Raw genomic sequence first — 72,089 nt, 5'->3', positions numbered from 1 at the left:
ATTAATTCATGATGTAATTAATAACATCATTAATTCATTATGTAATTTTGTTTTATTTTATAAAAAGACAATCTGGAATTTACAAAGTTCACACAGAATCGTATGCTACAATCTCAAATTATAAAAACAGATCTATTGTACACATATTTTTCTGACAATAAGCAAATACTCAGATAGATGGAACTTCTAAAATGCTTGGAATTTTTCTTGTTCAAGTAAGCATACATGACCTCATTTAGAGAGCCTTTCATCAAAACCGGTGTACTCAAGTTTTGTGCCACTAACTGAGAGAAAATGCACAATTTTACCATTATATTTTATGAAGTATTTGGAATAAAAATATGTTCAGTTACAATTAAATCTTTTTTATGTAAATATTTTTGTACCAGTAATATATAGTACTAATGTTAATGAGTTACTGAAAAGTTCATTTTTACTGTCTACTCAACCACTTATGTAGAAAAACTGAATCACCAAAAAATGTACTGAGTTCTTATGATTTTCCAGGTATTGTGGTTCCTTGCCCTCATGGACTTAGTCATCTAATAGGACACATAGATATTAATCAAATGCCATGCAGATTAACATAAAATTGCACTTTAAGATATACTAAAAGTAAAGGTACAAGGTGTTATGAAACTGTGTAATAGGATATTAGCATAAAGTCATGGGTGTCAGGAAATGCTTATTGTTAGCTTATCTCTTTATAGTGACCCATAGAAGAGCTTCGCTTAATTTTTAATATTCTAAGTTGGATAAATAGCATGCCTGTTCATTGAGTCACCCAAACTTGAATTTCACAATCATCATTGATCTAACCTTCTTTCTGGACTTCTTTTATCCTCATTCAGTTACTATATCCTATCCTTCTTCAGAGCAAAATCTCACACATATTGTTGCTGCCCACAGTTCTGGGCTATTGCCTCACAGCTGAACTATTACCTCTGTGTTCAATTTTTGATCCTACCTATGCCCTTTCCACTCTCCAATCCTTCCTAATCATTGAGGCCAGAGTAATCTTTCTTAAATTACCTCAGTATCTACCTTTGCAATATGTCTCTAATGCAGTGATTTCCAAACAGTGGGCCTCAGATCACCTGAAAGACTTTTTCCAATAGAAAATTTTCTGGGATCCCCATCCCAGGCCTCTGAATCAAACCTTAGGATGGGGTCCAGGAATTTGATATAACCAAAAGCTCTCCAGAAGATTTTGATGTGTAGAGTGGTTTGAAAACCATCTTCTCAACACACCTTTCCAGCCCTGTCTCTCTCTGCTGCCCTACAAATAAGCAGGACTATAGCAATTCCTTCAATACCATCTGTTTTTCCTGTTTATTTGTACTGTTCTCTCTGCTTAGAATGCCCTCACCTCACACATCTGCCAATTACAATCCTTATTTTTGAAGGTTTCATTCCAAGGCCACTTCTTCCACTGAGCTTTGAGATTTCTCCTCAGCTGGAATTGATTTCTCACTCTCTTGTGAGTTCTTGAAGCCTTTAGTTTATAGCTGTTATCCATTGTATTAGGATGCCTTGTCTCCCCTACCAGACCATAATCATCTATTCTTTTTCTAAGACAATCTGTATCTACCAAAATGCTTAGCTTAGTTCTTTGGGTAAAGTAATTAATAGAGGATTTATTTGCTAAAAAAATGAAATAAGTTTTACTATTCTACAAAGAGCAAGATTGCCTGTGAATATACTACTCAGAACATCTCCTCCTTAACTACAAAAGCTATTAAAGTATACATAGACAACTGCTATTTTCCATAAATATAAATATAGCCTATAGGGATTAGAGGAGAAGAAGGGGGTGACAGAAGATGAGATGTTTGGATGGCATCATCAACTCAGTGGACATGAGTTTGAGCAAACTTTGGGAGATAGTGAAGGACAGGGAAGCCTGGTGTGCTGCAGTCCATGGTGTCCCAAAGAGCTGGACACAGCTTAGTGACGGAATAACAACAAATAAGTGTTAGACATGGATATATGAACTCATATGGTTTCAATATACAGGATTTTCACTAATAAAAAATCCCAAGTCCTTTTTGTCATTCACTCAATTTTACTTCACACTCTGACTTCTAATTCATCCATTTTCACAGAGCAAACTAGATGATATGTCTTCTCCAGAAGCAATGCTGATGATGCCATGCTGTGAGTCACTGAGCAAACAACACTGGAGCAGCAAATTCTTGGCATTTCTTCAAGCAGACCTTCCAGAGGTCACTTCCAAAGTTTGGTTATTTTAAACTTGTTCTCATCCCATGAATCAGTTCACATTGTGGACCAAAATTCAGAAAAGAAAAAAAGAAGGCCCTGCTATATAATGAGTGAAATGAGTATTAAAACTTCAGAAAGATTTACACAAAGATATATGTCTCATTGACTGGATGAAGTCAAGTACCTTTACATAAGTGGGCTCAAAGTCAATAGCTTTTCAGGAATAATGCTTTTAGAGTAGAATATGTTCTAGATTTGTTAACCAAAGTGATCAGGCATTTTATGCATTGTCGGATGAATGTGAACTAACATGTAAATTTTCTCATGGTTCCAAGGCCTCTAGGATGTTTTACTAGCCTAGAAGAAATTGTTCTTTCCAATTGATAAAGTTTTAAATAAAACTGAAACTTGTCCCTGTAGCACCGCAGCACTCTCTCTCTATTGTTCTCACTCTGTTTAGTTTTCTTTTTTTTTTCTCCAGATTATCAATTTTCTTTGTCATCAAAGATATATTGCCCTAGGAGTTGGGAAATAGGCTGCATGTCCCCTGAACCCTTTTTCTGCCCCCTCTCATTGGTCTTTATCTTCCTGCTATTATCTGAAAGTATATGCCCTCTACTGTGGTGATTCTCTTCTCTCCTGCCCAGACTTGAACCACTTTCCCATATTATTCAGATAAGTTCTTCTCAAACTTTATGTGCATGTGACTCACTGGTCTCTTGTTAAAATGCATATTCTCATACAGTAGGGCTGGGTTGGGGCCTGTATTTCTAATGAGCTCCTTGGTGACCACCACGTCTGCTACTTTGGAGACAGCACTTTGAATATTAAAGTTTTAGGGGACAGAAAAAACTTTTCATCAACTTATTACTACCAAATAATGGTGTCAAAATTTTACCTTGTTCAGAAAAATGTGCATTTTAAAGTAAACCTTCAATAACTCTTAAGCAAATATAATACAGGAATCTTAAATACTACAGCCATATCAATGGAAGAAATATTTAGGGATAATTATCATTGAATCCCTTAAATCATGTGACAAGGTATAAAGATGCTTTGCTTATAAAAATGGCCAGGCCTACTAATTAGAGGACTCTGTAAGCAAAAGTTAAAATTCCCCCACTTTATGGATATGGAAATTGAGCTTTAGTTAAATCAAATAACTGGCCTGAGGTCATAAAAATTGGATTGGAGACAAAGAGGATTTAAAACTATTTTTCCGACTAGAAAAAAAAAAAATCAGTGCTGTTTCTACAATGTAACTGTTTCCACCTGGCAACTAGAGAAATGTATAGAGTCACAGATAGGCTAAAAAATCCCTCACGGGGCTTAAGACTTTTTAAATTTAATTATCAGGTCAATGCAACTAGATTCTGGGGGAAGGGAAAGGGGCATTTGTTATTTCATTTTGTAATAATGTACACACATGTGCACATAATATTACTAAAAGCAAAAACTGTAGATTACATATTCAAATATATCTCCAAACCTTGGTAAAGTTGATTCAAAAAAAGTAACAACATTCAAAACTCATAGATGAATTTAAGCAACAACCTTCTTAAAAGGATAGTTTTGTTACTATCTTTGGAGGTTTATTGATTTTTGTCCAGCATTCAATCTCACCATATTTTCTTATCAATTTGTAGAATTTCATTCACTATTTCTTTAAAGCTTGACTACTCGTTTTTAGTACAATTTTAATACACTTTCTACTGAATTATTGAAATATAATTTAAAGTCAGGGAACAATAATAGCAGTAGGATTCCAAGTCCAATGTACTGCAGACTGATCTTAAAATAGAGTCTGGAATAATAGTGCCCATTATCAGCTTTAGGACTGAAAGAGATCAAGAAATAAATAAGATGTAATGGGAAGGAAAAAAAATCTAGTTCATTTCAAGGTGCAGTTCCTATTTCTTTGTATACAGTTAGCCACAGTCATTTCTTGAAGCTGAATAAATAAAGCAAAACATAACAACTAGCATCTAAAAACACATATAAAATTTAGTAATAATCATAAGCAGGAATATTTTTTTCAATTGAAATGACTTCAATTTAGTTGAAATAGTTTTTCTCCTAAGTTAGAAATACCCATATTTTAAACCACTTTTCACAGTCAGTCTATCTTCCAATAGTTACCAGCCTAAGTTAATGTGGAGACTAGGGGACAGCAGTTCCTTTCAAATTTATGTAGCTCAGGTCAGGACCTTCACCACTGGATCCACCTTAACCTCTTCCTTCCAGAGCAGGCTTTCATGGAAAAAATAGTGAACTGTACCAATCCTATAGAATGTATGTGTCTAAAGCATCATCTGACATTTTGTAAAGACTGCACTTTCCAGACAATAGAAACAGTGGGTTCTGCTCCTCATCTTAGAAATTAACTGAAGATTGCTTGCGGCAGTTTCGGTTCTATCTCAGCCATAATTCCCAATCTTTTGATGAGCTAATGACTTATAATCAATCTTTTTTTGTCTTCTGCTTGTGACCTGCTCTGGTCTATCTTCCCCGTTTCTCCTTGCATTCGCTCACTTTGATTTCTCTAACTTGCAAGTGTGCTTGGTATGGCACACCAGTCATTTTAGATCTCCAGGCTACTCAGTGGAGGTGAATATGTCAACCCAATCTCCTTCCCGCTTGGTGTCCATACATTCATTCTCTACATCTGTGTTTCTTTCTGCTTTGCAAATAGGTTCATTTGTACCATTTTTCTAGATTCCATATATACATGTATGTGTTAATATATGATATTTGTTTTTCTCTTGCTGACTTACTTCTCTCTGTATGGTAGACTAGGTCCATCCACATCTCTGCAAATGTCTACTTGCTTTAATAATTATTATATTTAAAAATTTGTTAGTTTTACATTTCTCACAGGAAAAAGAGCCTATTCTGACTCAGTCTCAAACATACAAACATACAGAAGCATGTTAAAGTACAAAATTTTGGCTTTAGGGGATCATATTCATGCTGCTGCTGCTGCTGCTAAGTCACTTCAATTGTGTCCGACTCTGTGTGACCCCATAGACGGCAGTCCACCAGGCTCCCCTGTCCCTGGGATTCTCCAGGCAAGAACACTGGAGTGGGTTGCCATTTCCTTCTCCAATGCATGAAAGTGAAAAGTGAAAGGGAAGTCACTCAGTTGTGTCCAACTCCTAGCGACCCCATGGACTGCAGCCTATCAGGCTCCTCCGTCCATGGGATTTTCCAGGCAGGAGTACTGGAGTGGGGTGCCATTGCCTTCTCCAACTCATGCTACTGTAGGGCATATTTGATTACAGTCCTCATATTATTTTTGTATAATGAATACATGTCACATAGCATGGGTATCTTTGTTTGAAATAACCTGTGACTTGCTTTGTATCATTTCCCAAATTTAGCTAATTTATTTTGCTTGTGTGGGTGTAATTTGGTTACAATTAGGTTTTTAACTAAAACGTTATGATTTCTGAGGTTGTTAACTTTAAAAACTGCTCCCTAATGTGTGAAGTCCATGATGCCCCTACCTGAAACAAATGGAAAAATTAATTTTTAGATGTATCTTCAAAAAACCAGGATGCCTAGGATTCCCACAGAGGAATATGCATGCACACCCTCAAACAATAAACACACAATGCAAATCACACAAATCTGTGATCTATCCTTAAGAAGTTCTGCAGCTACAAGAAATAGCCATCCAGAAATGAAAGAACAATACTAACTCCCTCCCCCAAACTGAGCCCTAAAGATATATATAACATGACTAAAGGCACTAAAGGGAATAGAAATCACAAGAAGAAAAATAAAGAAAATGACTACAATAATTATAAAACTTCAATCAATAAAAATAGGGTCAGTAAATTTAAAAACTAAGTTGATTCAGAATTGAGATAGAAAACATTACAGAGTGATTAAGAGACATGGAAGTGAGAATGACACACCTGACAAGCATTCCAAAAGCAGAGAATAGAAAATATAAAGAAACAATATGAAAATAAAGAAGGGTTTTCCGGAATTTAAGGAAGACATGAATACTCAGATTGAAAGAGTAAAGCGCCGATCAAGATAAATTGAAGGGTGAAAACAAGATTAGTTGATGTCCAATTAGCAATCAAAGAAATAAAAGTTAAAATGTGATGTATATATTTAGTTAAAATTTTAAAGACACAAATCCTCAATGATGATAATGTGGATACTCATTCTTCTTTATCCATTCATCCATCAGTGGGCTCTTAGGTTATTTTCCTATCTTGGCTATTGTATACAATGCTGCAATAAACATAGGGGTGTGCTGTGATAAGTCGCTTCAGTACTGCTGGACTTTTTGCAACTCCATGGACCATAGCCTAACAGACTCCTCTTTCTATGGGGATTCTCCAGGCAACAATATTGGAGTGGGTTGCCATGCCCTCCTCCAGGGGGTCTTCCTGACCCAGGGATTGAATCTATGTCATTTACGTCTCCTGCATTGGCAGACAGGCTCTTTACCAGTAGTGCCACCATATTGCACATCAAAATCACAATGAGCAATCTCCTCACAGCTGTGAAAATGGCTATTATAAAAAAGACAACAAATTACAAATACTGCTGAGAATGTAGAGAAAAGGGAACACTCAAACACTGTTAATAGGAATGTAAATTGATGCAGACAGTATGGAAAAGTGTGATGGGTCCTCAAAAAAAATTAAGAATAGATGTACTATATGATCCTTTGGATATTTATTGACTATTCATATTCCTCCTCTGTGAATTGCTTGTCCATATTCTTTGATCATCTTTTATTAATAACAAAAAAACAAATATAAAAGAGTTGTTTATGGATTCTTGATCTCTCAGCTGGTTTTGGTTATACCTGTTGGTATTGTCTTCTCCCAGTCGTATGTCCTAATTTTACCTTGTCTTTTGTCATATGGAAAGATCTAAATTGTTACTTCCTAGAAGTGGATGTCCCACCTTGTTTTTAAACTCCTCCAAAGTATTCATCATAGTATGAGTTTTAAGGGCAATGCCTAATAAGCAACCCCATGTCCAAGGAGCAGTAGCTGCACGGGCGCAGGAGGGCCAAGAGGAGCTACTCCACTTTCAAGGTCAGGAGGGGTGGCTGTGAGCATATACCCCTCTTCCAAGGTAAGGAGCAATGGTTGCGCTTTGCTGGAGCAGCGCTGAAGAGATAACCCATGTCCAAGGTAAGAGAAAACCAAGTAAGACAGTAGGTGTTGCGAGAGGCATCAGAGGGCAGACACACAAACCATAATCACAGAAAACTGGTCAATCTAATCACAGGGACCACAGCCTTGTCTAACTCAATGAAACTAAGCCATGCCCTGTGGGGCCACCCAAGATGGATGGGTCATGGTGGAGAGGTCTGACAGAATGTGGTCCACTGGAGAAGGGAATGGCAAACCACTTCAGTATTCTTGCTTTGAGAACCCCATGAACAGTATGAAAAGGCAAAATGATAGGATATTGAAAGAGGAACTCCCCAGGTCGGTAGGTGCCCAGTATGCTACTGGAGATCAGTGGAGAAATAACTCCAGAAAGAATGGAGGGAGGGAGCCAAAGCAAAAACAATACCCAGTTGTGGATGTGACTAGTGATAGATAGAAGCAAGGTCCAATGCTGTAAAGAGCAATATTGCATAGGAACCTGGAATGTTAGATCCATGATTCAAGGCAAATTGGAAGTGGTCAAACAAGAGATGGCAAGGGTGAACTTTGACATTCTAGGAATCAGCAAACTAAAATGGACTGGAATGGGTGAATTTAACTCAGATGACCATTATATCTACTACTGTGGGTAGGAATCCCTTAAAAGAAATGGAGTAGCCATCATAGTCAACAAAAGAGTCTGAAATGCAGTACTTGGATGCAATCTCAAAAACGACAGAATGATCTCTGTTCGTCTCCAAGGCAAACCATTCAGTATCACAGTAATCCAAGTGTATGCCCCAACCAGTAACACTGAAGAAGCTGAGGTTGAACGGTTCTGTGAAGACCTACAAGACCTTTAAGAACAAACACCCAAAAAAGATGTCCTTTTCATTATAGGGGACTAGAATGAAAAAGTAGGAAATCAAGAAACACCTAGGGTAATAGGCAAATTTGGCCTTGGAATACAGAATGAAGCAAGGCAAAGGCTAATAGAATTCTGCCAAGAGAATGCACTGGTCATAGCAAATACACTCTTCTAACAACACAAGAGAAGACTCGACACATGGACATCACCAGATGGCCAACACTGAAATCAGATTAATTATATTCTTTGCAGCCAAAGATGGAGAAGCTCTATACAGTCAACAAAAACAAGACCAGGAGCTGACTATGGCTCAGATAATGAACTCCTTATTGCAAAATTCAGACTTAAATTGAAGAAAGTAGGGAAAACCGCTAGACCATTCAGGTATGACCTAAATCAAATCCCTTATGATTATACAGTGGAAGTGAGAAATGGATTTGAGGGACTAGATCTGATAGAGAGAATGTCTGATGAACTATGGACAGAGGTTTGTGACATTGTACAGGAGACAGGGATCAACACCATTCCCATGGAAAAGAAATGCAAAAAAGCAAAATGGCTCTCTGGGGAGGCCTTACAAATAGCTGTGAAAAGAGGAGAAGCAAAAAGCAAAGGAGAAAAGGAAAGATATAAACATCTGAATGCAGAGTTCCAAAGAATAGCAAGGAGAGATAAGAAAGCCTTCCTCAGCAATCACTGCAAAGAAATAGAGGAAAAGAACAGAATGGGAAAGACTAGAGATCTCTTCAAGAAAATTAGAGATACCAAGGGAACATTTCATGCAAAGATGGGCTCGATAAGGGACAGAAATAGTATGGACCTAATAGAAGCAGAAGTTATTAAGAAGAGGTGGCAAGAATACACAGAACTGTACAAAACAGATCTTCATGATCCAGTTAATCACGATGGAGTGATCACTCACCTAGAGCCAGACATCCTGGAATGTGAAGTCAAGTGGGCCTTAGAAAGCATCACTATGAACAAAGATAGTGGAGGTGATGGAATTTCAGTTGAGCTGTTTCAAATCCTGGAATATGATGCTGTGGAAGTGCTACACTCAATATGTCAGCAAATTTGGAAAACTCAGCAGTGGCCACAGGACTGGAAAAGGTCAGTTCTCATTCCAATCCCAAAGAAAGTCAAAGCTAAAGAATGCTCAAACTACCACACAATTGCACTCATCTCACACGCTAGTACAGAGAAGGCAATGGCAACCCACTCCAGTACTCTTGCCTGGAAAATCCCATGGATGGAGGAGCCTGGTGGACTGCAGTCCATGGGGTCTCGAAGAGTAGGACACGACTGAGCGACTTCCCTTTCACTTTTCACTTTCATGCATTGGAGAAGGAAATGGCAACCCACTCCAGTGTTCTTGCCTGGAGAATCCCATGTTTAGGGGAACGTGGTGGGATGCTATCTATGGGGTCACACAGAGTCAGACATGACTGAAGTGACTTAGCAGCAGCAGCAGCAGCACACGCTAGTATAGTAATGCTCAAAATTCTCCAAGCCAGCCTTCAGCAATACGTGAACCATGAACTTCCTGATGTTCAAGCTGGTTTTAGAAAAGGCAGAGGAACCAGAGATCAAATTGCCAACATTCGCTGGATCATCAAAAAAGCAAGAGAGTTCCAGAAAAACATCTATTTCTGCCTTATTGACTATGCCAAAGCCTTTGACTGTGTGCATCACAATAAACTGTGGAAAATTCTGAAAGAGATGGGAATATCAGGCCATCTGACCTCCCTCTTGAGAAATCTATATGCAGGTCAGGAAGCATCAGTTAGAACTGGACATCAAACAACAGACTGGTTCCAAATAGGAAAAGGAGTACGTCAAGGCTGTATATTGTCACCCTGCTTATTTAACTTATATGCAGAGTGCATCATGAGAAACGCTGGGCTGGAAGAAGTACAAGCTGGAATCAAGATTGCCGGGAGAAATATCAATAACCTCAGATATGCAGATGACACCACCCTTATGGCAGAAAGTGAAGAGGAACTAAGAAGCCTCTTGATGAAAGTGCAAGAGGAAAGCGAAAAAGTTGGCTTACAGCTCAACATTCATCAAATGAAGATCATGGATCCGGTCCCATCATTTCATGGGAAATAGATGGAGAAACAGTGGAAACAGTGCCAGACTTTACTTTTGGGGGCTCCAAAATCACTGCAGATGGTGATTGCAGCCATGAAACTAAAAGACTCTTACTCCTTGGAAGGAAAGTTATGAACAACCTAGATAGCATAGTATAAAACAGAGACATTACTTTGCCAACAAAGTTCCGTCTAGTCAAGTCTATGGCTTTTCCAGTGGTCATGCATGAATGTGAGAGTTGGACTGTTAAGAAAGCTGAGTGACAAAGAATTGGTGCTTTTGAACCGTGATGTTGGAGCAGATGCCTGAGAGTCCCTTGGACTGCAAGGAGATCCAAACAGTCCATTCTAAAGAAGATCAGTCCTGGGTGTCCTTTGGAAGGACTAATGCTAAAGCTGAAACTCCAGTACTTTGGCCGCCTCATGCAAAGTGTTGACTCATTGGAAAAGACTCTGATGCTGGGAGAGTTGTGGGCAGGAGGAAAAGGGGACGACAGAGGATGAGATGGCTGGATGGCATCATCGACTCAATGGACAAGAGTTTGGATGAACTCTGGGAGTTGGTGATGGACAGGGAGGCCTGGCGTGCTGCAGTTCATGGGGTCGCAAGGAGTTGGACATGACTGAGCAACTGAACTGAATAAGCTTTGGTCAGAGACATGTCCACTTCTTTGATCACCATCATCTTTTGCCTTTCCATGATTTCAAGGTCCAGCCTCTTTCTCTTTTCAGTATAATCTTTAGGAGAAAGAAATGGCAATCCATTCCAGTATTCTTGCCTGGAAAATTTTCCATGACAGAGGAGCCATGGGGTCACAAAGAATCAGACGTGACTGAGTGACTGAGCACAGCCCACAGCATTATTATTATCATAATTTTTGTCAGTTGTTTTGCTTCATTTTTAATGTTCTTACCAATTTTATACTAGACCATTCATCTTTGTTCTGTTTTCCGATCTCTTTCCATATCCACATATTCGTGTTCTAACACCACATTGTTTTAAAAAGTGTTTCTTTAATACATTTTTATATAAGCAAATATCTTCTATTTTGTTCTTCAAAAATTTCTCAGCTGTCTCATATTTTAATATTTCAGATGAATATTAAAATTACTTTCTTAAGTTTTAAAAATCTTCTTGGGATTTTGATCTCAAATGGCAATCCACTCCAGTACTATTGCCTGGAAAATCCCATGGACAGAGAAGCCTGGTAGGCTACAGTGCATGGGGTTGCAAAGAGCTGGACACAACTGAGCAATTTCACTTTCACCTTCTTTCACAGGTAAATTACATCTGAATTTTTGAAAACTTTGCATGTTTATATTGTTTAGCCTTCCTATCCAGGAACATGTTCTTCTTCTACATTTACGTAAATCTTGTATGTCTCCTAGTGAAGTTTTGTAATTTTCTTCAGCCAATTTTTAGTTTTTTTGTTTCTGGGTATTTTGTATATTATGTTGTCATTTTAAGTGGTCTCATTTTCTAACTAGCTAGTATCAGTACAGGACTTCCCTGGTGGCTCAGACTGTAAAGAATCTGCCTGCAATGTGGGAGACCCAGGATCGATCCCTGGGTTGGGAAGAGCCCCTGGAGGAAGAGAATGGCTACCCACTCTAATATTCTTGGCTAGAAAATTCTATGGACAGAGGAGCCTGGAGGGCTACAGTCCATGGGGTCACAAAGAGTCAGACTCCACTGAGCGACTAACACTTTCACCTTTTTCCCCACTTATTTTATGTATATAAGAAAGCTCTTTAATCTGTTCATTGATTTTGCTTCCCAGCACTTTACTAAAGTCATTAGTTCTAAGATTTTTTATTTAGAATCTTTTAGGTTTTCTATGCAGATATGTCTTGTTGCATTCACTATATACTATTAAATAATTATAGTGATGCAACACAATTGTCTTGTTCTTGATGTTGATTATGTCCCCAGTGTGTTGTTGTTACAGATGTTGGTTATTGTTTTCTTCTCAATATCATAATATTAGGGGCCTATTCTTTCATGCCCAGGCTTTTAAAAAATTAACACTTGGTTTTAATTAATCCAAAAATGGATGTTGAAATTTAGCAAATGAGTCTTTTGGACACCTGTTGAGATAGACTTATATCATTTTTTTTGACCTATGGAAATGATATACTAGAGATTTCCTGATATTGTCCTCCTAATATTCTGAAATAAACTATATTTGATGATATTAGTTTTAAAATATTGTCCATATTTTATTTGCTTAGTGCTTTGTGTTATTTTTTTTTTTTTCACTTTAAGAGTATCATTCTTTAAATCCTCTGTGTTACACTTGGCAAGATTTTATGTCAGGGTTACGTTAGCTTCAAAAATTGCATTTGCCATGATCTGACTTTTTAAATCACTGGCTATTTCAATACTTCATGAAAATCTGAAAAGAAAAATGAACAAATAATCAGTGTGGGAATTTGAATACAGCTTCCCCATAGAATATAAGCTGCAAGGAGAATTTCTATCTGTTTTGTTCACTACTGTATCTCTACTGTTCTAGAACAGTGCCTGGTATTCAGTAAATGTTTGTTGAATAAATAGAAAGTAATGAATAGTCTCCCTGGACATTTAATAGAGTTGCTTGGAAGGGTTTTTTTTTCTTCCTGATTTATCCTGTGTTTTGCTCTATAAAGCTCTTTCAGGGCATCACTTATGTGTGTGTACCCACACACGCACATGCATACATACACACCGCTCCTCAAAAAAAAGTTTATTATAAACAACTCAAATATAAATATCACTAAAAAAATCTGTATTGTACTTAAATTTCTCACTGACATTAATAACAATTATCAACATCTTCCATTATTACAAGTTATAAAAAGGCTGCAAATTATATTTTAATACAATTTTCAGGTTGGCATTTCAATGTTTCAGTGACAAACATAATGAATTGTTAAAGTCTCAATCTGGGATAGACATTGTAGCTCATTCTCTTAGTAAAAAAGCTAAAAGCAATTCTTCTTCTAAGTCACTTAATACTTTTCAGAACAGATTACAGATCTAAAGATCATTTAAAATAAGCTCTAAATGTCACTTAAAGGAAAAGAATGTCACTGAAAATAAAACACCAGATTTAAGCATCATCATTCAGATTATATAATCTTTTTATTTTGCCTCTATTACAACATCAGGGGTGATATGGGGGTAGAGGAACAAAAACAATCTCAGGTTAGGGTTGATCATAACTATATTATCTTTATCCTTTCTCTTTTTAAAGAAAAGAAATATGGTGTAGAAATTTTGACTCAATCTGATTAATTTTAAAGGGCATGTTCTCAGCAAAATTCTATGGCAATTTATATGTAGTGAAGTCTGGATTATGCTCAGTCAGTGATCAATGATCTGTGGTATATTTAACATAGCACTCATTTATTTGACCGTGGATTGTATGATGTGATTCCAAATGAAAGGAAACTATAATTGAAAAGCACAGAGCAACCAGAAAAAAAAAAAAATGAAATGAAACAAACCTACCATGCCCTCTGTTGATGAAATGTGTGATTAGAGAATGTATGATTGGAAAGAAAAAATTCAACATATGTTTCTTAGTTCTTATTTTTAAGTTTCTCTAAATTATGTTCTAATTTAATTTCATAAAATAAGCAGTTTATATTCTGTTTTTATAGCATTCAGCGCAAAATTATGTCAGTTAAAAAGAAAAAGTATCCATGTATAAATGGTTAATGCAGTAGGCCCAGTCACGTGGCCTGGAATAGGTGTGACCTACTCGGAACTCGTTCTGGAAGAACAACAATTGGAAGGGAAGAAACATTTTTAGACAATTTCAATTAAGGCAAGGTAGAAAAGGTAGAAGGATGGAATTCTGAACAAGTCAGACTGCTGTCCTCCCTCTCCATTTCCCTAATCTTCAAATATCAGCCAAATCCTTATAAACGATGAAGTTCATGTGCATCTTATGGGTGCAAGGATGGGTTGGTATCCTGAGACAGAATCTAAACCTCCTTCTCTAGAAGGTGTCAGAGAGATTGACAGACATCCTTCAATAACTCCTCGTCTTCTCCTTCTCAGTAGCATAACCATAAATTTTGATTTGGCTCAGTACACAGAACAAAAACTATATTTCTTGGCCTCCTTTGTAGGTAGATTTGACCACTTATCTGCATTCTGGCCAGTAATGAAAGTGGTAGTATCATATGCTCCTTAAAAGAGAGGAGGCTCATCCTTCTTCACATTTTCCACCAGCCTGGTAACAGAACAATTTAGCAATACAATTTGTCCTACTGAAATGACAAAGCAAAAGAGTATAACAAACCAGGGTTCCCAATACATTTATGAATCTCCCCTGCCCACCCTGAATTGCTTGTGTTTTAATCAACTCTGTGTATTTAAGTTATTGTTACAATGAAATATTCTTCAGCTTTAAAAAGAAAAGAAATTCTGACAAGGGCTACAACGTGGATGAAGCTTAAAGACATTATACTTACATTCTGTAAGCAAGTCACAACACAACAAATATTGTATAATTTCACTTATATGAGATACCTAGTATATTCAAATTTATAGAGACAGACAGTAGAATGGTAGTTTCCAGAGGATGAGTGGAGGGGTGAAAAAGAACTTAGTGTTTAATGAGGACAGATTTTCAGTTGGAAAAGATGAAAAAGTTTTGGAGATGAATGGTTGCACAACAATGCAAATTTACTTACTGCCACAGAAGTGTACACTTAAAATTGGTTAAAATGATAAATTCTATGTTTTATATACTTTACCACAATAAAAAATGCAAAAAAAGTCAATGGTTAGCAACAATGTGTGTGATCAGAATATCTTCCAAAATCTCTGAAGTGCTCCCTTGGTTACCAGTAGGATCAAAATTCAAAATTCTATTGTTGGAGACAGTGTTACTGGGCTTCACTCAATGTTATTTGATGAAACAAGAAATTAAGTGTTAACCACAATTATGTGCCTACACTGACATGAGGGAATTTCTTACACGTCTAGAGCTTCAATTGCTATTTATATGCAGATGCTTCATAAAGGTATGTCTTCAATTACTTCCCTGAGATCAATTATTTAATGTTTCAAACTGTTAGGTTGGAAGTTAGACATGAGCAACCATAGGAGGCCTGGCTGTAAGGGATAGAAGCCTATCTCTGAACCCCATTGAAGAAACACCCAGGAGAGCTCACAGACATGCTACAAAATAACTATACTTTTCAACTCCTGCACATGCGCCCTAGGCACAGGTGGATACAAAATGACCACAGGGGCTTCTCCAAGTAACTTTAGGCAGTTAGGATCTCATTAAGGGCCTATGAATATTCTACATCTAATTATGACAGAATTATGGGAAGACATAAATAATACAACTTGCTGTTATGTAACTTATAATTGTCAACTGGCCTTGAGCATATGGCCATGTGCATTCCCTTTCATTGATTGGTGGTGGGTGCAAGCCCCACTTTGCATCAGGCATAACGAAAAGGAAGAGACTGGAAGTATAGAAGGGGGAAGCCAAGAGGGTTTGACAGGAAGGATGAGGGCAACTCTCCTGGGAGTGTTGGACTAAGAAAAGCTCTGTCTGCTTGAGCTGAATGTTCTACATGTTTTGGTTCATCACTCCAATTTTTTGTTGTGACAAAACAAGAACCAGGGAAGAGAAATAAACCAACCTGACAAAAGTCATGTCAAACTCAACACACCCAACACCAAATTCATGATCAGCATCCCCATACTTGGTTATTTGTCATCCATCTGATTGAGTAAGCCATAAAGCCAGGACCTTCACTCTCCTTTACATCTCACATCCTATCATATGCTTCTGTGCCATCATGTATCTCCTGTTATTAGTTATTTCATTAATACTTTTACATTATTTCTGTATTTGATTACTATCTATCTCTCACACTAGAGTGCACATTCTGAGTGAGCAGAGACTTTAGTTTTGCTCATAATCGTATTCCCAGAATATAGCACAGTGCCTGCCCTTTACATGGGTGTTTAATAAATACATGTTAAATAAATCTTTAAGGTTGAACTCATAATTGGGAAAAAAGTTTGATATAAAAATGCATAAATGTAATTCCTCTCCTTCCTATCTTTATGAAGATGTGAGTTATTCCCCAAGCAGAGTTAGTGGGTTACAGTTTGACACTTATCTTGAGATTATCCTGGCTATTGCTTTAGTACTGACTTCTAGTTCAGTGTCATCTTGTACATTTACCTGAATTTCTTGAGCACTTCTAACTTGTACAATGATTTCTGTATCTGTCCCTTCTCATTAACTAATCCAAATATACTGTTCCATTCCTTGGGTGGAGAATAGTAAATATTTGAGGCTTACAAGTGTAGGTAGAGGTCCTGAGGATGGGGATGAGGATGAGGGAATGGGAGTTTATCTCAGAACTCAAACTCTGGGGATTCAAGCTGTGCTTTTGCTACTAGTTTCAAATGAGTTTACTTAACACCTGAATCTGTTTCTGCATTTCCCGAAGTAGACACACCATTAAAGATACCTATAGCACAAAATTTGGAGAAGGCAATGGCACCCCACTCCAGTACTCTTGCCTGGAAAATCCCATGGACGGAGGAGCCTGGTGGGCTGCAGTCCATGGGGTCGCCAAGAGTTGGACACGACTGAGTGACTTCACTTTCACTTTTCACTTTCATGCATTGGAGAAGGAAATGGCAACCCACTCCACTGTTCTTGCCTGGAGAATCCCAGGGACGGTGGAGCTGGAGCCTGGTGGGCTGCTGTGTATGGGGTTGCACAGAATCAGACACGACTGAAACGACTTAGCAGCATAGCACAAAATTATTGTGAGAACTATATGGAGAAATAGCCCTGGAATTACTTTTTAAACTGCACAGTGGCACAAAATTACATTATCCCAATGTGAATATAATTGGAGTGAATCCTAAAACAGCAGCGGGGGTGGTAAGGAGGTATTTGGCCACAACTCACAATATGTGGGTAACTACTTTTACAGTGTATTTCTATCTTGCTTTTGAACTAGTTTTTGAAATGAATAATGAAGTGGTTGCAGCAAAGAAAAAAAAAATCTTAACAGAAAAAAGGTGGGGGGAGCACTTCTAAAATCTAGCATTTAACCAGTCAATTTGGCGTCTTTACTTCTACTGTGTTTCAGCTTCCCCAAAATTCCAAACTCTCCCACCATCTCTAACTATCCTAACTGTAATCAAGTGTGCTGTATATACTGCCTGCTTTCCCCTCAAGCCGGTGTTACGTCATCAGATTGTGACGTACCGCCCCCTGTGCGTGCTCAATTGTGAGGTCACATGCTCTCTCCGGTATATAAAGCTGGACACTGCCTAGCATCCCACTTGCACCAGGCAGTGAGGGACGCTGAGCATCCTGGCCCGCTGCTTCCCGGGCGGCTAGCGTCCCCCTGCTTCCCAACTGCCAGCTGAGTGCCTCAGTGCCCGAGAAGAGGGAAGAGGTTTGAAGACGCACCATGAGCCTCCTGTTCCTACTAGTGAGCAGCATTCTGTTGGCCTTCATATTTGTCTTCTGGAAAACCTGGTTTCAGGTAAAGTGTGTAAGAGCAGTTGGAATTAGATGAAGCTCGACAAAATCATGGCTTGGGGAGGGAGGTGTGTTTAAGAGAGTAGATAGTAAAGAGTAAGGCGGGGGTCTCCCTATTCCTTTTTCCTTTGAAAGCACTCAGATGTTGACTCTACCTCACACTTCTCTCATGTTGACCAGTAGTTCCACAGCTGTACTGTGTTGTGAAAAGCCCCAAGTCACTAGGTGATGAGGTCAGTTTTTCATCCACTTGAAAAGTACAGCAGAAAGTGTCCATCTGCCCCCTCCCATTTTAAGAAAGTGTACCTACTCTTCCTCTCTGGCTTTTACTACCCCCATGTGATTCTGTTTGCCTCTTCCTCTCTTGTATTTTCCTTTTCAGTCATCTTTATGACAGCTTTGGGTGGGGGGAGGGGGCATCACAGATAATTAAGGTCAAAATGTGGGTTTCCTGGTAATGTTTAAAGTTCCTGAAGTGCTTTTAGATAAGAATCAATCAGGGTCCAAGTATGGACCTACTGGAATGCCTAAGAAATGTAAGCCAAGGCTATGGCATTTTGGCATCAGAAGGCTACTTTCATTTTTTTTTTTCTCTCACTCTTTGGGAAGGACATATTTCCAAATTAATGTATTCATTCAACAGATTTTTAATCTTGGGGGAGGTCAATCAGTTCATTTTGGTAAACCAAGACTAAGAATGTTATTATTTGGTGGTATTTGGACATTGCTAAAGTCAGTAAACTAACATATGTTTAATTTCCTTCCCTTACAGAGAAACACTGGTGAAATGTCATCAGACTCAACTTCTGTTGCACTAGTAAGATCATACTCTTCTACTCAGTCAACTAAGAGCAATACTGATAAGAGTCTTTCGGTCAACAATCTCTCTCAGGATATCTTAATTAATTTCCCACACTCAATAGCCATGCAGAAGCGAATATTGGTAAACCTCAGGATCGTGGAATACAAGCTGGCTGAACTGGAACAATTCCTAGTTACTAAGGGTTTAAATGGTGCATTAGTTAACCGGAAATCCACTGACAGGCCGACAGAATGTAATAACAATTGAGGCAATCATTAAAGGGACTTTGAGTGGATTCATTTGATTATATATGTTTATACCAAATGAATTATTATTTAAAAGGGGAGGGGTGCCAAGTCAGATACAAAATCCAGACATTTGTCAGTTTGCTTACATTTAGAGAGTTGATTATGTTGCTAACATATTTTACTGGAGAAGGAATTAAAGCACAATAGAGAAAGAAACAGTTTGAGTTGTTTTCTTTTTAATTAGCTACAGTAAAAAGAATATAGTTGAGATATAGTGATTTTAACTTCAATTGTGAAAGTTTTTTTTCTAGTGGTTTACAATACAATACTGTAAATGTCTCCAAGTTTGCATTAAAGTAAATGAGATTTGATGGAACTTTTTTCCATTATGCAGAATAGTCTAACACTATTGAATCTGTGTAATAATACTAAGAGCTATCATTGAGCACCCTAAAATGTGCCAGGGACTCTGTTAAGATCTGTGCTTTACATACTTGTAAAGATAGTCACAGAAACTCTTAACTACTCTTCATAGTCAGCTATTGAAGTAGACTACTTTTCCAACACCACCTCTGCTACTAATTAGATATTTCATTAGAAGTGTGCCTAAATCTTCCCTGAATTACAAGTCACCTGTAATTTTATTTGGTGAAAAACCCACACCTCAAATAGCACCAAAATATAATGGTAGAATGTATATAATATAATATGGCTTAAAATTAAAGTATTTATATGCTGTATTTAGCAATCTATTTTAAATATTTTATAAAATCTAGTAATCTGTTGACATTCACTAACAGCATTTGACCTACCCTCAAAGAAAACCCTCAGAATATCTAACACAAGTTCATCTTATGTGTATGTTAGTTGCTCAGTCTTGTCTGACTCTTTGCAACCCCATGGACCATAGCCCACCAGGCTTCTCTGTCCCTGGAATTCTCCAGGCAAGAATACTGGAGTGCATAGCCATTCCCTTCTCCAGGGGATCTTCTTGACCCAGGGATTGAACCCAGGTCTCCTGCATTGCAGGCAGATGCTTTACCATCTGAACTACCAGGGAAGCCTCAAAGAAAATCCTCAAAATATCTAACACAAGTTCATCATATTTATGTACATAATTCACTGAGATTGCTCACTTACAGGCTTACCTATCTACCTAACTTCATGCCCCCTGCCCCCAAAATAAGTTACCAGTATAAATTAAAGGAAAACCTTAATCCCTTACTCATTTAATCTTCAATCAAAAGGAAAAGGAATTTAAAATGTATAAGAAATTAATGTTTAAATTTATTCTTTTATTCATAATTTGAGAAGAACAAAAAGCCAGCAGTAGTATATGTGGCTCTTAAACATATTTTAGAGTCACAGATTTCTTTTGATAGTCTGATGAAAAATATGGACTCTCGCAGTAGAAAAAATGCATATACACATACATGTAGAAAAATATTACATGTAACTTCAGCCTCATATAGTCTCTGAAGCCCATGTTAAGAACCTTAAGAATAACTGAAAAGTTTCTTGCATAGTTAGGTAATCCTAGATTGTGATGTTAAACCAGTTGTAAATGATATATAATCAGCGTATAAATCTATTAGTGATATGATGTTTTCATTATCTTTTGTAAAGAAATTGGCACATAGGACTTTCTAAGTTGGCTGCCCTCATTCTTGACAAGCTTCACAAGTCTATCTCCCATAAGTATGTAAAAAAGTTGTCAGCTGTAAATAATAACTTATTCAAGTAAAACAAAATCATTCTACTTATCTATTAACTATATGTTACAATCACAAGATCTTAGATTTGATTGAAGCCATTTCCTCATTAGTATTTTGTTCTATGTTCTATTTCAAATTAGACTTCAGGGTGTATAATGAACTACTTTAAATTTTGTGAAACACAGTAGAAATTAGATGGGTCATGTTTTTCTTCTAACCATAACCTACAGAACACATTTTATGGGGAAAGAAATAATCAAAGCTTCTGGATTCCATTTTCTAGATTTATCACTTACTGGCCATAGTTTTCTGTCTTATTTCACTATTTGTAATAAAGAATATAACTATTAAGTTCACCTTAAAAAAAGTGAATTATGAGGGCATGACGTTTTTAGACATGAATCAAAGATATTAAACAATAGTCTTTATATACATAGTTCATTTTTTCCATGTATACATATATGCATGGCATTTCTAATTTTCAGTTTTACCACTTTCTTTTAAATATATTTATTTTCCCCAGATTTATGGAAAAGAAACATTGTGTGCTAAGAAATATAAGCAAACAGTATTTTAAAACTTTTATAATAGAAAATATAACTATTTTCTAAATAATCAGCTCAAAATAAAGCCTTCAGTATATTAGAAAAATATTGTAGTGATACAAAATTTTTATTGTGAAATAGAGGCAGCTATGTATGTGTGAATAGATAGATAAATCACATTGCTAAACATTAGTAGATTCACATTTTTGTATTACATTCCTGTTGAAATTAGAAAGCTCATAGATCTCATTCTGGTTTTATGCTGTCACTAATATTAGATATTTCATGGTTAGTCTCTTTTTTAGAATCTACCATGTTTTCATATCTTCCCCCCCGATGTTTTTCCAAGTATGGCCCCCAGTTAGCAGCTGGTCTGCAGCAGGTTGCAATGCGCTGAGAAGCAAAAAAAAAAAAAAAAAAAAAATTCATTATAGAGTGTTATGTCTTCTTGCTAACCAAAATGAAATAAGAACATAGAAAAGTAAAAAAGTGATCATCTAAATTCTTAATTGTCTATAGAAAAAAATACTCAAATTTAACCAGTTGTTAATAGAACTATATTAACTACAAAGCCAAAATAACTGAGTATATAAATGAACTCAAAAGGAAGTATGTGAACCCATTCAAGCAACAGTATCATTTCACATACTTTCATTGAATTTCTATCCTGGCTTTAGAGTAAGGGTTAGGTTAGGATCTAAACCAGTGTATGACTGGGAAGTTTCAAGAATCAGAGAGTAAAGCCATTCATCTAGATCCACTAAACACTGACCTAAATCTTGAATCCAGTCTGACTTCTGAGCCTACCTAGACATTGTCCTACTGAGATATCATAATCAACTCCATTCCTTTAGGCCTCCATGAAAGATGGATAACTCAGGGTCTAGATTTGGTTCAAGGTAATTTACCAGATTTTTTCTAGTTTTAACATGCTATTATAGTATGTATTATATCCAGATGAAGTTTTAAAAGTAAAAATTATAAAGTAAAAAGGTCAGTTGCTTTGTGTCATCTCAGTTCAATTCAGTCGCTCAGTCATGTCCAACTCTTTTGCAGCCTTATGGACTGCAGCCTGCCAGGCTCTTCCATCCATAGCATTCTCCAGGCAAGAATACTGGAGTGGGTTGCCACTTCCTTCTCCAGAGGATCTTCCTGACCCAGGGATAAAACCCGGGTTTCATGTCTCCTGCGTTGGCAGGCGGGTTCTTTACCCCTAGCACCAAGATACCATAACTTTTATGTGCTAAGCATTTTAATAGGGCCTGAGGATATGATAGCAATCAAGACAAGACCCCTTCTTAAAGAAGCTTATAGTCTAGTACATGGAGACACAAAAATATACATCCAGTATAATACAATGTTATGCACATAGTAACAGATAAATTTTATCAGGTATAAAAGTTACCTGAGAGAGCTGTGGTACATATACACAATGGAGTATTACTCAGCCATTAAAAAGAATACATTTGAATCAGTTCTAATGAGGTAGATGAAACTGGAGCCGATTATACAGAGTGAAGTAAGCCAGAAAGAAAAAACACCAATACAGTATACTAATGCATATATATGGAATTTAGAAAGATGGTAACGATAACCTTGTATGCGAGACAGCAAAAGAGACACAGATGTATAGAACAGTCTTTTGGACTCTGTGGGAGAGGGAGAGGGTGGGATGATTTGGGAGAATGGCATTGAAACATGTATAATATCATATAAGAATTGAATCACCAGTCTAGGTTCGATACAGGGCTGGTGCACTTGGATGACCCAGAGAGATGGTGGGGGGGGGGGGCCGTGGGCGCGGGGTTCAGGATTGGGAATACATGTACACCCATGGGGAATTCATGTTGATGTATGGCAAAACCAATACAGTATTATAAAGTAAAATAAAGTAAAATTTAAAAAATAAAATAAAATGAAGCCTTATAAACAAACAAAAAAAGTTACCTGAGGGAAAGAGTGATTAATTTGATCTCATGTTCAAAATCTCATATTAACCTTCATTTTGATCATAAGTACTTTATATTATAAAGTATAAATAATATTAACATGCTTACTTGAAAGATGTTTCCTTTAGCTTGAATTATGTTTATGACAGCCATGATTGGAATCCAGATAATGCAGAAAGTAATCATACACCAGCCTAGAGCAACTCCCCAGTTAGGGTATGGAATTTGGCCATACTTAGGTCTACGAAACTGTATCACTGACCAGATCAAGATTGACTGTGAAAGTAAAATATGAAAAGAAAATGGTAAAGATTAGACTTTATTGCATTAATGGTTTCAGTTGTACTAATTATTACCAGTTGTATTCCATTCCTTAGAAATAACTTATCAAAAACAATTAAGATGAAAATACATTCAAGGTGACTAAGATAGGTAACTAGCCAGAAAATCAAATTCTAAATGAACCAATCTAAATAACTTGTATTTGTCTTACAAAAATTAGCATTGATACAGATACTTGTACAACACGTATTTCAGTAAAATACCTTACCATAAAATTTATCTGTTGAAAGTAAAATAGTGTCTGAAATTTATATTATTGAACTTTCATTTATAATAGCATAATTTTATTCTGTGCTATCTGGAGGAGGAAATATGGCAACCCACTCTAGTATTCTTGCTTGGAGAATTCCATGGACAGAGGAGCCTGGTGGGCTATAGTCCATGGGGTCACAAAGAATCAGACATGACTGAAGTGACTTAGTACACATGCATTCTGTCCTGTAAGCTAGCCAGCATATCAATTAGTTCAGTGAGAATGTAAAATACATTTTAGTGAACATGCCTTGTGTCTTGCTTAGCAGTAGTTTCTATTTATTTCCCACTACAACAGAGTACCCCTTACTCCACACCCAAAACATACAGGCATTCACACATGGGTACATAGTTACCAAAGCACTTTCTTACTGAAAAAAAAAAAAAAAAAGATGTTTGGGTAACACAGTGAATCTTAAAGATGAAAACATTTTAAGGCCAAGTTTTTTAAAAAGTATTATTTCAAAAAACCTCTACTAGACTGTTGCAGCATTAAAACTAATTATATAGAAATCTGTAAAGCAAACAAAATGAAAAAAAAATTCCTTTAATTTCATTATGCTGTTTATTTCACAATTACCATAATTTCATATCATTACAAGAGAAGGATGAGCGATAGAAGTCTAATATGTATGACTTTGTACAAAATAGATGATAATGTATATCATTTAATATTTAATACCTTTGCATTTTAAAGTAAATCTAGTTGTCAAACCTAGAAATCAATGAAATTAGCTGGCTAAAATGTCTAGTTAGATCTAGTTGATAAAGGGCTTATTTTATTATGGAAACTTGTCAAATGAGGAAAACAATATTTAGTAGCACTGTCAAAGCCAAATATTAAAAGCACCCTCTAAAATAAAGTGTAGATCAAATTAACATAATACCCTTTTCTAGGGAAATCGTTGAAGCATGGAGGCAATGAGAACCAAAACTCATCCTCAATAAAGTTTCCCCCTGCCACACCTCCACCATTATCTCTAGCCCATAGTAATTTTCTGTCTCATAAAGGGATTACTTGGCATTCAGCCTTTTACTGTCCTGAACTGTTATTTAAAGTTATTTTTTGCTTTCCTTCAGCTCCTGCTGCTGCTGCTAAGTCGCTTCAGTCGTTTCTGACTCTGAGCGACCCCATAGACGGCAGCCCACCAGGCTCCCTGTCCCTGGGATTCTCCAGGCAAGCATACTGGAGTGGGTTGCCATTTCCTTCTCCAATGCATGCATGCATGCTAAGTTGCTTCCGTCGTGTCCGACTCTATGCGACCCTATGGACAGCAGCCCACCAGGCTCCTTTGTCCACGGGATTCTCTAGGCAAGAATACTGGAGTGGGTTGCCATGTCCTTCTCCCTTCAGCTCCTAAATTGCACTAATTTTAAACATAAACTATTGCCTCTATTGATGCACGTGAGTTTTTGTAATTTTAGATACTACTTCCCATAAAAAATATGCATTAATAACTGAGTGTTGTTCCTTAGCAGTTAGTATATTTAGATTGAATTTCTTGAAGGCAGAGACTGGGTCTTAAACAGAAAGGTTAAGAACATTGTAAGTGGCTCAGCATATTTTTTAGGGAATGAGCAAATGACTGGTTTTTAAAAATTTATTGTATTGATAATTTTTAAGTGTCTTGTCCTAGGTACTCTTTAGGATACCTTTAAGTCTCAAATAGTAAATGTTTAAGCCTATGGCCTCAGAAATAATGCAACAAAGAAAGGCACTGTAATTTCAGCAACTTGGAGGCACCAGTCATGAAAAGTTGAAAATCATTGATTTTAAAATGATATTAATTTGCTTTATTGTATTTAATGTAAATAATTCAAGCTTATCTTACAAGTGTTTAAATATATATATTATTGATACCAGATTCATGGCATGTTAATACTTACCATTAAAAGGATAGGCGTAATGACAAACCAGCAAGTTCTCCACCATAGCCAGAATATCCACCTTTTTGCTCCAATCATCATTTCTATATCATCAATAAACCTGTTTCCTCCTAAAAACAGCAATAAAGAGTGCATTCAGCCCTTACTCATACTTTCATTCATTAATCATTCTGGCTCTAAGTTATCTTTCTATGTCTAAACATTTTCCTGTACTATAGCAGTGAAGCATATAATACCTTTAACTACATTTTATTCATAATAAATTTTTGCCCAGTATATTATATTGTTATTATAGTAAACATAATGAAAAGGAATAAAACTAAGTCATTTAAATAAAATGTGTAGATCATTCTGTAGTCATTATTTACCATAAATCCAGATGACTCCTATTATTTCCAGTATAGCTGCAATCAGAATGCCCCATCCAGCACAGAAGTGGTCAATCAGATTAACCCAGTATATTCCAGCCTACCAAAAAAAAAAAGTCAGTTACTTTTAAATATAGTTTTAATTACTTTTATGATTGATGAGGTACTCAGATTGAATCTACTAATTTGATTTTTAACATATGCTCCTTGGTTTCACCTCTGCCAAAATGTAAAAGGGAATGTTTCAAATGTAAACACAAATGGGCCTTTAAATATTTTAAACAGTCTGTACCTTTTATTCTATTCTGAGTCCCTATTTAAAAAATAATCATTTAGAATAGTTGATTATAAAAATGAAAGGTAGTGTGCTCTTTTGTAGTTGCCAAGAAATATAGCCTATATTACAGCCTACAAAGAAGTTACAGTCTACAAAGTCTGTAACTTTATTGTAATTGGGGAAATTGTCCACTATTGGGCTCCCCTCCCCAAATTATACATGTTATTGAAATTGTGTTATGATGGGGAAAGAATCTGGGTTAAAACTCAGAAAATCTTGAAGTCTGTACTAAACATGCTCTTAAACCATGGCTTCCTCATTTAGATTATAAAGTACATTCCAAATAATATTTTGTCTATGCAAAAATACTGTAGTATACCTGAGTCACGCAAATGAGGCCAAGGAAAAACAAAACCAAGCAGCAACCCAAAGTTATGGGAGCCCTCATTTTCTTCATCACTTTGGGAAATAAATCTTGAATTGTCGTGGTAATCGTTTCTTCAGAAGGAAAAAAATGACATGTTAATTCTTTTGCCAATAATTTTAATCATAGAAATCAACTTTTATTAATTAAGTTTACAAATATATGTTGAGAATATATTCTGGGCCCAATTTCTTGCTTTTAAAAATCCATAGGGTCTTTTCTCTTGGCAGTCACCACTTATCAGTTCTGATAAAAAAAAATCAAATACAGCTCTATTTGTTGTTTTTAGTCTGTTTTCTAAGGTTTTTCATTGGTAGCAATTATAAGGTAATAGTTTCCTGAGGGCTGAAGAAGTTTGAAAGAGGGTTATAGGGAAGGAAGATTTTAGTAGAACTTTTAAATAAGGTGAATTCACATGGCTACTGAAAGGCCTTCTAGGTTTAAGAAGTAAATATGTTCATGAAACAGGGTACTGGCTAAAAGTAGAATGATATATGAGTCAAGGATTAAGAAACATGTTTGAAATTTTTGGAGGGCTTTGAAAGTCAACTGGAGGAGGCTGGACTTTTTCCTATAAATTATTAAAATGTTTTATGTAACAGCGTGATATGACAAAAACTGTTTCAGAATTTTTAGTTGTGTACCCTAGGGCAGGAGGAGAAGAGGACGACAGAGGATGACATGGTTGGATGGCATCACTGACTCTAGGGAAAATTCCTGTGTGTAAAGAAAACCATCAGTCAGTTCAGTTCAGTTCAGTCGCTCAGTCATGTCCGACTCTTTGCGACCCCATGAATCGCAGCACGCCAGGCCTCCCTGTCCATCACCAACTCCCGGAGTTCACTCAGACTCACGTCCATTGAGTCAGTGATGCCATCCAGCCATCTCATCCTCTGTCATCCAGTACTTTGGCCACCTCATGTGAAGAGTTGACTCATTGGAAAAGAGAACCATATATAAGAATAATTACTGCAGCAGTGCATGTAACCACTACAGTATTGTAATTAGCCCCCAATTAAAATAAATTAATTTTACAAAATTGGAAATAATCCAAATGCCCATAATTATGGTAACAGATTGTGAATTAACTTGGTGACTCAGATGGTAAAGAATCTGCCTTCAATTCCAGAGACTCGGGTTTGATCCCTGGGTTGGAAAGAGCCCCTGGAGAAGTGAATGGCTACCCACTCCAGTATTCTTGCCTGGAGAATTCTATGGACAGAGGAGCCTGACAGGCTAAGTCCATGCACAAAGAGTAGCAAAGAGTCAGACATGACTGAGCAACTAACACATGTCTGTGTATCAACATGGATTCATAATAGATATAGAAAGCAACTGTCAGAATGGTATGTATGCTATGAAACTTCACATTTATGTGAAAATTTTAAAATTTTATCTTATTTATGGATATATATACAATGTACACAAATAACATATATAATCCATGGTGACAGTTGCTTTCTAGGAAGGAAGAAATGTGAATTGTGTTAGGCAAAGAAACATAAGGGACTTCAAATTTATCTGTAACAGTTTTTCTAAAAAATGTCTGAAGCAAACGTAAAATATTAATGTCTGTTTCTTTTGAGTATCTGATACATGAGTATGTTTTCTTTTTCCATATTTAAAATTTAAGTTAAAAAATAATTTTCAGAAAGATCATTCTGAGAGTAAAAGCTAGACAGGGGCAACAAGGGTAAGAAAATGATGTTTTGAAGTAGAGTAAAATATGAGAGGGATATGTTAACATTGGGAGTATTACTTACCAATGGAAGCAAACTGAGAGTCAAGACCCAAAGTCAAAAGCATGAAAAAAAATAATATGGACCAAAATGGCCCACCTGGGAGTTGGGCTAAAGCTTCTGGATAGGCAATGAATGCCAAATCAAAACCTAGGAAAAATTAATGGAATTTTAATTTAAATTAAGTTAATGAAAATTAAAGAAATTCACATATTTGAACATTTTTCAAAGTAAGATACTAAAAAAATTTCAATTTGGCAACTCAATGGATAATATACATTCTTTAGCAACTATTTCACTATCACTTTTTAAAAGTGTTCATGTAGGTTGTTCTATAATATGATAATGTAAACATGTGTTGTAAATTATGCTAGTGAGATAAATTTTGTAAATGGTACATTTCTCACATAATAAATCTTAACTACATCACTGATGTTTGGCTGATTTTATTTTTTTTAATTAATGAAGAGCAACTGTCTTAAACTCCAGTCAACTCTCTTTCCAATGTTTACCCAATATCACAATATGTAGTGTCATTTATTTTTTTCACTGTACATTTCACAGCTGTGTAGTGCCAGCTTATTTTTTTATTGAAGTATAATTGATTTACAACAATATTCGGTTTTGGTATACAACATAGTGATTCTGTATTTTTTCACATTATACTCCATTATAGGTTATTACAAGATAACAGGTATAATTTTAGTGCCATTTAAATTATTATATGGACCCCTGCAAGATTGTATGTAATAAAACTATAAATTGAATCTTATTTTCTATTTGATGTATGTTGCCTTTAGAGACACTTGTTAACATTTTTTAAATCAGATTATATGATACTTAGTTTAAGTACTTTAAGTGTCTCCAACCTCCCAGGGGACTGACCTAGCCTTCAGGAGAATTCACTTCTAGTCTAGGCACTATCACTTCCTAATTTTTGATCTTCTGCAAGACATAACATTTCTGTGCTCAGTCCCGTCCTCTGTAAATGAGAAGTGGGACACTACATGATCTCCAAAGTCCTTTCTAGTCCCAACATTCTATTCTCATTCATCAATCTCTCCACCAAATGATACTAACAATAAATAGAAATTTAGTAAGAAAAACAGACTTAAAAGAACCCTAGACTTCTGTTCCTAAGAGTCTTCAAAAGTGAAAGTGTTAGTTGCTCAGTTGTGTCTTTGCAACCCCATGGACTATAGCCTGCCAGGCTCCTCTATCCATGAAATTCTCTGGGCAAGAATACTGAAGTGGGTATCCAGTCCCTTCTCAAGAAGATCTTCCCCAACTAGCGATGGAACCTGGGTCTCTTGCATTGCAGGCGGATTCTTTACTGTCTGAGACACCAAGCCAGATAATTAAGCATCTCTAATGTCTTTAAAGTTAAGACATTCATTAATCAGATTCCTTTAAAGCTGGACACAGCTGTATATGCAAAGTCAGTTGGGTTTCAATCTATATGACATTGGTGCATTTTACAAATTCAGATGTAATAGTGTAATTGTACATGGATTAATTTTCATATATAGTTTCTCTCACGTATTCATATATATATTAATACACACATGTATATATATGTATGTGTCTTTATATACATGCATGCAAATGAAGATAATGAATATAAAGTGCATAGCGTGATGCCTAATACTTGCAATTGTGCAGTAAGTAGTTCATATTAACAGTAAGTAGTTCATATTAAGCACTAAACAAAATTTGGAAAAAACTTTAAAAAATTGTTCTGTAATATAGTCTTGTTTCTCAGATCATCTAAGAATTATTATATGATTAAAATAACCAAGTTATTTAAGATGAAATAAGAAAGAAAAAATACCCTAAATCTTGAGTGCTTTGGAAAAGAAATGCAAAAAAGCACAATGGCTGTCTGAGGAGGCCTTACAAATAGCTGTGAAAAGAAGACAAGTGAAAAGCAAAGGAGAAAAAGAAATATATAAGCATCTGAATGCAGAGTTCCAAAGAATAGCGAGAAGAGATAAGAAAGCCTTCTTCAGGGATCAATGCAAAGAAATAGAGGAAAACAATAGAATGGGAAAGACTAGAGATCTCTTCAAGAAAATTAGAGATACCAAGGGAACATTTCATGCAAAGATGGGCTCGATAAAGGACAGAAATGGTCTGGACCTAACAGAAGCAGAAGATATGAAGAAGAGGTGGCAAGAACACACAGAAGAAATGTACAAAAAAGATCTTCACGACCCAGATAATCACGATGGAGTGATCACTCACCTAGAGCCAGACATCTTGGAATGTGAAGTCAAGTGGGCCTTAGAAAGCATCACTATGAATAAAGCTAGTGGAAGTGATGGAATTCCAGTGGAGCTATTTCAAATCCTGAAAAATGATGCTGTGAAAGTGCTGCACTCAATATGCCAGCAAATTTGGAAAACTCAGCAGTGGCCACAGGACAGGAAAAGGTCAGTTTTCATTCCAATCCCAAAGAAAGGCAATGCCAAAGAATGCTCAAACTACCACATAATTGCACTCATCTCACATGCTATTAAAGTAATGCTCAAAATTCTCCAAGCCAGGCTTCAGCAATACATGAACCATGAACTTCCTGATGTTCAAGCTGGTTTTAGAAAAGGCAGAGGAACCAGAGATCAAATTGCCAACATCTACTGGATCATGGAAAAAGCAAGAGAGTTCCAGAAAAACATCTATTTCTGCTTTATTGAATATGCCAAAGCCCTTGACTGTGTGGATCACAATAAACTGTGGAAAATTCTGAAAGAGATGGGAATACCAGACCACCTGACCTGCCTCTTGAGAAATCTATATGCAGGTCAGGAAGCAACAGTTAGAACTGGACATGGAACAACAGACTGGTTCCAAATAGGAAAAGGAGTATTTCAAGGTTATATATTGTCACCCTGCTTATTTAAGTTATATGCAGAGTACATCATGAGAAATGCTGGGCTTGAAGAAGCACAAGCTGGAATCAAGATTGCCGGGAGAAATATCAATAACCTCAGATATGCAGATGATACCACCCTTTTGGTAGAAAGTGAAGAGGAACTAAAACGCCTCTTGATGAAAGTGAAAGAGGAGAGTGAAAATGTTGGCTTAAACCTCAGCATTCAGAAAACGAAGATCATGGCACCCGGTCCCATCACTTCATGAGAAATAGATGGGGCAACAGTGGAAACAGTGTCAGACTTTATTTGGGGGGGCTCCAAAATTACTGCAGATGGTGACTGCAGCCATGAAATTAAAAGACGCTTACTCCTTGGAAGAAAAGTTATGACCAACCTAGATGGCATATTGAAAAGCAGAGACATTACTTTGCCAACGAAGGTCCATCTAGTCAAGGCTATGGTTTTTCCTGTGGTCATGTATGGATATGAGAGTTGGACAGTGAAGAAAACTGAGCTCCAAAGAATTGATGCTTTTGAACTGTGGTGTTGGAGCAGACTCTTGAGAGTCCCTTGGACTGCAAGGAGATCCAACAAGTCCATTCTAAAGGAGATCAGCCCTGGGATTTCTTTGGTGGGAATGATGCTGAAGATGAAACTCCAGTATTTTGGCCACCTCATGCGAAGAGTTGACTCATTGGAAAAGACTCTGATGCTGGGAGGGATTGGGGGCAGGAGGAGAAGGGGACAACAGAGGATGAGATGGCTGGATGGAATCACTGACTCGTTGAACGTGAGTCTGATTGAACTCCGGGAGTTGGTGATGGACAGGGAGGCCTGGCGTGCTGCGATTGATTCATGGGGTCGCAAGGAGTCAGACACGACTGAGCGACTGAACTGAACTGATATCAGTGTTTCTTAAATGAGCTATATAGAAGCTGTATATAGCATTACATACCTGATTTTACAACTTGTGTGACTTCCTTTCCAGATATATGAGCCATGTGTCCCAATATAGAAAAAATAGCAAATCCAGCAAACACACTAGTAAGGCAATTTGTCACACAAACTACAATGGCATCTGAGTAGCAGTTGTTATTGAACTTATTGTAAGATGATAAGGCAACCAAACCACCCCAGGCAACTGACAGAGAATAAAATATCTGTGTGGCAGCATCTTTCCAAACCTATAAAAGAAAATAATATTTTAAAATGCACACTCTTAATTTTTCATTTGTATAAAATATTTCATATATGCAAGTGAATAACTTATAAAAACAAAACAAACACCTAAATACCCACTACTGAGCTTAAATAAAATGTTGCTAGGCTATTAAATCCTCCCTGTGCTCCTTCCTGATTGTATCACACTTCCAACTTCAGTGGTAACTGCTATCCTTACTTCTGTGTTTATCATTTCTCTGGTTTTCTTCATATTTTTACTATCCTAAACAATATGGCATTTAGCCTTGCATGTTTTTAAGTTTATAGAAAAGTTATCTTAATGCATGTAAACTAATACAACCTGCTTTTTTCATTCAGTAGTATATGAGATTTATCCATTATCAATTTGAACCATATGAAATTTCAATTCAACTAAATATTGCCAAATTATTCTCTGAAGTGGTTGTGTCAGTTTGCACTCCCACCAGATGGTATGAGAGTTCTCACTCCCCCACATCCTTGCCAACATCAGTCAGAATTTTGAATGCTGTCCAAACTAATGGCTGTGAAATGAGTGTTGATAACTTTAAATAATTTATAAGGCTTAGCATGTATTTTTTATTTATATTCTATAGTGTTTTTTTTTTTCTGTGAAATTCCTGTTCACATATTTGCCAATGTTTTATTTGGGTTATTTGTCTTATTTGACCTCTACGAATTCTTTATGTAGTCAGATTCTAATTCTTTATCTGTTATATGTCTTAATTTTTTCTCCCAATTTGTGGCTTTCCCCCCCCTCTTAACATTTGTCCTTTAATGAACCAAAGATTTTGTTTTAATGTAGCTGAAGGTATCTATCTTTGCTTTTATGTATTGTCCTTGATTTCTGTGACTGAAAAAAAGAATCCTTAGCCCAAGGTCATAAAGCTACTATCCTATATTTTCTTCTGAAAGACTTAGTTTTGCTTATATCCTTAAGTTCAATTCACCTGAAATTGAATTTAATGCATATTAAATTAGAAATCCAAATACATTGTTTTCTAAATGAAATATCAATTGAAGATAATTGATATTATCCAATATATTATTTGGATATCAGTTGTATCAATTGGATAGTCCATCCCTTTCCCATTGATCTGTATCTGCACCTCTGCCACATATCAAGTTCCATATGTTCATGAATCTGTTTTTGAGATTACTGTTCTGTTCCATAGGCCTGTACGTATATACCTATGCAAACACATTATTTTAATACCATTAGCATTATAATACCATTTCACATCTGTTAGGACAAGTCTTCCTCATTTCTTATGAAATACCTTGCTTTTTTGCATAAATTTTAGAATAAATTTTCAGGTTCCATGGAAACTGTGCTGGGAATTTGATTGGAATTCTGTTTACTCTGCATATCAACTTGGGGACAATAAAAACATATTCTTAACAAGGATAGTACTAGGGAGTTTTTAAAGAATGATGACACATTTAGACATCCCTTCAATCATCCAGTTCCCTCATTCCATGTTTTGATTAGAGCCCCATGTAGCTGGCCTTATCTCTTTAAGCAGTGCTCACACTCTTCATCTAATTCAACCCCTTTATCTTTCCCCGTTTCACAATTTACCCCTCCTATGTCTTTTCTAAAGGGAAATAATTAGTCTTAGAAACTAACCTAGGTAAATCCATCTTAATAGTGAAATTCTATAGATGTAACATTACTCTGAAAAAAAATCTAATTATGGAGACTTCAAATAATAGGGTTGGCATATAAGTAGGCAAAAGTGTATTTTTAGTCTATCTGGAAATATGATTGGTCAATGGAAGGCAGGCCGTGTTAACATGGTGACTTAACAGTTCTAGCTCTGGAATCAAAAAAGAATGAAGTCTAAATCCAATACCTCTCACTTTCATTGAATTTGATTTATTTTAATATCTTCAAGCCTATTTTATCATCTGTAAAATGGAGATGATGATGATAATTATAGTAGTAATAACTATGTGTCCTAAGAATGATGTGAGAATTAAATGAGATAACATATGCAAAGCAATTAATAGGATATTCAATGATAGCTATTATATTTTTATGGAAAAGAAATATAAGCTGATACTCAGTTTCATTTGTGGAAGTTAAAAACAATAATTTTCTCCTTGAAAGGTATGTAATCTATTTCCAATTTCAATAGAAATAAAGTTGTTAGGAGTAAATAAATACTTACTAGGTCTTCAGAATATAGCTTGATATTAGATGATTATTATACTAAATTGCTTTTATAATGGCAGGAAGCCAGTAGAAAGTAAAATGGATGGATAAATAGATGGGTAGATAGATGCATAGATAGACAGCTAGATCATGGTTATTTCACTTATACATTTAACAATTGGTTATATTTAAGTGGTGACTCAGTAGTAAAGAATCTGCCTGCCAGTGCAGGAAACGCAAGAGACTCGAGTTTGATCCCTAGGTTGGGAAGATACCCTGGAGAAGAAAATGGCAACACACTCCAGTATTCTTGCCTGGGAAATCCCATGGACAGAAGAGCCTGGAGGACTACAGTCTGTGGGGTCACACAGAATCAGACATGACTTAGTGACTAAGAAAATCATGTGAGAAATAAGATGCACTCATTTCTTAGGCAGTTTTACATATCAGGTTGGCCAGCACAAATGAACTTCTTGGCCAACCCATATTAAGAGATGAACACCATGCTTACGTTAGTCTCTCAGCTGCTTTGACTTGATACATTATGCATGCATATGTGAGTGGGGTGAAGTGTCTGGAGGTGGTGTGGCCGGTCTCGGTTATGTAAGAACGCTATGCATACCATGAATGATGTAACTAGGCTGCCTAGTTCCAAACATGCTTATCGTCTCTATACCTACCCATCTCACAGCTATATAAAAGACTATTAGTTTAGGGATTGCTCCTGCTGCTGCTGCCAAGTCGCTTCAGTCATGTTCGACTCTGTGCAACCCCATAGATGGCAGCCCACCAGGTTTCTCTGTCCCTGGGATTCTCCAGGCAAGAATACTGGAGTGGGTTGCCATTTCCTTCTCCAAGTTTAGGGATTAGGAAATCTTAATTCAAGATGCACAAACAGGCGATGTAAATTTAACTAAATGTGAATCTTCCTGGGTCTCAACTTTTATCACTGTAAAATGAAGGAGTTAGTAAAACAATCACTGGAGACCCCTCTAGCTATCAATTTGTGTGGTTCTCTACTCTCCTAGAGATATCAATAGAGTTCAAATATTTAAAGAAAAGGAAAAATACATACTTGTGATTGCATGCTTAGAATATAAATTGGAGAGGAATAAAAACATCTAAGAAAATATTTTCATTGCCAGCACACCCAAAGAAGGGTGAGGGTAGTGTTTGTGTTGGGATGGGGAGGTAGGAGAATTAAATTGTATGTTTCATACAGAACTTTAGGCTTAGCTCTGATGTTTTAAAGATAATAGATACCAAAACATAGACCAATATAAAATAGTCACATAAAAATTGCAGGATAGTCTCATGGAGCTATAAAGCCTAGGTTTCTGAGGCTTTAAAAGCCACTTAGAGGAATATCAAAGGGGCTTTTCTACTGTGCTCAAAGTTATGAGGTTTAAAGAAAATGGAGGGTCCATTTCTTAGGAGAAATGCTGCATTCTACAATTATTTAGTATTACATAACAGCAATAATTAAAATACTTATGTGATCATTTATATAACAGTTTACCATTTTTTCAAAGTATATTAACATATTTTATCTTGTTTAATAACCTAACAGAGAGAAGATGATGAATCCCAACTTCCATTTTATTTGTTTCTTATCCATCATCAAAAATGGTCATCTAGTTGGGAAGAGATTAACACACAAGGTTAAAAAATGTGAGGCCCAAGAAAAATGAAGAAATAAGCAGTGGCCTTTGGATACATCAAAGTACATTAGTCTCCAACACATAAACACTGAAAGTTCATCGTTCTAAAATGATTTAGAGTCATCAATTTAGATCAATGATTTAGAGTGATTTTTTGTGATTACTACTGAGTGAAAATGATTTGGACACACAGAAGGTAACCAAAGGCCGGAGACTGACCTCTCAATTTTCGAAAAGGATGGATTTCCATGACTAAAAATTGATAAATTTGACTTGGTTATCAGAAACATTCTACAAAAAATAATTAAATATCCATATTGTGAGTATTTAGAACATAGCTACTGCTGAAAGCATGAGTTCCACAAAGAATACCATAGCAAGCTAAAACTTATATCCATTTTGGCTAACACTACTAATATGATATTATAGTGTTTCTTGATTTTAATATAATATTGTGGGATTTTGCCTGACCAGAAGCTTACTGTATTCTAAGAATGTGACATGACTACTAAAAAAGTGAAAGTGTTATTAGGCTGTATCAATGGAAGGAAAGTCAATGGAGTATACTTACTGGCAATGCCCTCTGCAGTTAAAATTGTAAAAGATTTTCTGTACATATGATACACATAGCCATTATCTGAAGACAGACTAATATTAAAAGGGGTTACAAATTCATATTCATGGCACATATGTGTCTTGTATACAAGTAACAGTTTTGTTTATGGAATTATTCGTTTCAAATTTATGTTTTAACTTCAGAATATTAACTTTTGAAGACAAAGTTTATATTAGACCATTAAACCATCAATTGTAATTTTTAAATCTACTATGCATTTATCTGATAAGTCACATGCATGCTAAATCACTTCAGTTGTGTCTGACTCTTTGCAACCTCATGGACTGTAGCCCACCAGGCTCCTCTGTCCGTGGGATTCTTCAGGCAAGAATACTGGAGTGGGTTGCCCCTTCTCCAGGGATCTTCCCAACCCAGGGATTGAACTCACGTCTCTTATGTCTCCTGTATTGGCGGGCAGGTTCTTTACCACTAGTGCCACCTGGGAATCCCTGGTCATCAATTTGTGGGTATTCATGCATGAAATATGCTTTTTCAGATTAATAAGCCCCAAATCCTTATGATCAAATAGGATCGGTTTGAATAAAATGACTTTGAAAATCCTGTTGCTAAAAATGACTGTCTCACTTCTAATAAGACAGCATTAGTGTCATGTTAAACACTTAAAATCAGGCATCCTAGTGGACAGAAACATTAATAACTTTAACTCCATATTCTTTTACAAGCTATTACATTACAACACTCTAGGTAATCAAAGATTTTCAGTATTGACTTTATCTAAGGTTGACCTCCTTAGATAATGTGAAATCCAAATTGTCTTACCTCAGCATCCTGAAGTTTTGCAAAATCTGACTGTGCTCCAATATAGTATGAAATGCCTTTTGATGCACCTTCCAGAGTTGCCCCTCGAATCACCAGGATGAGTAGGACAACATAGGGGAAAAGAGCTGTAAAATACACCACCTACCAAGAACAACCAAAAGTTATTATTTTTAAAACTCATGGTATATAATTGTATACAAAGAAAGTTACTAGCCAGTTGAGATGTTTAACCTATTAATGTCTGATAATACTAATACCAAAGTTGGCATAATTTCCTCTTTCTGTTTTTACCACTCTTTGAATGATCCACTTTCAAAACACTCTGATGTACGTGGCAATGTTTCCCGGGTTTATGTTATAAATAAACACTATTTCAGCAATGGTTATTTGAAATCCAGATGAAGTACTTTCCTAAATGTGTCCTAATAAATGTTTGTAATTTCATCTCTGGTTCCTCTGCCTTTTCCAAATCCATCTTGTACATCTAGAAGTTCAAACTACCATACAGTTGCATTCATTTCACATACTAGCAAGGTAATGTTAAAAATCCTTCAAGCTATCCTTCAACAGTACCTGAATCAAGAACTTCCAGATGTACAAGCTGGATTTAGAAAAGGCAGAGGAACCAGAAAAAAACTTGCCAACATCTATTGCATAATAGTAAAAGCAAGGGAATTCAAGAAAAAATATCTGCTTCACTGACTACACTAAAGCCTTTGATTGTGTGGATCATAATAAATTGTGGAAAACTCTTAAAGAGATACTAGACCAGATTACTTGCCTATTGATAAACCTGTATGCAGGTCAAGAAGCAACAGAACCAGACATGAAACAACAGACTGGTTCAAAATTGGGAAAGGAGTACATCAAGGCTGTATATTGTCACTCTGCTAATTTAACTTCTATGTAGAGTACATCATGCAAAATGCCAGGCTGGATGAAGTACAAGCTGGAATCAAGATTGCCTGAAGAAACATCAACAACCTCAGATATGCAGATGATACCACTCTAATGGCAGAAGAGTGAAGAGGAACTGAAGAGCCTCTTGAGGAAGGTGAAAGAGAAGTGTGAAAAAGCTGGCTTAAAACTCAACGTTCAAAAAATGAAGATCATGGTATCCGGTCCCATCACTTCATGGCAAATAGATGGGAGAAAAGTGGAAACAGTAGCAGATTTTATCATCTTGGGCTCCAAAATCACTGTGGATGGTGCCTGCAGCCATGAAATTAAAAGATGCTTGCTCTTTGGAAGAAAAGCTATGATAAACCTAGACAGCATATTCAAAAGCAGAGACATCACTTTGCCAACAAAGGTCTGTATAGTCAAAGCTATGGTTTTTCCAGTAGTCATGTACAGATGTGAGAGTTGAAACATAAAGAAAGCTGAACGTGAAGAATTGATGATTTTGAATTGTGGACTTTTGAGAGTCCCTTGGACAGCAAGGAGATCAAACCAGTCAATCCTAAAAGAAATCAACCCTGAATATTCATTGGAAGGACTGATACTGAAGCTGAAGCTCCAATACTTTGATATTTGATATTTCTTTGATGTTGATATTTCTTCAGGCAATACTTCACCTGATGCAAAAAGCCAACTCATTGGAAAAGACCCTGATGCTGGGAAAGATTGAGGGCAGGAGGTGAAGTGGGCGACAAAGAGTAAGATGGTGGATGGCATCACTGACTCAATGGACATGAGTTTGAGCAAACTCCGGGAGATAGTGAAGAACAGGGAAACCTGGCATGCTGGAGTCAATGGGTCGCAAAAAGTCAGACACAACTTGGTGACTAAACAACAAATGTCTGATAGGAGTGAAAATCACCTCTTGGTAAATTAGTGCATTAAGGTGGGAAAGAAAATGATTTTAAAGTAGTTTAAAAAGTAAACTTTTAACTGAAGTAGTTAGTCTATGCTCAATCCCAGAGAAGAAAGAAAATCTCCTAGTAGTTGTCCAAATCCTGTGAAAGTTTTTAAAGTGAGTACTGGACACTTGATATTATTATCCTTAAAGATACCATTAAAAGTGTTTGAGAGCACATATATATACATGTGAACTGCTTGTATCCTAGATAACACATGGTTCCAGATGAACAGACTGCCTTTGAGGCTAGCTTTGCATTAATGTGGGTAATTTCTTTGCTCCATAGATGTCCTATGTTTGGTAATATGCCCCAGGAGACAATTTAAACAAACCATCCCAAGATCAGTAAAAATTAATTGCCTGGGTAAATGGATTTTCATGGATTTTTCAATATTAACATCAAAAACAACCAAGGGTTTAAAAAATGTACAATCGCAACACTGTTTTGGAAAATTTCCACTGAATTTGTGATGTTCCTGGTATTTTTGTGATCTAACAGTATGTCTCATTACAATGTAACAGTAACTGTGCTAGATATTGTACCAGGAACACAAAGATAGAATCCACAGTTATTCTTGTTCTCTGTCCTTATGGAAATTTCAGTCTGGTAGTTACAAACACACATGTTTATTCTTCTGGGTATTGTACAGCTGCTCACAGAGAAAATTTCATGTTCTCTGATATTGCCACAGTGCTCTGAAAGTTTAAAAATAAAACAATGACATGGGAAATGTTTTTCAGAAGTGGACTTTCTGCTGAGCGAGGGTTCTGAGTCAATTTTGACAAGCTTTAAGAGAACACTTGTATAGCTTTATTTTTTTCTTTCTTTCTCCAACAATGGAATAATGGGAATCCTGACACTATTACCCTATATAACATATATAACAGGGATCTAGACTTTCCAAACCAAAAATTGTAACATATAATTCCACTCAAGATGCTTCTTTATTATAATAGGATGGAAACTTTAAAAATATACTCCCAAGCCTCAGAATGCTGTATCAGCTAGAAGGGTCCAAGATTAGAGAAATTACACACATCTAGCACTAATTTTTGCTAGTTTTATTTTTAACAATAGCAGTGTTCTTATATATTTTCTTAGAGTGAGGCTGCCTACTCAGAAAGCTTTTCACACATTCAAAGGATCTCATGATAGAAAAGAACATGCATTTGATACTACTTGGCATTGAACTACAGTGAAACTGGAAAACAGTAACATCACTGTCTAAGATGTTTTCTAAATTACCTTTCCAGAAGACTTTATTCCTTTAAATAGTGCTGCTCCGACGATGAGCCAAGCCAGAAGAAGACAAAGTGCTAAATACCAAACAATGCCTCCAGTCTCATCCAGTCCACTTGACCGTTGGAGTGCCACTTTACTGAAAACACAGATGTCCTTTGATTAACACACAATCATTCATCTTAATACATTGAATTTTGTAATATCTTTCATACAGGGGAAGCTTCATGAGTATTTTACTAATACTCATACTAATTCATATTTATTCATATTAATACTAATATTAATTAGTATTTATTAATGTTACTATGACATCAATGTCACATGAGCCTTTTACTGATACAGTTGTATGGAGAGGCAAAAATAATTCAGTGATAAGTCAGGCTGAGAACTTTCTGGTTAACTGCAGCCAATCCAAAGTTTCAAATCATAGAATAAAAGATCCACTCATTCCTTTAGCTCCGATTTTCCCCTAATATTTCAAAGCTCCTCTATGGGAAAAAATTAACATCAGATTATTTTACTCATTATGGTATTATTTTCTCAAGTTAAAATGACAGAGAAGACATTTTAAATTGTATTAAATATTTTTGTATTCATCATAGTGTTAGTCACTCAGTCGTGTCTGACTCTTTGCAACCCCATGGAGTGTAGCCCATCAGGTTCCTCTGTTCATGCAATTTTCCAGGCAAGAATACTGGAGTGGGTTGCCATTCCTTTCTCCAGGGTATCTTCCCGACCCAGGGATCGAACGTAGACCCAGGGATCAAGCCCAAGTCTCCCGCATTGCACGCAGATTCTTTACCACCTGAGCCAGGGAAGCTCTAATTCATCATACTTATTATCAAAGCTAAATGGTCCCATTATTTATACCTTTTTCAAAGGCTTTCTGTAAAATTCCATGATTTCCACTAGGGACATATATAGATATAGGATTTTACTTCTTAGCTTGATGTTTACAACATTTCAAGGGCCAAATTTTAAAACGGTCACACAGAGCAGTAACATGGAGATGAGGAAGATTTGATTACAGCAATAGTCAAAGAAGTCATATAAGGGTAAAGGGCAGGTATACAGTAAGGAGATTATACATCATTTAAAATTAATAAAAGCAAATATAACCCCAAACATCTATTTTGTCATATAATGACAACTATAAACAAAATGAATAATGAAGAATTTCAGCCTTAAATAACAATTCTGCCGCTAGTATTATTTATCACCCAACTGTTTATCATTAGAAATTTCTCATTATAGTCTAAAAATTGCATATTTTTCTTCAAAGTAATGCCCTAACTTATAGATAATAAGCACTATATAAATCATCACTGATGACCTTGTGCCCCATTTAATAACTAACTTATGAATGACAATCTATTAGCTATGGGCTAATTTTGCAGGCTACTACTATTCACACAGGATAAACATTTGAGTCAAATGAAGTATAATTTGCTCTTATATGAGTTAAGAAAAGAGCTGGTCAATATTTTATTGTTATTTATAAAAAATTTTACTAACATCTGCTTAGGATGTAGATAATGTACTGTACTCACTTCCAATACTGTTCACTGGGAAGCTGCCCTGTCTGATAAACTTCACTTCCATTGATGCAGGTAAGATTGTTGGCATCTACCCAGGTTTTATTCGCTTGAAAGGTTTCATTTATGCTTATACTCACATTACAATGTGTCACTAAAAATTAGAAAAAAAGAATACACACAGACATGTACTTAGTTTTAGAAGAGTGCTTTCCTGGAAATAAAGTTTAAATGGTGAAATACTTAAGGTACTGTCTAAATTGTTATTTAGTGAATGTGGAGTAGAAATTTCACAAATAGAATAAGCCATGCACACTCAGCAACTTAAATTTTCTCTACTACTAAGCTGAGGGTGAGTATGAAAATATCTGCCCTTTTAAACAGTATGCATTTTTATATTTACAGTATATTTTTATATTTACAGTATATTTACAGTAACAACAGCTGTAGAGTAATAGTCATTTCAATTGGGATTCAGTACTCTAGGGAAATTTTCATATGTGGACTTATTTAACATATATAGATAAATGACACCTTTAAATTCCTAAGAAGTGTTAAATCTGTATCAATTTATTCTCCAATATACACAGCCAATCCCAGTGGTAATAGTCTACAATATTGATGCTACTTTATTCCAAAGACTAGCAATACTCACCATCTCCTGAACACTACTATGTATCATAAACAGTGATTTTCTCTCTTACCACTTTCCCATTTTCTTCCTTGTCTACCACCCACAACCTAGGTCTGCAAGAAGTACTCCAAGTAGTGGTTTAGCTTTACTGGCTGCCCTCAGAAATTAACATATTGCATTAATCAAATTTCAGGTTATACATGATTTATTCTGATTTCACCAGTAGCCTGTGGCTCACTTAAAGTTGAACCTAAATTTGTTAGGAAATGATTTAGGCCTTTAATCTTGTTAGAAAATATTAAAGAATGAATGATTCAGAGTTCAGTTCAGTTGAGTTCAGTCGCTCAGTCGTGTCCGACTCTTTGTGATCCCATGGATTGCAGCACACCAGGCCTCCCTGTCCATCACCAACTCCCAGAGTTCACTTAGATTCACGTCCATCGAGTCAGTGATGCCATCCAGCCATCTCATCCTCTGTCGTCCCCTTCTCCTCCTGCCCCCAATCCCTCCCAGCATCAAAGTCTTTTCCAACAATAAATAAATGAATTTTACCGAAAGGAGATCTGCTACAGTTTCCATCAGCCCAACTGATGGAACATTTTGACCATGGTAGTTCACGTTGAAAAGAAGCAAACAGGTAGTAAAGACTATAGGCAATTATGACATTATAATAGATCGTCACAAAAAGGGATATCAGGACCATTGTAATCCCCACACCTGGAAAAGAGAACAATTTAAAAAAATAAGTGAAATTTCTTTTCCTAATTCATACAGCTGCATTCTCAATTTCCACAAAATCTATTTTAAACTGAGAAAACTCTTTCAATGTTTTCTCTTTATTGGAGATGTGGGAGACAGTACTGTTGTCTGAATACCTTCTCAAAATTATTTTGATGATTGACTTTTTGAGACAGATTTTGAGTTGATCAGGAAAAGGTGCTAAGATTAAAGATCTATATTAAGCCACTGAATTCACATAAAGAAAAACCATGTTCATTACTCATTCTTATTAAGTCTGTAAATTCTTGTCAGAGTGGGTACTATTAAAAAAAAAACTATTCAAAGCTTATATCCTATCGATTCAGTGACCAATACTCCCATCTTCATCTATAAACCAGCATTTTGACAAGTAGAAGATAAAGCCTCTAAATGAATGTCCTAAGAGGAAAATGTACAGCATTTCTACAAGTGTGTGTAAAGAAAATTCAGTAAATTGGTAATTATCTGAATTTAAACTTCTGAAATTTCTTTAACTCTCTAGTTTCAAAATGCAGCTTAGCATACTGAATATAACTCCTTGTTAAGACTAACTTTTGAGGTAGTTTCCTTAATATTACAGCATGATAGTCTCTTCACCTCACTATAAATGTATTTTTGATGTTACACTGAAACTTTTACAAGTAGCTTTCAGCAGCTAGCACATACTAAAAATGATATATAATCTTCAAACAGAAAGGCTGTTTGATGTTTAATAACAATCAAAGCATTTTCAAAAAAACGTTCCCAGTGTCCTATTCCATTAAGATCATCCAAGAAAAAAATAGTGACCTGCCCTTCAACTTTCCTGAATGAGGGAGGCATTGTAAAAGATATGCAAAAGCAAGAAGACAGAGACCACAGAGGAAGTAGAAGAAAAGACAGAGCCATAAAGTTAACACACAAGACTGTTTGCCAAGAGAATTCAAAAGGTGAAAATACGAAAACAGTAACAACTTCCTCATATCCTTCTTAACCCCAACCATATCTGCAGCCCAAGATAAAGAGAAATACATATTAACATTTGATTTCTAAATTTGATGGTGGCAAATGGAAAAACAATGTATGTCTCTGCCTTTGAAAGTTGGTTGCTCAGTTGTGTCCAATTCTTTGCTGCCCCATGGACTGTATAGTCCACCAGGCTCCTCTGTCCGTGGATTTCCCAGGCAAGAATACTGGAGTGGGTGCCATTTCCTCCTCCAGGGGTTTTTCCTGACCCGGGGATCAAACCCGCGTTTCCTGCATTGCAGGCAGATTCTTTACCACCTGGGCCATCATGTCCAGATGTTAAATGCTTTCATCCACGCAGTAAGGACAGCTATATGCAGGAACAAACCAATAAGCACAATAAGGAAAACATTTTAATACCAACCTTGAAACAATGGAAGAATCCTCCAAATTGAAACTGGACCTAAGCTAGAAAATTGTCCCATGGAGCACTCTAAGAAGAACAAAGGTAAACCAGCCAGGGCTAGCATAATCACATACGGTATCAAGAAGGCACCTAGAAAAGGCAAAAAGAAAGAACCAAAGTATATGCACAAATCCTGATGGCATTTTGACAACAAACACAACATTTTGAAAGCACTCTGATATAGTGGAGTCAGAGAGAACTGAGTTTGGGCTTCAAATCTGTGAGAAGGTAGTTGATTCTCTAAACCTTGGATTCCTCATCCATGAAATGGGGATGCTGGTATTACCTAATGAGGTTGTTGTGTTTATTAAAAACAATAACCCATAAAAAGCAATTCAAAGAAGTTGAATGATCATAGGCTTTGGAGACAGATAGACCTTGGTTTATATCCTGGCTTCATCATGTGTGATGTGACCTGGGGCAGTCTATCTAACCTCTCAATCTTGGGTTCCTCATAAATGGGAAGAGCAATGCCAACTCATCAGTTTGTGGTAAGGGTTTAATCACAGAGCCTATGTGAAAACACTTCATAAAATGGGCAGGCACATAGTATATGTTCAAAGCTAGTTTCCCTCCTCTCTCCTTAAAAAAAAAAAAATCTGCTTTTAAGACTTAGGGTTTAAATGTTAAATGTGGTTCAAATTAGAAGCTATTGCAGTTAAGTTCATTATTCTCCAAATAGTCATGTGTCTTCACTCAATGTTAATAAGAAACATTATTTTTGGTAGAAGAATCTTGAACCTTTGAGATGCATTCAGAATTAACATTCAATTTCATAAGGACTAATTTTCCTACATTTAGATTATTTAGTCCCATTTTTGTTTTTTGGGTTTTTTTTTTTTTGTTAAACCTTTTATTATTTTACGTTTATCCTGTCTAGTTTTAAGGCATACAATTCATTAAAACTTAGACCAGATTTTTTGGTAGAAGCAGGGACAGAATATTAAATTTGTTGTTTAAGTAGTCTAGAAGTCTTAAATTAACAATGTTTAATAAGAAAATGAGATAAGTGAGTAAAATAGACTTTGGGTTGGATTATGTACGTTTTTTTCTTCATATAGTTTTCCCATTATGATACTGTAACATCATACCTGGGAATTACATTTTTTTCTAACCCTAAAAATATATTTTACTAAAAATAAGACAATAAAGTACTTGCTACATACAAGTCACTAGTCACCAGAACATAGGGACAAATATGTTTTTACAGATGTTGCAATGCACATACCATCATTACTATGACTAATAGAAGTTTAATTCCCACCAATGGTAAATATTAAGAAAAAGTAATACAAAATATCTGTTTGAAAAACAGTATGCAATGTTTTGCTAGCCCAGTGTAAACAGTTTTTTAGACACATACAGAAAACAATTTTCCTCAGTGTTATTGATGGCTTTTCACCCATTATATTATTTCGTTATTAATAACAACCATAACTGGTAGATTAGCAATACAAACTAGTGGTCAAATTGTTAACACTACTGACCTAGACCCTAAGGTAGTCTGATACTTCTCTTTCTTATAGTGTTAAAAAGCATCTAAAGATAAAAATGATTCCAGATTTTAGCAACAGTTTTTTAAGCCTGACCATAAGTTTAAATCTAATCTATTAACATTTGACAAATTAAAATTTCATGTTCCTGTTCTACCCTTGGGCAAAAAAGAGAAGCAACTGAGAGAGAGTAGATCATCCACTACTCAAATGATGTGATCTTTAAAAAATGAGAGCCAATATGATAAGCTAATTTTTGGAGGAAACAGTGAGAGAGGTAATAGCATACAATAAAATAATGCCATTTTGTTTCAGCTAAGTTTAAAAATTCTATATTAAACTTAGTTTGATATAGTTCCTAGAAATCTATAGTAAGTACTGGCCCTTTATGACATCAACTCCCAGGGTATTTCTTAATTTAAACCTGAACATAAGGTGCTGAAAAGGAACCTAAATGCTTTTTTCTACTACACTGACTCATCTTCCAGCCCAAATGTATACTAAATTCTTGATTAAACAATGTTGGCTCTAGTTGGTAATTTATGTTGGTAATTTATGGTACCAACACTTAAAGTGTTTAATAAACAGAGCTCCTTTCTTAAATCTTTGAAGGGTAATATGAATGTTTTAATATAACTAATTAATAAGGAATGTAAGATTGAAATATCACCACACAAAATCCTATTGTACCAAGAAAAATAATTACAGTGGCATAGTTTCACTGGTATCCAATTTTGAAATATAAGGGAATGTCACCTCTACACTTCTAATAGGACTTATAATTACAAGTAAATAAATATGGTGTAAGTGAAAAGTTGTTTCAACATTACTAGAGGATTGTGCAATTCATTTTGTTTCCTTTTGGGTGTCACTTCAGAGTTATTTTTTTCTCCTTGTTCTAATTGAGTCTTCTTTAGTGATCTATGCGGTGTAAACCATATTGTTTTACAGAAATTAAACACCTAGCCTTGAATTAAATTCTATTGCATTTTAGAAGGATCTTCTACCTGACCAATCCAATTTGGAGTATATGTAACTGATATTGCAGCTTAAAGTTCAAAACCTTTAATTACTTTTTAATCAATTCTTTCCACACTTAAGTTTCCAGAATGTAATGCCTTATTTTATTTAAGCAAATGATTTATTTGAGCTTCTTATTAGAATGAGAATTCCCTGCCTTTTGCTTAGATTCAGCAATAAATTAGGCAAAACACAACTTGAGTCTGAACACATTATCATAGGAACATGTATAAATTAAGAAGAGTAAGTCATATGATGATTGCTTGGGATTTCAAATGAGAAATCAGAAGTGCTAAATATGCAACTTTCATCAAGTTTAAATCTGAAGATCTTATGAAACCAGCTTTCCAACTTGAGCTAGAAAACCATGGTCTAATAATAAAATGCAGTATGCTCATTTCCCATCCTCCCACTAACCATATTATCATATACCTTTCCTTAGGTCTTAAAATATCATCAGAGGTCATAGAGCACCTCCCTTAAAACTGAAGGGAAAATAAATTGGGGGGGGGGGTAGTACCTCCGCCATTGTTGTAGGTCAAATAGGGGAATCGCCACACGTTCCCCAGTCCCACTGCATATCCAATCATAGATAAAAGATAATCTGATTTTTTGGACCAGTTACCACGCTCCTGATTCTCATCATTTTCATCAACATGAAGATTCTCGGGTGAAACCTCAGCATTCTAGAAAAAGAAAAATATCATCAGCTTATTTTTCTATTAAAAATTACACAAAGCATAATTTCAAAAATTCATAGAGTGACAGTGAGAGAGAGAAAGACATACAGAGACAGGCAGACAGAGACAGAGAGAAACGAACCCTGAAAAACACAGCCAAAGAGAACGCTTTCCAAAGCTAGTGACACCTCTGTGCATGGCTGCTTTTAAAATGAAAAAAAAAAAAAAAAAAACTCTGTAGGTGGATATTTTTACTAGTTCTTTGGGTTATGTCATCCAAATTTTAGTGAAAAGGTTACATGTGGCGCCCAGTATAAAAGGCAAATGAAGATGGGCAAATAAAACTTCAAGTACAAAAGTTTTAAAGATGAATTAGGTAAAATCAACACTCTTGAAATTGGAGGAGCTCTTTGAAAAAAAAGGTTCAAATATAGTTTCTGCTTTAAAAAAAAAATCATAGACTCTTTTTCATACTGGCTGATAGTTTTGATGTTTGGAGCTGTCGGGGAAGTTTGAGTTCCTCTCCATATCTTGCAGAGTAAAACTAGTGCATTTCTGAAAGCCACAAAATAATACAGACAAATTCTCATGTCCCATCAGGTGGAACAGCACTCTCTCCACTTCAGAGAAGAGGGAAGGGTTCCCTCAGGTCAAGTCATTTTCTTATTTCCCTCCAACCTATGGACACAGTCCAGAGAGGGCAGAACACAGAAGGTGGTGAGCATACCCAAGGCAGAAGATGAGGCGACCATAAGTCTTCTCGCTACCAGAGTAAGAGCTGTCCTCTTTCCTCTCCTCTATGGGGACATCTCAGCCACACTTGAAGGCAGTTGAACAGAAATGTGGTAAACGGAATAGCCAAAGAGAGCAAAAGCTGAGATTTGCCTCTCCTTAAGTTTTCCCTTCCCAAGCCCTCCACAGGTCCGCAGCTCACAGACTCCTACCTCCTTCCTTCTGCACTTGAAGAAGCTCAGACACTTGAACTTGTCCATGGTTCACTGGCTCCCTGGGCTGCTCTGCCTGCCTCTCAGTCTGGCCGAGCTTGACTGGTGACGGATACACACTCCCCGGTCACTAGCTGCCGGAGTGAGCCACCTTGCCCAGGGGTGGGACCATTTATGGAGGGAAGCGCCCTCCTCCCCCGCCTGGTCGCCCTGTCATGTCAATTACCGGAAGGGACTAAAGTGAGCCTCTGGTTTTTCCCCAGGTAAGCTGGCATGTAGCAATCCCCTGCCCCGGCCCCAGGAAAGGGCTGGGCTGTGAGAGAGCGGAGCAGTCGGAGCCGAGATGACTGATAGCCTTTGACTCAGAGCCTGGCAGCTGCCTTTGCAGTCTCTCCTCCTTTCCCGGGTTCCCTGCTTCCTTGTAACCTCTCAGTCTGGTCTCTGTCCTGGGGCCAAGTGCTGATCTCTACCAGTGCCTGAGGCAGAGGACATGGTCTGTGGGGTTCATTCCATTACCCAAGATTCTCCTGAACAGACTGTACTGTCCTGGGCTCTGGGATTTCCCAAAGTTTTGCCCTTCACTAGAAAGCACTTGATCCCCTGGGGCAAACACTGCTCCCAGAGAGGAAAGCTCGTGAATTGGGCACCTTGAAAAGCAGCCAGTTGAGATAAGATTACTCAGCTGGCTCTGCCTGAAAAGAGCAACTTTGAGCCTGTGTCTCAAGCGCCTTTCTCAGCCTTCAGGACAGTGTTGCCCTTTACAGGGAAGGCTTTGTGTAAATTTCAAAGAGGCCAAACAAAAACAAATTATTGAGCAGGTTTATGGGAAATTCTAACCCTAACAAAGGACTCCACTCTGCAAGAAAGGCGAGGCCTGGAAAGTAAACTATGAGGAAGCATCCTGGTTGAGCCAGGGAGGAAAGTACTATTATAATGCTGTTTACCAAGGTAACATCTTTTCTTCAGAAAACTCAAAGGATTTAAACTCGATCATACCAGGCAAAAGATGGTGTCAGTTATATGAGGCACAGTACAAATAGCTGCACACAGACGAACCAGCCATGAGCCAAGTCCTGGGTATCCTACATCCAGCGTCCAGCTCCTCTGCTCTCCACTGACTGACAAGAATATTACATTTGCAATAGAAATATGTCCTGGGGAACCTGAGCAGGTAAGGCAGAAGAAAGTTCATGAGGGAAGTGGGAAGGTAGTCAGGAGAAAATATCAGTAAGTTTCATCTAATTTTGTCTTGAATATAGCACAGGTTGGTGTGTATGTCTGTGCGTGTTTGCGTCTGTGTGTGCATGCACATGCACGTATATGTGAATCTATTAGTGTTAAATGCTACTGGTGTGACCTAAAGGCTAAAATGAAGGAATTATATTAACCTGTTGCAGACATAAAAGAGGAGGGGATGGAAGACTTATAAACCTCTCTATGAAAGAATGGGCTGAAAAGCAAACCTAATAGCATTTACAAAACTATCAAAGTCGCATATCAAAGTTCTGTTTACATGGAGCACTGAAAATAGATGGTAACCAAAATCACTGCAGATGATGACTGCAGCCATGAAATTAAGAGAAGAAAAGCTATGACCAACCTAGACAGCATATTAAAAGGCAGAGACATCACTTTGCTGACAAAGGTCAATCCAGTCAGAGCTATGGTTTTTCCCAGTAGTCATATGTGGATGTGAGAGTTGGACTATACAGAAAGCTGAGCACTGAAGAATTGATGCTTTTGAACCGTGGTATTGGAGAAGACTCATGAGAGTCCCTTGGACTGCAAGGAGAGCCAACCAGTCCATCCTAAACAAAATCAGTCCTGCATATTCATTGGAAGGATTGATGCTGAAGCTGAAACTCCAATACTTTGGCCACCTGATGCGAAGAACTGACTCATTGGAAAAGACCCTGAGGCTGAGAAAGAGTAAAGGTGGGAGGAGAAGGGGACGACAGGGGGTGAGATGGTTGGATGACACCACCAACTTGATGGACATGAGTTTGAGCAAGCCCTTGGAGTTGGTGATGGACAGCGAAGCCTGGCGTGCTGTAGTCCATGGGGTTGAAAAGAGTCAGACACGACTGAGTGACTGAACTGAACTGATGGGAAAAGTGATGACCTAGAGGGATGGGGACTTCCCTGATGGCTCAGATGGTAAAGTGTCTGTCTACAATGAGGGAGACCTGAGTTCGATCCCTGGGTTGGGAAGATCCTCTGGAGAAGGAAATAGCAACCCACTCCAGTATTCTTGCCTGGAGAATCCCATGGACAGGGGAGACTGGTGGGCTACAGTTCATGGGGTTCACAAAGAGTCAGACTTAGGTCATGACTTAGTGACCAAACAGCAGCAACAGAGGGTTGGGATGGGAGGGTGGGAAGGAGGCTCAAGAGGGAGGGGATGTATGTATACATGTAGCTGATTCACTTTGTTGTACGGCAGAAACTAACACACTATTGTAAAGCAACTATACTCCAATAATAAAGTAAAAAAAAAAACAAAACATTTTTTAAGAGACTAGGAATCTATCTATTCCAGGGATAAGTGGTAAGCAGAGGAAACAATCAGCAACTTTCCCCGCCTGTTATACAGTAGAGAAGCTTCTAACAACTTGGAAAGTTTGAAAGTGAAAGTGTTAGTTACTCAGTGCTGTCTCTGTGACCCCATGGACTGTAGCCCGCCAGGTTCCTCTGTCCATGGAATTCTCCATGGACAAGAATACAGGAGTGGGTTGCCATATCCTTCTCCAGGGGATCTTCCCAACCCAGGGATCGAACCTGAGTCTCCTAGTTTGAAGGCAGATTCTTTACCATCTGAACCACCAGAGTTTAGAGGCATAACATTTAAGATAGAAGGTACTTTAAAGAATGTAGTGTTTGCTTATTTGCTTGCTTTAGGTATATTATTCCCATTGCCGTGCATGGCTTTCCATGATATGGTTTCTTTCTAACTTTTCAGTGTCATCTCTTGCCAGTCTCTGCCTCAAACTCGTGAGCTTGTGTGTCCTTTCCAGTATATGCACATAACATGTTGTTACTCACCTTTGTGCCTTTGCTCATGCTGTTTCTTCTTCTGGAAATTCCTGCCTTCCTCATTTGGCTAACTACTACCCATCTTTTAAGACTCTGCTTAGGTATTACCTCTTCCAGATCTTTCCACAATAGTTGTGCCTCTATTACTAAAAACTAGGTTTAGATGCCTCTCCTCTGGATTCCTATGCTATTCAATACTCATTTTACATTGTGTGAAATTACTTGCCTAAAGTCCTTTAGACTGCAAACTCTCTGTGGGTAGGGAAACTGTCTTAATCATTCCTGTATTTCTGATACCTGGCACAAATCCTGACAGACACATAACAGGCACTCAGGAAATGTTTATTAGGAAATTTTACTCAGAAAGGGCCATTTAGAACTTTGTGGTCAAAGAAGGGAAAGGAAAACTGGTCTAGAATCCATCTTCAAAGGATCATAAAATATCAGGAGCTCATTTTCTCTTTCTGGGAGTCTGACTTATTAACTGAAGAACAAACTGTGTTTGTGAATTTTTTAATTTATTTGGGACTTGAAAGAAGGATAGAAATTGAGTGGGCATGTTAGAGCAAGTTCGTGTGCCCAATGTAGAGTGAAGCCAAACTGAAACATCAAAGTTTGGACCAGAGAAAGGTTCATTGCAGGGCCAAGCAAGGAGACAGGTGGCTCATGCCCTAAAAAACCCTGAGCTCCCTGAAGGGTTTCGGCAAAGCATTTTTAAAGGACAGGGTACAAACGTGATCAGTCTGTGCCCAATTCTCTGATTGGCTGATGGTTAGGGAACAGGCAGTGTCACAGGGGTTAACATTATCAGTCCTTAGGCTCCAGGAGGCCTGGGGCTATGTGCTCATGGTCAACAAGTAGTTGACATCTTCAATTTGTTGGGGAGGGGAGTTTTTTTAACATCTGCAAAACAACTCAGGAAATGTGCATCAAATACTGTTATCTAAGTACTTCAGAGAGGAGCTAAAGCAGAGGATATGGGGGAAAACTCTGTCCAGGAAGCCCCCTTGGGTCCTGCTTGGTTACAAGTCCCCCCTTTTCTTTATACTCCTCAATCTTGAGGAAACAAGGTCTGAACAAGAAAAAGAATAAAGGTTCAGATAAGGAGATCAATCATAAACTTGACAGAGGTACCCATAGGGTCCTGGTCAAATGCAATTCCAGCAGATACCACTTTGAAAATGGCTGGTGGCATCAGAGTCTGACAGTTACTCCATTTTTACTTCCAAACACATTTCTCTCCTCAATGGCCAAAGGAAATGTCACCATTAGTGGTTTTAATGCTTTCCTAGATTTCATTTCCTTGAGAAAATGCAAGAATTTGAGCTCATAAAATCTTCTGAACGTATCTTACTATCTGAAAGCCTGTTGTGCCAGTTGTTCCCAGAGTATAGAGAACCTGATCCCTGATCTCCACCCTGAACTCCTTTCAGGGGGTGTTGAAAGTTAGCAGGAGCAGTGGCTCGTGATTTAACCCTTGTAGAGGTAGATGGCAAGTGCCAATGTTTAGTTGGCAGAGCCCTTTCATCATCAATTTGACCATGGCTTTGAGGGCATTTCATCCCATGTGCTAGGAATGCTCATTCCCAGGTCTGGTGAATATTGCATTGATAGGCTACTCAGTGTGCTATCACCGGACTAGGACTTATTAACAGTGCCAAAAGTCTCTGGACCCCTTGTCTTACTAGTTTCTTATGGTCCAGGAAAGTAAGTATTCCCTCTTGTTGCTTATTCCCATATCTAGAGTTACACTATTACAATCATTTATCTCATATGGGACTATATGTCATCATTTTATCAGAGGTTCAGTCACACATTTGTTAATGCAAGAAACAATTTTGTAAAACAGCCATTCACTGGTGGGTTAGGTCAGAATGTTCCTTGTGAACTGAACAGAGATATTTTTGTTTAACATTTAAGCGTGGGGGAGAGTTCTCTGAGATGGCCCATCATGTATACTTTAAACGATAGGCAATGTCCCTTTAGTGATCAACTGGTAGCAAAAGCAATAGAATACAAAGGATAAAGTAAAAGAAACAGATCCAATATGGAGTTAGATTTGTTATTGCCTATTACAATTCCCCACTGTCGATGTCCACTCTACAGTCTTGTGGGAAAGGGATAGCTCTGGTTACTTTCTGCTGAACAGGGTGATAAAAGGCGATTGTAGAAAGGAATTGATCAGCCTTAGGCAGTGAATATTCCTTAGAATCTTTAGTAAATAGCACAATTCTCTTTCCTTCTTTATCTACAATTATTTGAACTGGATGAAACCTCCTAGGCTTAACTACTACCTAATTTGTAATTGGACTTACATGTTTTTGCTTCCAGTTCCCATGATGTGCTATGAATGCGTGCTCAGTCATGTCCAACTCTTTGCGACCCTATGGACTGTAGCCCACCAGTTTGCTCTGTCTATGGGATTTCCCAGGCATGAATACTGGAGTGAGTTGCCACTGCCTCCTCCAGGGAATTTTCTCACCTTAGAGATCGAACGTGCGTCTCTTGAGTTTCCTGCATTGGCAGGCGGATTCTTTACCACTGTGTCACCTGGGAATCCAGTTCCCATACCTATTTATTAATTTTAACTTTCTGTGTCATAACTATACTTAGGGGGGAGGATTTCCTTACATCTGGAAAAACACAGATTAAAAGCCAGTAATATTTCAGGCAAAACCAAAAAATTATAACCATATTCATCAGTTTACTCAGCTGTATATAATTAATCTTTTTTTTACTAACAGTTTTATGAAATCAGTTTCCATTAGATTTTTAAAGTATCTTATCTAGCTTAGCACTATGATTTAAGCTATCAGAAACTCGTTTTTGTTAAAACACCCTTTTTATGACTCTTCTTGAAGATGTGGCAGTTTTGCAAAGCATCAGCTTAGCTGCTTATAAATGATAAAAGTCTTAAAAAGTTTTGAAGGTTTTTTTAAATGTTATTACCACATCCCTTTTTCCTTTAGTTCCAAACAACACAGATGATTAGATAAGTTCCAGAGAACCCAGGTAGGTCATTTATATCTCACAGGCACAGGAAGAGAAATATAAATTCCTCCTCTAACTACTTATACAAATCCAGCCATTTGGGGCTATTTTCAGGGAACTTTCTTTTTTTCCCATTACCAAATATCCACTTTAGTTTAAACGAACAAATAACAGTGATAGACAATAACACATATCACCTGCTCACATTCTCATGCCTTATTTTCAGCAAAATCAGGATGAAAAAGGCAGGTTTGGACTCAGTACTGAGATACTTGTTCACATATAAACACACACTAGCACCAACAGCATATAAACACCCAATAGCACCAACAGCAATACCAAAAGACCTACTTTGATATAATAACCAAGCCATAAGGGGCCTTTGTTCTCCAGATCTTAGAGAGTACTGAGACATTTTCTTTTATTTAGGGAGCATAATTAAAGATCTCCTCATTTTACAAAAATACCCCAGGAAACTATAAGATGGATCAGAGCTCTGATCATCCATACTTAATTATCCATGGCCAGGAGAAGGCAATGGCAACCCACTCCAGTATTCTCGCCTGGAAAATCCTATGGATGGAGGAGCCTCGTAGGCTGCAGTCCATGGGGTCACTAAGAGTCAGACACGACTGAGCGACTTCACTTTCACTTTTCCTTTCATGCATTGGAGAAGGAAATGGCAACCCACTCCAGTGTTCTTGCCTGGAGAATCCCAGGGACGGGGGAGCCTGGTGGGCTGCCGTCTCTGGGGTCACACAGAGTCGGACACGACTGGAGCAGCAGCAGCAGGACCTCTGCAATCCGAAACCTTGGGTTCAGGGGATTCTGTAGAACAAATACAAGAACAAATAGAGGAAATGAATTTATATGATAACATAGGTGATGAGAAAGAGAAACAATCCATAAAAATGAAAAATAAGAGCCAAAAGAATGATAGAAGTCAAGAACAGATCTTTCTCTCTCGACCAACTGCACCTTTGGTTGAGCCTCCTCCTTTCAATCCTGAAACCCCTTGGGATGATGGATTTACTTTTAAACCACAGATAACTGTGCCTAATAAAATGACGCCTTTACAAAAGGGAGTTCGTATTGCACAATTGCAGGGGGATGAAGACGTTTTAGTTCTCCCTGTGACTGTAACTCAAATCCCACCAGATCCTCAATTCACCCAAGGAGAAATGCATTATGATTATAATGCCATACCATTTAAAACCATAAAAAAGATAAGACAGGCATGTACCCAATGTGGAACTAATTCTCCTTATACCATGAGACTAATTCAGGGACTTTCACAAGCTGAATGGTTAATTCTTTATGATGGGGAAATGATAGCCAGAACTCGCCTATCCACCTCAGAATTTTTATAATTTAGGACCTGGTGGCAAGATGAGGCAAATCAACAAGCTCGCAGAATGAGACAGCCAACCCACCAGTTGATATAACACTTGATCAATTAGTGGGTAGTGGGGCACATTTTGGCATTCAAGCTCAATTACAACTTAATGATCAATTACTCGCTCAAGTGAGAATATGTTTAAAAGCCTGGGAGAGAATAAATCCACCCGGACAAGCCTCGATTTCATTTACCCAAATTAAACAATCAAATGGGGAACCTTGTGTAGATTTTATTGCCAGGCTACGTCAAAATTTAAATAAAACAGTCCCACAACCTGGTTTGAGAGATATGCTGATGCAAGTTCTTGCTTTTGACAGTGCTAACTCAGAATAAAAAAAGGTGATTCAGCCTCTCAAAGCATAGCGTGCCCCTCTAGAAGAATATCTTAAAGTTTGCCAGGATATTGGGTCTGAACCATATAAAATGCAACTTTTGGCTCAAGCATTGTCTAAGGCTAATAAAAACACAGATATGAGATGTCACCAATGTGGAAAATTAGGACACATTAAAATAGACTCTAAAGGAAGAAGAAGGTAGTCAGTGATAAATTATACTATTGGCTCTGATGCCACTCCTATTTGTATTGGCTTTGGAAGTATATGTCTTAAAACAGGATAACAAAAGTGGCTGTCACTTGTCAAAGAATCAAATGAGGATAAGACTTCCCTCTTTCTGTTAACTGCCCTTACTTTTTTAGAAAAAAAGGAAACTTCCAGCATGATGAATCCACCTGACCTTCCTGATTGTGTTGCTGAAATTAGCCATGGTATTGAAATTTGTTTAAGATGGAAATTATGTAAAGGATCAAAAGGTCACTTATTATTAAATGTTGCAGAAGGCTCCATTATTGATTGGGGACCCTGAGGAACCCCTAAACTTATAGGATCTAAAGTGTCTTCCCCATGGGTATATAATGAAAAGACAATTAGTACATATGATAGTCAACCCTTCATATGACATGGGGGGTGGGATTAGCTCCCCCTGTGCCTCGTCCAGATCATTATCCTATTCATGATGAATTATGGAAAATACCCATGGCCTTAAAAGAACTAATTGCTTGGAAGGGACGATATACTAAATATATTTTAAATGACCCAAAAGCTACCTTTAATTTTACAAAAAACTCTACCCCACACTATTCAGACTTGTATAAGAATTCCTTTTGTCTTTATGATTGGACCAGCAAAATATGATCCTAATTTGGGATTAGTAACATGTATTAACTGTTCATTTTATAAATGTATAAATAATACCATTCCTTTTGATGAAATTTGGCAGAGTATTTATGTTCTTAAAACCATTACTGGCATATGGGTTCCAGTTGATTTACAATGACCTTGGCAAGAAAGCCCTACATTATATGTTATTGAACAAATATTGAAAAATCTTAAACATGTTAAACATTTTCTGGGATTACTAATTGCTGCCACCTTAGGCATTATTGCCATTACCACTACGGCAGCCATAGCTGGAATGGCTCTTCATAAATCTGTACAAACAGTTCATTTTGTACAAGAATGGCATAAAGATGCCGATGGCCTTTGGACCATTCAACAAAAAACTGACAGAAAGTTGGCCTCCCAAGTGGCCGACCTTCAACAATCTGTTATTTTATTAGAAGTTCAATTAGTCAGTTTACAAAAACAGGTGAGACTAAGATGAGATTGGAACTATACTTCCTTTTGTGTAACGGCTTTCAAATACAATAAGACACAATTCAATTGGGATAGAGTTAAACAACACCTATTGAACCAAGGTAATATTTCTGTAGATATTCAAGATCTACAACAAGATATATTAAAAGCTTTTGATAAACATCTTGATGTAATTTCTGGATCAGATTTTCTTGATACTGTTGCTGATAATCTTTCTTCTCTTAATCCCTTAAAATAGATCAAGACATTTGGATACAGAATTGCTCTGGTTATGGAAGTGCTATTATGTGTTTGTGTTTCTGTATAGTCTGGAGAAGAACGATCAAGAGACAATGAAGCTAACAACAGCAATTAGCATTTCTCACCATTTCTCACCATTTCTCATCATGTGCAAAATCAAAAAGGGGGAGATGTAGGAGACAGGAAGAATAAAAGAAAAGCAGGCTCCGCTTATTCTTTCATTCACGGCTGAAAGTATAATAAAGCTGGCTTGGATTCAGTTTTGTCACCTTCACCTTGGAGCAGTGTTTGTCCCCTGATCCTTGCTTTTCTCTGAATTCTTGTGTCTCATTTCTCATTCTCTCGCTGTATCGTACTTTTAGAAGCCCTGCTTGTTAAGCTGATCTCGACAACCCTCCATATCCAGTAGAACAGTACACATAGGTGAAACTTTGTATAATTTCATCTTCAGTGAGATAGAATAAGCTTACCTGTATTCCCTCCTTGAAGGAGAAGTCACAACTGAGACAACATCTGTGCTTCCTCCCTAGTGGAGTCTCACATTGTCAATTTGCAAGGGTCATCATTGAGAGATTCAGATTCAACGGACTCACAGTGAGGATGATTAATACTGGGTTCAGGGTGAGGGCTGGATTTCAGTAGTGAGAACTTTGAAACAAAGAGAGACACACATTTTTCTCTAAGGTGCAACAAACACATAGGATTTAAAGCATATAAAACACTTAGGTGCTCACTAACCATCCTATACAATGTAATTTTTCTTTAAAATATAATTTACCAAAGCACTTGAACCATACTAGACAATGGATCTAACATGGATTTAAAAAATTAAAATAAAATGAGAATGTTCTCTCCCAGGACAGAGAGTATCTTTCTTCAGTATGCCAATATTCATTTTTTCTATAACCCTGAAACTTTGGATCTGTACCCACCAGAGGTACTCTTTAAATTGTTAGTAATAATAAACACATTAATTTGACCTAGTTATCTGATACTATTATAATGATGCTTTAAAGGAGAGAAATATTTAGTCTTCACTCTTGATACACTGGTACATCTCCTTTCAAAAGCATTGCTGTAAAGCATGCTTATTGCTAGTTTGCATTTACAGTAATAAACTGTACCAAAACTATGTGCTGCAGCACTTAAATATTGAGTCATTTAGAAATCCAGGTGTCTAATCTTTTGCTTTCCCACCTAAGGAAATCATTCACTTCACATGAACCACAGAATAATTGATCTTGTGAACTTCTTAAATAAAAGTAAGCATTAAAAAATTGTTTCAGTATGAAACCTAATTGAAATTCACCTACTAGGGACCTTTAAGAAGATGAAATCAACTAAAGAATAGTTACATTAATACTATCTATGTTGATGTGCACATTAATACTATCTATGTTGATGTGCAGGAATTCTCAATCTCTTATTCTAATTAAGAAAGATCAAGTTAGGAGTTGCCATTACTACATATTCCAGAGAACTGGAAAAAAGGAAGGGCTATGAACAAAACTGATCATGTGTATAAAGTATAGGGTTTATTTTTTCTTGCTTGGCCGAAATCCTTTAATGTAAAAGTGATGTGCAGTAGAATATCCAATATGTAAACAAAATAATGCAATTCATTCTTCCTTTACCAGGCACAGCAGTGCTCTACCTTTGTTTGCTAAAACTGACATCTGGAGGGCTATCTGAGGGAGGCCTCCTTTGTCTATGCACTTTTGTTTATTGCTGAATCTCATGACAACTGATTTGTTTGTGTTTTTATACAGTCCAGCTCCATAATCAGTACTCTTACAGTTATTAACATCAGTGGGGTGCAGCAACCAGTCACTGGTGGTCAGGATTTCAGGCTGCCCATGATCCTGTGTTATTGGGATACTGTTGTTTTCAGGCTTAGGAGTGGTGATACACCTGTCTTGTAATTACACAACACCAGCTAATGCCTCAGTGTGGGTTATTGACTGACTCATTTGTTTAGATCTTTTGTGTCTAACTGAAATAAGTCAAGCAAAGAAAGACAAATATGACATAATATCACTTATATGTGGAATTTAAAACAAAAACAAACAAAACAAGCTCATGAATACAGAAAAGAAATTGATGGTTGCCAGGGGAATGGGTTGAGAAAGGTGGGCAAAATAGGTGGTCAAAAGTTATAAACATTCAGCTATAACATGATTAAGTTCTGGGGATGTGATGTACAACATGGTGACTATAGTTAATAATACTGTATTGTACATTTGAAAGTTGCCAAGAGAGTATATCTTAGAAGTATTCATCACAAGAAAAAAAAATTTAACTATGCCAGGTGACAGATGTTAGCTACACTTATTGTGGTGATCATTTTGCAAAAAATACAAATATGGATCATTATGTTGTACACCTGAAACTAATATAATGTTTGTTAATTATACTTCAATTCTTAAAAAGTAAAGGACACATGAGGAAAAAGAAAAACAGTGCCTCAGGTATATCCCATAGTTCTGGGGTCACTTTTAGGTATTAAAAGTTCAACCTAGTCTAACCCACTTTAAAATTTCAATGTATTATCTACTTACTTTTCATTTTCTTTCTTCCTCTAGTAATAGCCAGACTTCAGCTCAAGAGACTTGGAGTGGTGAGGAAAGACTACTGGCTGTTTTATTTTTTTCTTCTCTTTTTAGATTCCCTTTCTCAGATGGGAAGTACTCCTGGTAAAATACATGTTCAGTTGTCACTGCTTCCCTGACTATGAATGACCAGTCATCAGTGACCTGTGCAAGGCACATATTCAAATTATGGGTGCATGTGAAGTCATCTAGAACCATGTGGACATGTGACTGATCTTTGCCCTAGTCTGTGACATCCAGTTGCAACCCCTGCCAAGCTGGCCTCAGTAGTACACCCCAGAGCCTCTGGCTGTTGGGAATATCTTCATCAACAGGCTGTCTTCTTGGGTAGCATCCTAGCAAGATGACTCAATACTGGCTATCTTTGGTGGCATCCATTTGACCAATGGGAAACCCATACATAATTTCTATGCCACACTGGAAGTTCAGGCTGTTCCACTGACAAATCTTCTTTTTGCCCTGCCATCTCTCTTTTATTATTTTCTCCTGTTGCCCAGAGTCATAAGGGACAGACCAGATGGTCTACTAGATAAGCAAAGGTGAAAACAAAAATGACATACCAGCATCTTCCTTTTACCAAGTCTTGCAGTTTCTGGCAAGCAATTATCTTGGAGTCCTTTCCACCTTCATTTGGTATTGGAGTACCCATCCTCTTCCCCTTTAAGAAGAAAGAGCACTTATTGTGATAATAATTTTGCAATATATACAAATATTAAGTGTTTGTGTTGCACACCTGAAACTAACATAATGTTATATTTCAATTATATCTCAAAAATAAAATTTAAAAAGAGGAAAATAAACACTCCACATGTATGAAGTGAAGTGCAGTTAAAGTCGCTCAGTCATGTCTGACTTTTTGCAACTCCATGGACTCCATGGAATTCTCCAAGCTGGAATACTGGAGTGGGTAGCCATTCCCTTCTCAAGGGGATCTTCCCAACCCAGGGATCAAACCCAGGTTTCCCACATTGCAGGCAGATTCTTTACCAGCTGAGCCATAAGGGAAGCCCCTCCTTGTGTATAACTTTTTACATATAACTTCACTTATCATCTTCCCAATAACACTACGAAATAGGTAGCAAATGTATCATTGACCCATTTTACAAAAGAATCGGAAACACAAAGAAGTATATGATTGTCCCAAAATGTTGTGTTTTTAAAGACCCCCTGTGTGAGTGGCAGAGCCAGGAATGAACTCTGGTTCCCTGCTTCCCAGGCTTGTGCTCTTTGCTGGAGCTCCACTCTAAGCCTCACTGCAGGCACTCTGCTTTATCCCTGCAACTAAACTGACATGAAGATCTTTGGGACTTAACTAATGACATCTCCTTGGGCAGGTTGTTGCAAGACAGAGAGGCCTTATTCACAGTCTCATTGTAATATATTAAAGCAATGTTCTGGTAAAGGAAGGGCCATTTTGTATATATACATCACTAGGTGCTTTGGGGAAGCTGTGGTAAGGAGTCTTTCTCAGGAGAATGCTAGAGTTCAAGAAGACAATGAACAATCATGTGCTAAATGATCTAAGTGCTTGGATAACTGAGTTAGCCAGGGAGAGTGTCACAGGAGATGTAGGATAAGCCTTGACTGAAAAGCTTAAGGTTTATGGGACAAGATAACTAATCAGGCAGCAATGAGCATAAAGCAGCATAATACAGGTGATACTAAAGCAAACAATTTTGTGTGAGGGAGGGGGAGTAGACAAAATGTTTGGCTCACAAATATTTAACATAATCAAGAAAAACTAGTAACACACTGAATAAACATTTTGTGAATGTTTTAGTTAATTTTATATTATTCAACCAAGAAAATTTCTGTTGTAGAATAATTACATACAAAAATAAGCATGTACCCAAATAGACTGGAAAGTCTGGAAGAAATTATGCTAAAATATTAGGGATGGGGGCTCTCTAGGTGATGAGATAATAGTTTATATTTCCAATTACCATGAGTATTTTTTTATAATCAAGGAAAAATTATACTTTCTGAATTTGTTTTTTAAAATCTATCTTCTCATCCTTTCTGCAGAGGCAAAAAAAAGAAAGCAGACGGAGAAGTGGAAGTGACAATAAATTCAATGTAATTGAGGAACATATCATAGGTATTTATGAACTATGCCTAGGTACCCTAAGTCCATTCTTGGGGTAATCCTGCAAATTACTTCTTATCTTAACATTCTTGCCCCAATATGACTATCCATGAAAATGACAACAGAACAACAACAACAACAAAAGGAGTTTAATTTTGATAGTTCTCTACTTTCTGGTATTCCAAGGAGGAAAAAGTGATATATGTAGTTCTAAGCCTAGGATTCTCTTTGAATTCTAGTATAAACCTCTATTCTTCTGCTTCTTGCCCTTAAAGTTGGTATAAAATTTAAACAGAAAATGAAGGAAATGGACTCTAGCAGCTTTGACAGTGTTTACTCTACTTCCTCCCAACTCTGCAGTAATTGGGAGTATTAAGAAATATGACTACTAACCTCAAACAGGCAGTTTCCTGCTAGCTAACTTTCTGCTGACATCATCCAAGGTAATGCCTGGGTAGCAGATATGAGGAGAGGGTAGTTCTTTTTTTTTTTTTTTTTTTTTTAACTCTGTGCCCTATGGCCCATCAGGTTTCCTCTTTCTTTCTCTCTTGTCTCCTTCATCTGCCCCATGTCCACTACCCACACGTGCTCAGTGAGCCAGTTGGAGTGAAAACACTACTGACAGACCATGGCAGTTTCAAATTATAAACCATTCACAGACTAGGTAAATTGCAGGTACACAGGTTTATTATTTAAATTAGCTCAACACAGCTTGCTTGTTAATTAGGCACTTAAAGACGCTGGTGCTCTAGATTTTTCTCCAAAGCGGAACAGCTCACTTACTTGGCCTTCTTCTTTCCTCACAGACCAGCAGTTCCACCCCCAAGGCTGAGGTAAAACAGTGCCTTCTTTAAGTACTCCAAAATGGCATAGCAGATATTATAATAAGTGAAAAATCACTGGGATAAAATATAAGTGCACATTTCAGAAAATATACATTGAGCATAAAAGCAATATTTTGGGGGAAGTTGTGTACATAATACTGTATTTAAAATGGATAACAAATGCCTATTGTATAGCACATGGAACTCTAGTCAATGTTACATGCCAGCCTGGATGGAGTGGGGTTTGGGGGAGAATGGATATATGTATAGGTATGGCTGTCCCTTTACTGTTCACCTGAAACTACCACAACATTGTTAATCAGGTATACTCCAATACAAAACAAAGAGTTTATAGTTAAATAAATAAATAAATATTTTTTAAATTGCAAAATAAGAAAAGTATAAACAAAAATCATTCATAATACCTCCACCCAGATACAATCACTGTTTTTCAGACATATATTTTATATCTATGTAAATGTGTTTATATGTATATATATGTAAACAAAATAAAATCAGTTTCATGTTGCTAAAAAAAGTTTTACACACTTTTTTTTGCCCTTAGTATTATATTGTGAGCATCTTCTTAGGTCAACATTCAAAAAAAAAATGACTTCATAGCATCTCTTTACAATAGGTATGACAATTTACTTGACCTACTGGTAACTTATAATTTTTCAAGTTTTCATTGCTATAAATAATGTTTAGATAATAATCATTGTCTATAAACTATTACAGATTATTTCCTCAGGATAGAAGTGTGATTTGAACTCAGAAGGGATGACTGTTTAAAGGTTTAAGACATATTTTTAAATTACCATCCAAAATTGTACCAATTCACATTAACTCCAGAAGTATATCAGAGAACCTTGGCAATTCTTGGAAATATTTTCAGTATGGTTTGAGAATCCTGACCCAGTCCCAGATATGCAAAGTTCCTATCTAATTATTTGCATATCAGATTTACTGCAATTTCCTACCTATAAACAGAAAGACTCTCCATTGACCTTTATGAAAAATCACTTTTTAAAATGACCATGAAGTCAAATTAGTGGGTTTGCTATCCTATACCTCTTAGTCACATTTCTCTGTGAATTTCACTTACATCCTAAGTCTCACCAGAACATAATAAAAATTATAGGACAAATATCCATGTGAAAATTTCACTGACTGATTTCAGAGGACTGAACAAGCCACCAAATAAATGTAAAATGCAATTCCCTAATGTTTTGGGTAATTTTAATTGATTTCAGTCAATTTCTATGAAAATTATATGAGTGAAGCCTTACTTTTGATGAACAGTAACATGTGCCAGAAGTGTATACTTCTCACCTTACATGAATAATCTCATTTAATTTTCACAAAACTCTTAGGTGAAGTTCTGATGAGGAAACATAGGCTTAGAGAGTGTAAGTAACTCTACTCCAACCACTAGAAAATGGCAGAACCACATATTAGGCCCTGGTATATTTGATAGTACAGTTAGAGCACTTTCCACTTCCACACTTGACATTCTGAAAGGTAAACTGAAACAGAAATATCATCTCTGATGATCAATAATTTTCATCTTTTTGCAATTTTTACATGTTTTTTACTATGTTTGATTCTATTTGATTTTTGATTACTATGTTTGATTACTATTCTATTCCATAAACTAGTACTACCCCAGGAATATTCTGAAAATGAATCAATAAGTGATTGCAGAGCCCATTAGAAGTCTAAATACAGCCACTCAATTTAACAACACATCTATATAAAGTATGTGACATTGAAGCTGCTGTAAAAATGACTTAAACCCAGTGGCTCCAATTTTAATGTTGTCTATTAGTTTATGTGTAGATGTACACTTTATTATTTAACAATATTGGGAAAGAATATTTATCCTCAGATACCTTCATTGTATTCATCAGAGACAGACAGAATGAAAAGAACAATCACAGAAAACTAACCAACCTGATCACATGGACCACAGCCTTGTCTAACTCAATGAAACTATAAGCCATGATGTGTAGGGCCACCTAAGATGGACAGATCATGCTGGAGAGTTCTGACAAAACGTGGTGCACTGGAGAAGGGAAAGGCAAACCACTTCAGTATTCTTGCCTTGAGAACCCCATTAACACTATGAAAAGGCAAAAATATGTGACACTGAAAGATGAACTCCTCAGGTCAGTAGGTGCCCAATATGCTACTGGAGAAGAGTGGAGAAATAACTCCAGAAAGAATGAAGAGATTGAGCCAAAGTGAAAACAACACCCAGCTGTGGATGTGACTAGTGATGGAAGTAAAATCAAGAGCAATACTGCATAGGAACCTGGAATGTTAGGTCTATGAATCAAGGTAAACTGGAAGTGGTCAAACAGTAGATGGCAAGAGTGAACATTGACATTTTAGAAGTCAGTGAAGTAAAATGGACTGGAATGAGTAAATTTAACTCAGGTAACCATTATATCTACTACTGTGGGCAAGAATCCCTTAGAAGAAATGGAGTAGCCTTCATAGTCAAAAAAGAGTCCAAACTGCAGTACTTGGGTGCAATCTCAAAAATGACAGAATGACCTCTGTCCATTTCCAAGGAAACCATTCAGTATCACAGTAATCCATGTCTATGCCTCGACCAGTAATGCTGAAGAAGCTGAAGTTGAATGGTTCTATAAAGATCTACAAGACCTTCTGGAACTAACACCAAAGAAGATGTCCTTTTCATCATAGGGAACTGGAATGCAAAAGTAGGAAGTCAGATACCTGGAGTAACAGGTAAGTTTGGCCTTGGAGTACAAAATGAAGTAGGCAAAAGCTAACAGTTTTGCCAAGAGAATGCACTGGTCATAGCAAACACCCTCTTCCAACAATACCAGAGACTCTACATATGGACATCACCAGATGGTCAATACTGAAATGAGACTGATTATATTCTTTGCAGCTGAAGATGGAGAACCTCTATATAGTCAGCAAAAACAAGACTGGGAGCTGACTGTGGCTCAGATCATGAACTTCTAATTGCAAAATTCAGACTTAAACTGAAGAGAGTAGGGAAAACTACTAGACCATTCAGGTATGACCTAAATCAAATCCCTTATGATTATACAGTGGAAGTGACAGATTCAAGGGATTAGATCTGATAGACAGTGTGCCTGAAGAACTATCTATGGACGGAGATTCATGACATTGTACAGGAGGGAGTGATCAAGACCATCCTCAAGAAAAAGAAATGCAAAGAGGCAAAATGGCTGTCTGAGGAGGCCTTACAAATAGGTGAGAAAAGAAGAGAAGTGAAAGGCAAAGGAGAAAAGGAAAGATATACCCATTTGAATGCAGAGTTCCAAAGAATAGCAAGGAGAGATAAGAAAGCCTTCCTCAGTTATCAATGCAAAGAAATAGAGGAAAAGAACAGAATGGGAAAGACTAGAGATCTCTTCAAGAAAATTAGAGATACCAAGGGAACATTTCATGCAAAGATGAGCACAATAAAGGATAGAAACAGTATGGACCTAACAGAAGAAGATATGAAGAAGAGGTGGCAATAATACACAGAAGAACTATACCAAAAAATATCTTCATGACCCAGATAACCACGATGGTGTGACCACTCACCTAAAGCCAGACATCCTGGAGTCCAAAGTCAAGTGGGCCTTAGGAAGCATCACTACAAACAAAGCTAGTGGAGGTGATGGAATTCCAGCTGAGCTATTTCAAGTCCTAAAAGATGATGCTGTTAAAGGGCTGACTCAATATGCCAGCAAATTTGGAAAACTCAACAGTGGCCATAGGACTGGAAAAGGTCAGTTTTCATTCCCATCCCAAAGAAAGGCAATGTTAAAGAATGTTCAAACTACTGCACAATAGCACTCATCTCACATGCTAGCAAAGGAATCCTCAAAATTCTCCAAGTGAGGCTTCAACAGTACGTGAACTGTGAACTTCAAGATGTTCAAGCTGGATTTAGAAAAGGCAGAGGAACCAGAAATCAAATTGCCAACATCTGTTGGATCATAAAAAAGCAAGAGAGTTCCAGAAAAACATCTGTTTCTGCTTTATTGACTATGCCAAAGCCTTTGACTGTGTTGATCACAACAAACTGTGGAAAATTTTTAAAGAGATGGGAATCCCAGAGCACCTGCCTCCTGAGAAATCTGTATGCAGGTCTGGAAGCAACAGTTAGAACCAGACATGCAACAACAGACTGGTTCCAAATTGGGAAAGGAGTACATCAAGGCTGTATATTGTCACCCTGCTTATTTAACTTATATGCAGAGTAAATCATGAGAAACGCTGGGCTGGAAGAAACACAAGCTGGAAATGCACATGACACCACCCTTATGGCAGAAAGTGAAGAAGAACTAAAGAGCCTCTTGATGAAAGTGAAAGAGGAGAGTGAAAAAGTTGGCTTAAAACTCAGCATTCAGAAAACTAGGATCATGGCATCTGGTCTCATCTCTTCATGGGAATTAGATGGGGAAACAATGGAAACAGTGACAGACTTTATTTTCTTGGGCTCCAAAATCACTGCAGATGGTGACTGCAGCCATGAAATTAAAAAAATGCTTGCTCCTTGGAAGAAAAGTTGTGACCAACCTAGAGAGCATATTAAAAAGCAGAGACATTACTTCGTTGACAAAGGTCCTTCTGATCGAAGCTATGGTTTCTCCAGTAATCATGTATGGATATGAGAGTTGGGCCATAAAGAAATCCGAGCAATAAAGAACTGATGCTTTTGAACTGTAGTGTTGGACAAGACTCTTGAAAGTCCCTTGGACTACAAGGAGATCAAACCAGTCAATCCTAAGGAAATCAGTCCTGAATATTCTTTGAAAGGACTGATGCTGAAGCTGAAACTCCAATATTTTGGCCACCTGATGCGAAGAACTGAGTCATTGGAAAAGACCCTGATGCTGGGAAAGTTGAAGGCAGGAGGAGAAGGAGATGGCAGAGGATGAGATGGTTGGATGGCATTACCAACTCGATGGACATGAGTATGAGCATGCTCCGGGATTTAGTGATGGACAGGAGGCCTGGCATGCTGCAGTACCTTGGGTCACAAAGTGTTGGACATGACCAAGCAACTGAACTGTACTGACCTTCATTGTGACTCTTGCAGACACCTACAAAATGCCACACATTTTGGGGGCAGAATTTGACTATCTTTACATCGATATATAAGTTACTAAATATGAGGTAAGGACTAATCTAATGTATGAATCAACTTCTTTCAGAGCATCTTGCTCCCTCCTCTTCCCTTAAAAGGAGTGGCTTGCTTGTCAAGTGTCTATTTCTTGTTCCTTTCAATAAGTTATTAACCACTTGTATGAGAATCCTATAAACATTTGGGAAACAATCTCTGAGACAATTCTTTTTGTCCACAGGAGCCATCTTGAGTACATTAAAACTGTTGGAATTTACAAGATAGCACCTAGTTACAGCACTGGTATTGTCTTAGATAAACTCATCCAACAAACCTTGTAAGGTAATTTATGATTATCCTCCCAGTCAGTGTTTCTCAGACTCAACATTACTGACATTTTGGGCCAGATGGTTCTCTTTTGTTTGGAGGGATTCCTGTATTTATAGGATGTTCAGTGGCATGCATGCATGCTAACTCAGTTCAGTCATCTCTGACTCTTTGCACTGACCTTTATCCAGTAGGTGCCAGAAGCAACGCCTTCCCCACAAGTTGTGATCATCAAAATTGTCTCCAGACACTGATTAGTGTGCCTGAGGGTGGAAGATCAGTTCAGTTCAGTTGCTCAGTCGTGTCTGACTCTGCGACCCCATGAATTGCAGCATGCCAGGCCTCCCTGTCCATCACCATCTTCCGGAGTTCACTCAAACTCATGTTTATCGAGTCTGTGATGCCATCCAGCCATCTCATCCTCCGTTGTCCCCTTCTCCTCCTGTCCCCAATCCCTCCCAGCATCAGAGTCTTTTCCAATGAGTCAACTCTTCACATGAGGTGGCCAAAGCACTGGAGTTTCAGCTTTAGCATCATTCCTTCCAAAGAAATCCCAGGCCTGATCTCCTTCAGAATGGACTGGTTGGATCTCCTTGCAGTCCAAGGGACTCTCAAGAGTCTTCTCCAACACCACAGTTCAAAAGCATCAATTTTTCGGCACTCAGGCTTCTTCACAGTCCAACGCTCGCATCCATACATGACCACTGGACAAAACATAGCCTTGACTAGAGGGACCTTAGTTGGCAAAGTAATGTCTCTGCTTTTGAATATGCTATCTAGGTTGGTCATAACTTTTCTTCCAAGGAGTAAACGTCTTTTAATTTCATGGCTGCAATCACCATCTGCAGTGATTTTGGAGCCCCCCAAAATAGTCTGACACTGTTTCCACTGTTTCCCCATCTATTTCCCATCAAGTGATGGGACCAGATGCCATGATCTTCATTTTCTGAATGTTGAGCTTTAAGCCAACATTTTCACTCTCCTCTTTCACTTTCATCAAGAGGCTTTTTAGTTCCTCTTCACTTTCTGCCATAAGGGTGGTGTCATCTGCATATCTGAGGTTATTGATATTTCTCCTGGCAACCTTGATTGCAGCTTGTGCTTCTTCCAGCCCAGCATTTCTCATGATAAACTCTGCATATAAGTTAAATAAGCAGGGTGACAATATACAGCCTTGACGTACTCCTTTTCCTTTTTGGAACCAGTCTGTTGTTCCATGTCTAGTTCTAACTATTGTTGAGGGTGGAAGATAGTAGACAAAATCTTGCCAGTTGAAAACCACTGCTCTCACTACAGTGTCCCCAACTTCTTTGTAGCAAGGTGTTATTTCTGATTTCCCCTCAAAGCTTGAGATTAAGGTAAAGAAGAAAGAAATGGCTGTAGAGAGGAAAATGCTTGAGTTGGGCAAAGATGGTCAAGAGGGTAGGGTATATCCATAAGGACACAAAATGTTAACTTATTCCCTTCCCTACTTCCCATACTTCCCTCTTTCTTATTTTAAAGAAGAATCAAGAAAGGTATATTTTCACTATTAGATAGCACATATATTTGGGAACTATACTGGAATGTTTAAGAATGTGATCGCTCTAATAGTATGAATCTTTATGAAAATTCTAACTATGCCACTTCCAAGCTGAATGACTTTGGATAAGTTTCTTAAGCATCCTATGTCTCAATTTCTTCATTTGTAAAATGAGGATAATAATATAGTACTTTTTTCACTAGACTGTTGTGATTCAATAATAGAATGCAAATAAACTGCTATTAGGAAAAACAAGGAAAGCACCCCAAAAGGTAACTCCTTTTATGTAAGCAACATGAAAATGTTCTTGGAAAAGTTGTTTAGGGGAATTCCTTGGGGGTCCAGTGGCTGACTCAGTGCTTCCACTACAGGCAGCAGGGGTTCGATCCCTGGTCAGGGAAATAAGATCCCACATACCAAGGCCTTCCCTCAACAAAAAGAAAGAAAGTTGTTTGACAAGTTCTTTTTCTACCTTGATGTTTATTATTTTGGAAATTTTAAAAAGTACTATATCTATTTTTGGAGCTAACATATAGAAAATTTCCTGAATAATTTCGCTAATAACCTTCCTGCTTAAATGGAATTTTAGCTTTCTTAATTTTAATAGGAAAATGATTTCTTAAATTTTTAATCCAAACCTGATAATTAAAGAATACGCTAGAACAATGGTGGAACCACCAAAACTGCCCAAAGGACCTGTACTTATGCACCCATGCACCCAGAACTAGAGAGCCCCAGCCACTCTGGAACCACTACAAGGATTATTAAAAACTTGTAAAGTAAGAGACAGTGCAGCAGAGGCTGGCCGGATTTTGCCTAGTAAAATCATGTTAGACCTGTTTGGTTCATCTGTGATTGACTTGTCTTGTGACCAAACATTTAACTATGAGGCTAAAACTTTGACCTCTTCTATATCCCATGGACGGAGGAGTCGAGTGGGCTGCAGTCCATGGGGTCGCTAAGAGTCAGACACGACTGAGCAACTTGATTTTCACTTTTCACTTTCATGCATTGGAGAAGGAAATGGCA

The 72,089-nt window shown here is 37.2% G+C and overlaps 2 protein-coding genes across 2 annotated transcripts; one reads left to right on the top strand and one right to left on the bottom strand.

The window, feature by feature from the left end:
* The first annotated feature begins 17,765 nt into the window (after positions 1-17,765).
* Positions 17,766-18,905, top strand: CT83 (cancer/testis antigen 83). The gene is made up of 2 exons (XM_040266614.1): positions 17,766-17,840; positions 18,609-18,905. Exons 1-2 carry the CDS (start codon positions 17,766-17,768, stop codon positions 18,903-18,905), a joined length of 372 nt encoding a protein of 123 aa, XP_040122548.1.
* A 1,415-nt stretch (positions 18,906-20,320) lies between these two features.
* On the bottom strand, positions 20,321-49,433 carry SLC6A14 (solute carrier family 6 member 14). Its single transcript, XM_040265127.1, has 14 exons — positions 49,253-49,433; positions 48,149-48,314; positions 45,074-45,205; positions 43,498-43,662; positions 42,327-42,465; positions 40,780-40,912; positions 37,673-37,813; positions 32,213-32,441; positions 28,409-28,534; positions 26,601-26,719; positions 25,945-26,044; positions 25,577-25,686; positions 23,204-23,371; positions 20,321-21,539 (listed from the first exon to the last, which is right to left on the bottom strand). Exons 1-14 carry the CDS (start codon positions 49,298-49,300, stop codon positions 21,393-21,395), a joined length of 1,923 nt encoding a protein of 640 aa, XP_040121061.1. The 5' UTR covers positions 49,301-49,433; the 3' UTR covers positions 20,321-21,392.
* Positions 49,434-72,089: the final 22,656 nt, after the last annotated feature.

Source organism: Oryx dammah, unplaced genomic scaffold (genome assembly GCF_014754425.2).
Source record: "Oryx dammah isolate SB20612 unplaced genomic scaffold, SCBI_Odam_1.1 HiC_scaffold_23, whole genome shotgun sequence".
In the NCBI taxonomy this organism is placed as follows: domain Eukaryota; kingdom Metazoa; phylum Chordata; class Mammalia; order Artiodactyla; family Bovidae; genus Oryx; species Oryx dammah.
This window is presented reverse-complemented; position numbering and strand designations above follow the sequence as displayed.

Bases quoted from the DNA above. Each gene is read 5' to 3' on its own strand.
- CT83 (XM_040266614.1), top strand. From the start codon at position 17,766: ATGAGCCTCCTGTTCCTACTAGTGAGCAGCATTCTGTTGGCCTTCATA. The intron at 17,841-18,608 runs GTAAAGTGTGTA...CTTCCCTTACAG, and splicing joins TCTGGAAAACCTGGTTTCAG to AGAAACACTGGTGAAATGTC.
- SLC6A14 (XM_040265127.1), bottom strand. From the start codon at position 49,300: ATGGACAAGTTCAAGTGTCTGAGCTTCTTCAAGTGCAGAAGGAAGGAG. The intron at 48,315-49,252 runs GTAGGAGTCTGT...TTCTTTTTCTAG, and splicing joins TCAAGTGCAGAAGGAAGGAG to AATGCTGAGGTTTCACCCGA. The intron at 40,913-42,326 runs GTGAGTACAGTA...CTGTGTTTTCAG, and splicing joins CCCAGTGAACAGTATTGGAA to TAAAGTGGCACTCCAACGGT.